The sequence below is a fragment of the Panulirus ornatus genome, chromosome 16, assembly GCF_036320965.1.
Source record: "Panulirus ornatus isolate Po-2019 chromosome 16, ASM3632096v1, whole genome shotgun sequence".
Taxonomy (NCBI): Eukaryota; Metazoa; Arthropoda; class Malacostraca; order Decapoda; family Palinuridae; genus Panulirus; species Panulirus ornatus.
The window spans coordinates 29,866,802-29,938,890 of record NC_092239.1 but is presented as its reverse complement, the minus strand read 5'-3'; positions in this window follow the sequence as shown (position 1 = coordinate 29,938,890).

Here is a 72,089-nt window from a genome sequence, read left to right as displayed (position 1 = left end):
TGGATACTAGACTGTTGAATGATGCTGGTTGGTACTAGAATGTTGGGTGATGATCGTGGGTACTAGACTATTGGGTGATGCTGATGGGTACTAAACTGTTGGGTGATGCTGGTTGGTACTGGCCTGTTGGTTCATGGTGTTGGGTACTGGACTATTTCGTAATGCTGGTCGGTACTAGGTTCTTGGGTGATGCTGGTCGGTGCTAGACTGTTGGGTGATGCTGGAGTGTACTGGACTATTGGGTGATGCTGGTGAGTACTAGAATGTTAGGTGATGCTTGTGGATGCTAGACTGTTGGGTGATGCTGGTGGGTACTAGACTGTTAGGTGATGCTTGTGGGTACTGGACTGTTGGTTGATAATGATGGGTACTAGACTGTTGGGTGATGCTGGTGGGTACTAGAGTGTTGGGTGATGCTGGTGGGTACTAGACTGTTAGGTGATACTGGTGGGTACTGGACTGTTGGTTAATAATGGTGGGTACTAGACTGTTGGGTGATGCTGGTGAGTACTAGATTGTTGGGTGATGCTGGTGGGTACTAGACTGTTAGATGATCCTGATGGGTAATAGACTGTTGGGTGATGCTAGTCGGCACTTTACTGTTGAGTGATGCTGTTGGGTACTGGACTGTTGGGTTGATGCTGGTGAGTAGTAAAATGTTGGTGATGCTGGTGGGTACTTGTCTGTTGGGTGATGCTGTTCGGTACTGGTCTGTTGGGTGATTCTGGTGGGTGCTACACTCCTGGGTGATGCTGTTGGGTACTGGAATGTTGGGTGATGCTGGTGGGTACTGGACTGTTGGATGATGTTGGTCGGTACTAGACTGTTGGGTGATGCTGTTGGGTACTGGACTGTTGGGTGATGCTGGTGGGTACCGGACTGTTGGGTGATGCTGGTGGATAATAGACTGTTGGGTGATCTTGGTGGGTTTTTAGAGTGTTGGGTGATGCTGGTGGGTAGTAGAATGTTGGGTGATGCTGGTGGGTACTAGTCTGTTGGTTGATGCTTGTTAGTAGTAGACTGTTGGGTGATGCTTTTGGGTACTGGACTTTTAGGTGATGCTGGTGGATACTAGCCTGTTGGGTGATCCTGGTGGGTACTTGTCTTTTGGGTGATACTGGTGGGTGCTGGATTGTTGGGTGATGCTGTTGGGTAATACATTGTTGGGTGATGCTGGTGGGTACTACACTGTTGGCTGGTGCTCGTAGATACTAGACTATTGAGTGATGCTGATGGGAACTCTAATGTTTGGTGATCCTGGTTGGTACTGGACTGTTGGGTGATGTTGGTGGGTACTGGACTATTTAGTGACGCTGGTTGGTATTAGACGATTGGGTGATGGAGGTCCGTATTGGACTGGTGGGTACTGGGCTGTTGAGTGATGCTGGTGGGTGATAGTCTGTTGGGTGATGCTGGTAGGTACTAAAATAGGTGATGCTGTTGGATAGTTGACTGTTAGGTGATGCTGGTGGGTACTAGAATGTTGGGTGATGCTGATGGGTACTAGACTGTTGGGTGATTCTGGTGGGTATTGGACTATAGGGTGAGGTTTGTGGGTACTAGCTAGGCTACTGGGTGATGCTGGTGAGTACTAGTGTGTTGGGTGATGCTGATGGGTACTGGACTGCTGGGTGATACTGGTGGGTACTACATTGTTGGGTAATGCTGGTGGGTACTGGAGTGTTGGGTGATGCTGGTGAGCACTAGTCTGTTGGATGATGCTGGTGGGTACTAAAATGGGTGTTGCTGGTGTGTACGAGACGTTTGGGTGATGTTAGTGGGTACTAAACTGTTGGGTTATGCTGGTGGGTTAGTGGGTACTAAACTGTTGGGTTATGCTGGTGGGTTAGTGGGTACTAAACTGTTGGGTTATGCTGGTGGGTACGGGACTGTTGGGTGATGCTCCTCGGTACTGGACTGTTGGGGGATAATGGTAGGTACTAGTCTGTTGGGTGATGTTGGTGGGTACTTGTCTGTTGCGTGATGCTGTTCTGTACTGTACTGTTGGGTGAAGTTGGTGGGTAATACACTTTTGGGTAGGGGTCTGGTGGGTACTAGACTGTTGGGTGGTTCTGGTGGGTACTGGACTGTTAGGTGATGGTGGTAGGTATTAGAATGTTGGGTGATGCTGGTGGGAATTCGACTGTTGGATGATGCTTGTGTGTACTGGACTGTTGGGTTATGTTGGTGGGTACTAGTCTGTTGGGTGATGCTGGTGAGATGATTCTGGTGGGGACTAGATTGCTGGGTGTTTCTGTTGGGAATGAGACTGTTGGATGATGCTGGTGGGCACTAGACTGTTGGGTGATGCTGTTGCGTACTGGACTGTTGGGTGATGCTTGTGGGTACTGGACTGTTGGGCAATATTGGGTATTGTACTGTTGGGTGATGCTTGTGGGTACTGGGCTGTTGGGTAATATTGGGTATTGTACTGTTGGGTGATGCTGGTCGGTACAAGACTCTTCGGTGATGCTGGTCTTTACTGGACCGTTGGGTGATGCTGGTGGGTACTCGACTGTTTGGTGACGCAGGTGGGTAATCGACTGTTGGGTGATGCTGGTGGGTACTAGTGTGCTTGATGCTGGTAGGTACTATACTGTTGGGTGATACTGGTGGGCACTGGACTCTTGGGTGATGCTGGTGGGTAATATACTGTTGGGTGATCCTAGTGGGTTTTTAGACTGTTGGTTGATGCTGGTGGGTACTAGTCTGTTCGGTGATCCTGGTGGATACTAGAGCGTTAGGTGATGCTGGTGGGTACAAGACTGTTGGGTGATGCTTGTCAGTACTAGACTGTTGGGTAATGCTCTTGGGTACTGGACTCTTAGGTGATGCTGGTGGGCACTAGTCTTTTGGGTGATTCTGGTGGGTACAGGATTGTTGGATGGTGCTGGTTTGTACTACACTGTTTTGTTATACTGGTGGGTACTGGACTTTTGGGTTATGCTGGTGGGTACTAGACTGTTGGATGATGCTGGTGGGAACTAGACTGTTGGGTGATGATGGTGACTTCTGGACTGTTCGGTTATTCTGGTGGGTAATAAACTGTTGGGTGATATTGGTGGTACTAGACTGTTGGGTGATGCTGGTGGGTCCTAGAGCTTTTGTTGATGCTGGTGGGTACTAGAGTGTTGGATGATGCTGGGCGGTACTAGACTTTTGGGTGATGCTGTAGTGTACTGGACTGTTGTGTGATGCTGATGGGTACTGGACTGTTGGGTGATGCTGATGGGTACTAATCTATTGTCTGGTGGTGGTGGGTACTGGACTGTTGGATGATTATTGGTGGGCACTTGACTGTTGGGTGATGCTGGTGGGTAATAGACTGTTGGGTGATGCTGGTGGGTACTAGACTGTTGGGTGATGCTGGTGGATACTTGAATGTTGGGTGATGTTGGTGGCTACTCGTCTGTTGGGTGATGCTGGTGGGTACTAGATCTTTAGGTAATGCTGGTGGGTGCTAGACTGTTGGGTGATGATAGTCGGTACTAGACTGGTGGGTGATGCTGCTGGGTACTGGGTTGTTAGGTGATGCTGGTGGGTATTAGTCTCTTGGTTGATGCTGGTGGGTAATAGTCTGTTGGATGGTACTAATGGGTACTGGACTGCTGGGTGATGCTGGTGGGTACTACATTGTTGGGTGATGCTGGTGGGTCCTGGAGTGTTGGTTTATGCTGGTGAGTACTAGTCTGTTGGGTGATGCTGGTGGGCACTAGAATGTTGGGTGTTGCTGGTGGGTACGAGACGTTTGGGTGATGCTGATGGGTACTAAACTGTTGGGTTATGCTGATGGGTACTGTACTGTGGGGTGATGCTGGTGGGTACTGGAACGTTGGGTAATGCTGGTGGGTACTGGACTGTTGGGTGATGCTGGTGGGTAATAAACTGTTGGGTGATGTAGGTGGGTACTAGACTTTTGGGTGATGGTGGTGGGTACTAGAATGTTGGGTGATGCTGGTGGGTAATAGTCCGTTGGGAGATGCTGGTGGGTCCTAGAATGTTGGGTGTTGCTGGTGGGTACGAGACGTTTGGTTGATACTGGTGAGTACTAAACTGTTGGGTTATGCTGGTGGGTACTGGACTGTGGGGTGATGCTGGTGGGTACTGGAACGTTGGGTAATGCTGGTGGGTACTGGACTGTTGGATGATGCTGGTGTGTAATAGACTGCTGGGTGATGTAGGTGGGTACTAGACTTTTGGGTGATGCTGGTGGGTGCTAGAATGTTGGGTGATGCTGGTGGGTAATAGTACGTTGGTTGATGCTGGTGGGTACTAGAGCGTTTATTGATCCTTGTAGGTACTAGACTGTTGGGTGATGATGGTGGGTACTAGACTGTTGGGTGATGCTGTCGGGTACTGGACTGTTAGGTGATGCTGGTGGGTACTAGTCTGTTGGGTGATGCTGATGGGTACAAGACTGTTGGTAGTTGTTGGTGGGTACAAGAATATTGGGTGATGATGGCGGGTGCTGGACTGTTGAGTGATGCTAGTGGATACTGGACTGTTGGGTAAGGCTTGTGGGCACTGTACTGTTGGGTGATGCTGGTCGGTACTAGACTCTTGGGTGATGCTCGTCGGTAGTGAACTGTTGGGTGGTGCTGGTGGATACTAGTCTTTTAGGTGATGTTGGTGGGTACTAAAATTGGTGATGCATTTGGGTACTTGACTGTTGGGTGATGCTGGTGCGTACTAGTCTCTTGGGTGATGCTGGTGAGTACTAGTCTGATGGGTGATGCTGGTAGGTACTGGACTGTTGGGTGATGCTGATGGGTTCTTCACTGTTGGGTGATGCTGGTGGGTACTGGACTGTTGGGTGATGTTGGTCGGTACTAGACTGTTGGGTGATGCTGGTCGGTATTGGGGTGTTGGATGATGCTGATGGGTACTGGACTGTTGGGTGATGTTGGTGGGTACTAATCTGTTGTTTGGTGCTGGTGGGTACTAGACTGTTGGATGATGATGGTGGGTACTAGACTGGTCGTTGATGCTGGTGGGAACTATACTGTTGGGCGAGGCTATTGGGTACTAGACTGTTGGGTGATGATGGTGGGTAATAGACTGTTGGGTGATACTGGTGGGTACTAGACTGTTGGGTAATGCTGGTGGGTACTAGAATGTTGGGTGATGCTGGTGGGCACTAGAGCTTTAGGTAATGCTGGTGGGTATTAGACTGTTGGGTGATGCTGGTGGGTACTAGACTGTTGGGTGATGCTGGTCGGTACTAGACTGTTGGGTGATGCTGTTGGGTAGTTGGGTAATGCTGTTGGGTACTGGACTGTTAGGTGATGCTGTTGGGTATGAGTCTGTTGGGTGATGCTGGTGGGTATTAGTCTGTTGGATGATACTGGTGGGTACCGGACTGCTGGATGATGCTGGTGGGTACTACATTGTTGGGTGATACTGGTAGGTACTGGAGTGTTGGGTGATGCTGGTGAGTAATAGTCTGTTGGGTGATGCTGTTGGATAGTTGACTGTTGGGTGTTGCTGGTGGGTACGAGACGTTTGGGTGATGATGGTGGGTACTAAACTGTTGGGTTATGTTGGTGGGTACTGGACTGTGGGGTGATGCTGGTGGGTATTGGAACGTTGGCTGATGCTGGTGGGTACTAGAGTGTTTGGTGATGCTGGTGCGTACTAGACTGTTGAATGATGCTGGTGGGTACTAGACTGTTGGGTAATGCTATTGGGTAGTGGACGGTTAGGTGATGCTTGAGAGTACAAGTCTGTTGGGTGATGCTGGTGGGTACTAGACTGTTGGTAGTTGCTGGGGGGTACAAGAGTATTGGGTGATGCTGGTAGGTACTAGACTGTTGGGTGATGCTAGTGGGTACTGGACGTTTGGGTAAGGTTGGTGGGTGATGCTGGTCGGTAGTACACTCTTTGGTGATACTGGTCGGTACAGGACTGTTGGGTGATGCTGATGGGTACTAGTCTGTTGGGTACTAGTCTTTTGGGTGATGCTGGTGGGTACTAAAAAGGGTGATTCTGTTGGGTACTTCACTGTTAGGTGATACTGGTGGGTACTAGACTGTTGGGTGATGCTGATGGGTACTAGACTGTCGGGTGATTCTGGTGGGTACTGGACTGTTGGGTGATGTTGGTGGGTACTGGACTGTTAGGTGATGCTAGTGGGTACTAGTCTTTTGGGTGATGCTGGTGGATACTAGACTGTTAGGTGATACTGGTGGGTACTAGGCTGTTGGGTGATTTTGGTCGGTACTAGACTGTTGGGTGATGCTGTTGCCTACTAGACTGGATGGATGATGCTGGTGGGTACCAGTCTGTTGGGTGATGCTGGTTGGTACTTGTCTGTTGGGTGATGTTGTTCGGTCTTGGATTGGTGGGTGATGCTGATGGGTACTACATTCTTGGGTGATGCTGGTGGGTAATGGATTGTTGGGTGATGCTGGTGGGAATTGGACTGTTGGTTGATGCTGGTGGATACTAGTCTGTTGAGTGATGCTGGTGGGATGATGCTGGTTGGGAGTAGACTCTTGGGTGTTGCTGGTGGGAACGAGACTGTTGGATGATGCTGGTGGGTACTAGACTGTTGGGTGATGCTGCTGGGTACTGGACTGTTGGGTGATGCTGATGGGTACTGTATTGTTGGATGATGCTGGTGGGTACTTGACTGATGAGTGATGCTGGTAGGTATGGTGTGTTGGGTGATGCTAGTGGGTACTAGACTGTTGGATGATACTGGTTGGTACTAGACTGTTGGGTGATGCTGGAGAGTAGTAGACTCTTGGGTGATGCTGGTCTGTACTGGACTATTGGGTGATGCTGGTGAGTGATAGACTGATGGGTGATCCTAGTGGGATTTGAGACTGTTGGATGATGCTGGTGGGTACTAGTCTGTTGGGTGATGCTGGTGGATACTAGAGCGTTAGGTGATGCTGGTGTGTACAAGACTGTTGGTTGATGCTTATCAGTAGTAGACTGTTGGTACTAATCTGTTGATGGTGATGGGTACTAGACTGTTGGATGATGCTGGTGGGTACTAGACTGTTGGGTGATTCTGCTGGTAATTTAAAGTGTTGGGTGATGCTGGTGGGTGCCGGACTGATGGGTGATGGTGGTCGGTAATAGACTGTTGGGTGATGCTGGTGGGTACTAGAATGTTGGGTGATGCTGGTGGGAACTAAAGCGTTTGGTGATGCTGGTGAGTACTAGACTCTTGGGTGGGTACTAGAATGTTGGGTGATGCTGCTGGGTACGAAAGCGTTTGGTGATGCTGGTGAGTACTAGACTCTTGGGTGGGTACTAGAATGTTGGGTGATGCTGGTGGGTACTAGTCCGTTTTGTAATGCTGGTGGGTACTAAAGCGTTTGGTGATGCTGGTGGGTACTAGATTGTTGGGTGATGCTCTTGGATACTGGACTGTTAGGTGATGCTGGTGGGTACTAGTATGTTGGGTGATGCTGGTGGGTACTAGATTGTTGGGTGATGCTCTTGGATACTGGACTGTTAGGTGATGCTGGTGGGTACTAGTATGTTGGGTGATGTTGGTGGTTACTAGACTGTTGGGAGTTGCTGGTGGGTTCAAGACTGTTGGGTGATGTTGGTGGGCACTAGACTGTTGAGTGATGTTAGTGTACTAGTCTGATGGTTGATTCTGGTAGGTACTGAACTGCTGGGTGATGCTGGTCGGTAATAGACTATTGGGTGATGCTGCTTTGTACTGGATCCTTTGTTGATGCTGGTGGGTACCAGTCTATTGCGTGTACTGGTGGGTACTGTTCTGTATGGTGATGCTAGTGGGTACTAGACTGTTGGGTGATGTTGCTGGGCACTAGACTGCTAGGTGATGCTGGTGAGTACTGGACTGATGGGTGATGCTGGTGGGTACTAGTCTGTTGGGTGATGCTGGTGGGTACTAGACTGTTGGGTGATGCTGTTGGGTACTACATTGTTAGATGATGCTGGTGGGTACTGGTCTATTGGGTGATGCTGTTGGGTGCTGGTCTGTTGTGTAATGCTGGTCGGTAGTGGAATGTTTTGTGATGCTGGTCGGTACTAGACTCTTGGGTGATGCTGGTCGGGACTGGACTGTTGGGTGATGCTTGTAGGTACACGTCTGTTGGGTGATGCTGATGTGTACTAGTGTGTTGGGTGATTTTGGTGGGTGCTGCACTGTACGGTGATCCTAGTGAGTAATTGACTATTGGATGATGCTGGTGGGTAATAGACTGTTGGGTGAAGCTGGTCGGTACTAGACTGTTGGATGATGTTGGTGGGTACTAGACTGTCGGGTGATGCTGTTGGGTACTGGACTGCTATGTGATTATGGTCATTACTAGACTGTTGGGTAATGCTGGTGCGTACTAGACTGTTCGGTGAAGATGGTGGCTCCTAGAGTGTTTAGTTATGCTGGCGGGTACTGGACCCTTGGGTGATGCTGGTGTGTACCAGTCTGTTGGGTGATGCTGGTGGGTACTAGTCTGTATGGTAATGCTAGTGGGTACTAGACTGTTAGATGATGCTGGTGGGTACTAGACTGTTAGGTGATGCTGTTGAGTGTTGGACTGTTGGGTGATGCTAGTGGGTACAAGTCTGTTGGGTGGTGGTGGTGGTGGGTACTTGACTGTTGGGTGATGCTGGTGGGTACTAGACTGATAGGTGATGCTGGTGAGTATTGGACTGTTGGGTGATGCTGGTGGGTTCTGTTCTGTTGGCTGATACTGGTGGGTAATAGACTGTTGGTTGATGCTGGTGGGTAATGGACTGTTTGGTGATGCTAGTGGGTGCAAGACTGTTCGGTGATGCTGACGGGCGCTAAATTGTTGGGTTCTGGTGGAGGGTACTGAACTGTCGGGTGATGCTAGTGGGTGCTACTCTGTTGGGTGATGCTGGCGGGTACTGGTCTGTTGGGTGCTGCTAGTGGGTACTGGAATGTTGGGTGATGCTGGTGGGTACTAATGTGTTGGGTGATGCTGGTGGGGACTAGATCCTTGGGTGATGCTGGTGGGGACTAGACATTTCAGTGATGCTGGTGGGTACTAAACTCTTGGGTGATCCTGGTGGGTACTACCCTGTTGGGTGATGCTGGTGAGTACTAGACTGTTGGGTGATGCTGTAGGGTACTGGAGTGTTGGGTGATGCTATTGGGCACTGGACTGTTGGATAATGCTGGTGGGTACTGCACTACTGGATGATAATGGTCAGTACTAGACTCTTGGGTGATGCTGGTCGGTACTAGACTGTTGGGTGATGCTGGTGAATACTGGAGTGTTGGGTGATGCTGATGGGTACTAGTGTGTTGGGAGATGCTGGTGGGTATCAGATTGTTGGGGTATACTGGTGGGTACTATACTGTTGGTTAATTCTGGTGGGTACTAGAATGTTCGATTATGCCAGTGAGTACTGGACTGTTGGGTGATGCTGGTTTGGTAAGAGACTGTTGGGTGATGCTGGTGGGTATCAGACTGTCGGGTTATACTGGTGGGTAATATACTGATGGTTGATGCTGGTGGGTACTAGACTGTTGGATGATGCTGACGAGTACTGGATTGTTGGGTGATGCTGGTTGGGTAATAGCCTGTTGTTACATGATGCTGGTGGATACTGGACTATTAGGTGATGCTGGTGGGTACTAGTGTGTTGGGCGATGGTGGTCGGTATCAGACTGTTGGGTTATACTGGTGGGTACAAGAATGGTGGGTGATGCTGGTGGGTACTAGACTGTTGGATGATGCTGGTGAGAACTGGATTGTTGGGTGATGCTAGTGGGTACTAGTGTGTTGGGCGATGCTAGTGGGTACCAAACTGTTGGGTTATACTGGTGGTTACTAGAATGGTGGGTGATGCTGGTGCGTAATAGACTGATGGGTGATGCTGGTGGGTACTAGACTGTTGGGTGATGCTGATTGGTTCTAGAATGGTGGGTACTAGTCTGTTGGGTGATGCTGGTGGGTACTATAGCGTTAGGTGATGCTGGTGGGTACTAGAATGTTGGGTGATGCTGGTGGGTACTAGAATGTTGGGTGATGCTGGTGGGTACTAGAATGTTGGGTGATGCTGGTGGGTACTAGAATGTTGGATGATGCTGGTGGGTACTAGAATGTTGGGTGATTCTGGTGGGTACTAGAATGTTGGGTGATGCTGGTGGGTACTAGAATGTTGGGTGATGCTGGTGTGTACTAGACTATTACGTGATGCTGTTGGTTACTAGAAGGTTGGGTGATGCTGGTGGGTACTGGACTGTTGGATGATACTAGTGGGTACCACACTGTTGGATGATGCTGATGGGTACTAAAGTGTTGGGTGATGCTGGTGGGTACTAGACTGTTGGGTGATGCTGATGGGTATTAGACTATTGGATGGTACTTGTGGGTACTAGATTGTTGGATGATGCTGATGGGTACTAGACATTTGGGTGATGCTGATGGGTACTGGACTATTGGATGATACTTGCGGGTACTAGATTGTTGGATGATGCTGATGGGTACTAGATTGTTGGATGATGCTGATGGGTACTAGACATTTGGGTGATGCTGGTTGGTATTAGATTGTTTTGCGATGCTGGTGGATACTAGACTATTTAGTGATTCTGGTTGGTTCTAAACTGTTGGGTGATTCTCGTGGGTACTAGACTGTTTGGTGATGGTGATGGGTACTAGACTGTTGGGTGATGGTGGTTGGTACTGTACTGTTGGGTGATGCTGGTGGGTACTGGACTATTTAGAGATACTGTTCGGTACTAGGCGATTGGATGATACTGGTCGGTACTGGACTGTTGGGTGATGCTGGTGGGTACTAGACTGTTGGGTGATGCTGCTGGGTACTATTCTGTTGGGTGATGCTGGTGGGTACTAGACTGTTAGGTGATGCTGGTAGGTACTAGACTGTTGGGTAATGCTGGTCGGTACTAGACAGTTGGGTGATGCTGTTGGGCACTGGACTGTTGAGTGATGCTGGTGGGTAATAGTCTGTTTGGTGATGCTGGTGGGTACTTGTTTGTTGGGTGATGCTGTTCGTTACTGGACTGTTGGGTGATGCTGGTGGGTACTACACTCTTGGGTGATACTGGTGGGTACTGGACTGTTGGGTGATGCTGGTGGGTACTACACTCTTGGGTGATACTGGTGGGTACTGGACTGTTGGGTGATGCTGGTGGGTGCTCGACGGTTGTGGTGATGCTGGTCGATACTAGACTGTTGACTGATACTGGTAGGTGCTAGATTGTTGGGTGATGCTGGTGGGTACTGGACTGTTGGTTGATGCTGCTGGGTACTAGTCTGTTGGGTGATGCTGGTGGGTACTTATCTGTTGGGTGATGCTGGTGGGTACTAGTCTGGTCGGTGATACTGATGGATACTAGAGCTTTAGGTGATGCTGGTGGGTACTAGACTGTTGGGTGATGATGTGGGGTACTAGACTGTTTGGTGATGCTGTGGGTACTAGACTGTTAAGTGATGCTGGTGGATACTAGACTGTTGGGTGATGCTGGCGGGTACTGGACTGTTGGATGATACTGTTGGATATTAGACTGCTGGGTGATGCTCCTGGGCACTAGACTGTTGGGTGATGCTGTTGGTGCTAGACTGTTGGGTGATGCTGGTGGTGCTAGACTGTTTGGTGATGCTGGTGGGTAGTGGACTATTGGATGATACTGGTGGTTACTAGACTGTTGGGTGATGCTGATGGGTACTAGACAGTTGGGTGATTCTGGTTGGTATTAGATTGTTGGGTGATGATGGTGAATACTAGACTGTTTAATGATTCTGGTTGGTACTAGACTGATGAGTGATGCTCGTATGCACTAGACTATTGGGTGATGCTCACGGGTAATAGACTGTTGGATGATGCTGGTTGGTACTAGACTGTTGGGTGATGCTAGTGGGCACTGGACTACTTGGTGATGCTGGTCTGTACTAGACGATTGGGTGATGCTGGTGGGTACTGGACTGTTGGGTGATGCTGGTTGGTACGGGACTGTTGGATGATGCTGGTGGGTACTAGACTGTTTGGTGATGCTGCTCGGTACTGGACTGTTGGGTGATGCTGCTCGGTACTAGACTGTTTGGTGATGCTGGTGGGTACTAGTCTCTTGGGTGATGCTGGTTAGTACTTGTCTATTGGGCGATGCTATTCGTTACTAGACTGTTGGGTGATGCTGGTGGGTACTGCACTCTTGGGTGATGCTGGTGGGTACTGGACTGTTGAGTGATGCTGGTGGCTACTCGAGTGTTGGGTGATGTTGGTCGGCACTAGAATGTTGGGTGATACTGTTCGGTACTGGACTGTTGGGTGATGCTGATTGGTTCTAGAATGGTGGGTACTAGTCTGTTGGGTGATGCTGGTGGGTACTATAGCGTTAGGTGATGCTGGTGGGTACTAGAATGTTGGGTGATGCTGCTGGGTACTAGACTGTTACGTGATGCTGTTAGTTACTAGAAGGTTGGGTGATGCTGGTGGGTACTGGACTGTTGGATGATACTAGTGGGTACCACACTGTTGGATGATGCTGATGGGTACTAAACTGTTGGGTGATGCTGGTGGGTACTAGACTATTGGGTGATGCTGATGGGTACTGGACTATTGGATGATACTTGCGGGTACTAGATTGTTGGATGATGCTGATGGGTACTAGATTGTTGGATGATGCTGATGGGTACTAGACATTTGGGTGATGCTGGTTGGTATTAGATTGTTTTGCGATGCTGGTGGATACTAGACTATTTAGTGATTCTGGTTGGTTCTAAACTGTTGGGTGATTCTCGTGGGTACTAGACTGTTTGGTGATGGTGATGGGTATTAGACTGTTGGGTGATGGTGGTTGGTACTGTACTGTTGGGTGATGCTGGTGGGTACTGGACTATTTAGTGATTTTGGTTGGTTCTAAACTGTTGGGTGATGCTGGTGGGTACTAGACTGTTTGGTGATGGTGATGGGTACTAGACTGTTGGGTGATGCTGCTGGGTACTGGACTGTTGGGTGATGCTGGTGGGTACTACACTCTTGGGTGATGCTGGTGGGTACTGGACTGTTGGGTGATGCTTGTGGGTGCTCGACGGTTGTGGTGATGCTGGTCGATACTAGACTGTTGACTGATACTGGTAGGTGCTAGATTGTTGGGTGATGCTGGTGGGTACTGGACTGTTGGTTGATGCTGCTGGGTACTAGTCTGTTGGGTGATGCTGGTGGGTACTTGTCTGTTGGGTGATGCTGGTGGGTACTAGTCTGTTGGGTGATACTGGTGGATACTAGAGCTTTAGGTGATGCTGGTGGGTACTAGACTGCTGGGTGATGCTCCTGGGCACTAGACTGTTGGGTGATGCTGTTGGTGCTAGACTGTTGGGTGATGCTGGTGGTACTAGACTGTTGGGTGATGCTGGTGGGTAGTGGACTATTGGATGATACTGGTGGTTACTAGACTGTTGGGTGATGCTGATGGGTACTAGAAAGTTGGGTAATTCTGGTTGGTATTAGATTGTTGGGTGATGATGGTGAATACCAGACTGTTTAATGATTCTGGTTGGTACTAGACTGATGAGTGATGCTCGTATGCATTAGACTATTGGGTGATGCTCATGGGTAATAGACTGTTGGATGATGCTGGTTGGTACTAGACTGTTGGGTGATGCTAGTGGGCACTGGACTACTTGGTGATGCTGGTCTGTACTAGACGATTGGGTGATGCTGGTGGGTACTGGACTGTTGGGTGATGCTGGTTGGTACGGGACTGTTGGGTGATGCTGGTGGGTACGGGACTATTTGGTGATGCTGGTCGGTACTAGACGATTGGGTGATGCTGCTCGGTACTGGACTGTTGGGTGATGCTGCTCGGTACTAGACTGTTTGGTGATGCTGGTGGGTACTAGTCTGTTGGGTGATGCTGGTGGGTACCAGACTGCTAGGTAATGCTGGTGGGTACTGGACTGTTGGGTGATGCTGGTAGGTATTAGTCTCTTGGGTGATGCTGGTTGGTACTTGTCTATTGGGCGATGCTGTTCGTTACTAGACTGTTGGGTGATGCTGGTGGGTACTACACTCTTGTGTGATGCTGGTGGGTACTGGACTGTTGAGTGATGCTGGTGGCTACTCGAGTATTGGGTGATGTTGGTCGGTACTAGACTGTTGGGTGATACTGTTCGGTACTGGACTGCTGGGTGATGCTGGTGGGTACTGGACTGTTGGGTGATGCTAGTGGGTACTATTCTCTTGGTTGATGCTGGTGGGTACTAGACTGTTGGGTGTTTTTGATGGGTACGAAATTGTTGGATATGCCGTTGGGTACTGGACTATTGGGTGATGCTGGTGGGTACTAGTCCGTTGGGTGATGCTAGTGAGTACTTGTCTTTTAGGTGATGGTGGTGGATACTGGAGTGTCGGGTGATGCTGATGGATACTAGTGTGTTGGGCGATGCTGACGGGTATCAGATTGTTAGGTTATACAGGTGGGTACAAGAATGGTGGGTGATGCTGGTGGGTACTAGACTGTTGGATGATGCTGTTGGATACTGGACTGTTGGGTGATGCTGGTGGGTACTAGACTGTTGGATGATGCTGGTGGATACTGGACTGTTGGGTGATGCTGCTGGGTACTAGTGTGTTGGGCGATGCTGGCGGGTATCAGATTGTTAGGTTATACTGGTGGGTACAAGAATGGTGGGTGATGCTGGTGGGTACAAGAATGGTGGATGATGCTGGTGAGAACTGGACTGTTGGGTGATGCTGGTGGGTACTAGTGTGTTGGGCGATGCTGGTAGGTATCAAACTGTTCTGTTATACTGGTGGTTAGTAGAATGGTGGGTGATGCTGGTGGGTAATAGACTGTTGGGTGATGCTGGTGGATACTAGACTGTTGTATGATGCTGGTGGGTTCTAGAATGGTGGGTGATGCTGTTGAGTACTAGTCTGTTGGGTGATGCTGGTAAGTACTATAGCGGTAGTTGATGCTGGTGGGTACTAGAATGTTGGGTGATGTTGGTAGTTACTAGACTTTTGGGTGATGCTGGTGGGTACTAGAATGTTGGGTGATGTTGGTGGGCACTAGTGTGTTGGGTGATGCTGGTGGGTACTGAACTAGTGGTTGATGCTGGTGCATACTAGACCGTTGGATGATGGTGATGCTGATCCGTTCAAGACTGTTAGGGGATGCTGGTGGGTACTAGACTGTTAGGTGATGCTCTTGGGTAGTAGACTTTTGGGTGATGCTGGTTGGTACTCGACTGTTGGTTGATGCTGGTGGGTACTGGACTGTTGGGTGATGCTGGTGGGTACTGGACTGTTAGGTGATGCGGTTGGGTAATGGACAGTTGGGTGATGCTGTGGGGTACTGGACTGTCGAGTGATGCTGGTAGGTACTGAACTGTTGGGTGATGCTGGTGGCTACTGGACTGTTGGGTGATGCTGGTGGGTAGTAGACTTTTGGGTGATGCTGTTGGGTACTAGATTGATGTGTGATGATGGTGGGTGCTAGACTTTTGGGTGATGCTGGTGGGTACTAGACTGTAAGGTGATGCTGGTGAGCACTGAACTTTTGGGTGATGCTGATGGTTACTAGGCTGATGGGTGATGCTGGTGGGTACTAGACTGTTGGATGATGCTGTTGGGTACTAGACTGATTGGTGATGCTGGTGAGTACTAGACTGTTGGGTGATGCTGGTGGGCACTAGACTGTTGGGTGATGTTTGTGGTTACTGTTCTGTTGGGTGATGCTGATGGCTAATAGGCTGATGGGTGTTGCTGGTGGGTACTAGACTGTTGGGTGATGCTGGTGGGCACCAGACTGTTGGGTGATGCTTGTGGGTACTGAACTGTTGGATGATGCTGGTAGGTACTGGACTGTTGGGTGATGCTGGTGGGAACTGGAGTTTTGGGTGTTGCTGGTGTGTACTAGACTATTGGGTGATGCTGATGGGTACTAGATTGATGGGTGATGCTGGATGGTACTGGACTGTTGGGTGATGCTGATGGGTACTGGCCTGCTGGGTGATGCTGGTGGGTACTAGACTGTTGGGTGATGCTGGTTGTTCCTAGAGTGTAGGATGATGCTCATGGGTTCTGGACTTTTGGGTGATGCTGGTTGGTGCTCGACTGTTGGGTGATGTGGGTGGGCACTAGACTGTTGGGTGATGCTGCTGGATAGTAGACTGTTGAGTGATGCTGATGATTGTTGTGTGATGATGGTGGGTAGTAGAGTATTGGGTGATGCTGGTAGGTACTAGACTGTTGGGTGATGTTGGTGGGTACTAGACTGATTGTTGAAGGTGATAGGTAACTGACTGTTAGGTGATGCTTTGGTGTATTAGACTTTTGAGTGATGCTAGTCCGTTCAAGACTGTTGGGTGATGCTGGTGTGTACTAAATTGTTGGATGACGCTCTTGGGTACTAGACTTTTGGGTAATGCTGGTGGGAACTGGAGTGTTGTTTGATGTTGGTGGGTACTGGACTTTTGGGTGATGCTGTTGGGTACTGGACTGTTGGGTGATGCTGGTAGTTATTAGACTGTAGGGTGATGCTGGTGGGTACTAGACTGATGGGTGATGGTGGTGGGTACTGGACTGTTGGGTGATGCTGATGGGTACTGGACTTTTGGGTGATGCTGGTGGGTTCTAGACTATTGGTTGATGCTGGTGGGTACTAGACTGTTGGGTGATGCTGGTGAGTACTGGACTCTTGGGTGATGCTAGTGGGTGGTCGACTGTTGGGTGATGCTAGTCGGCACTAGGCTTTTGGGTGATCATGTTGGGTAATAGACTGTTGGGTGATGCTGGTTTGTAGTAGACTGTTGAATGATTCTGGTGGGTAATAGACTGTTGGGTGATGCTGGTGGGTACTAGACTGTTGGGGTATTGTACTGTTGGATGATGTTGATGACTGTTAGACTTATGAGTGATGCTGGTGGGTACTAGACCGTTGGGTGATGCTGCTAGGTACTAGACTGTTTGGTGATGCTGGTGAGTACTATACTGTTGGGTGATGCTGGTGGGTACTAGACTGTTCGGTGATGCTGGTGGGTACTAGGCTGTTGGGTGATGCTGTTGGGTAATACACTGTTGGGTGATGTTAATGGTTACCGGACTGGTCGGTGATGCTGGTTGATAATTGACTATTGGTTGATGCTGGTGAGTATTGGACTGTTGGATGATGCTGGTAGGTACTGGACTGTTGGGTGATGCTGGTAGTTACTGGACTGTTGGGTGTTGCTGGTGGGTACTAGTCTATTGGGTGATGCTGTTGGGTACTAGACTGATGTGTGATGGTGATGTGTCCTGGACTGTTGGGTGATGTTAGTGGATGCTAGACTATTGGGTGATGCTGGTGGTTACTAGACTTTTGGGTAATGCTGATGGGTACTGGACTGTTGGGTGATGCTGGTGGGTACTCGAGTGTTGGGTGATGCTGGCGGATACTGGATTAGTGGGTGATGCTGGTGCATACTAGACTGTTGGGTGATAGTGATGCTGATCCGTTCAAGAGTGTTGGGTGATGCTGGTGGGTACCAGATTGTTAGGTGAAGCTCTTGAGTAGTAGACTTTTGGGTGATGCCGGTTGGTAGTAGACTGTTGGTTGATGCTGGTGGGTATTGGAGTGTTGGGTGATGCTGGTGGCTATTGGACTGTTGGGTGATGCTGGTGGGTACTAAACTTTTGTGTGATCCTGTTGGGTACTAGGCTGATGTTTGATGGTGGTGGGTACTGGACTGTTGGGCGATGCTGGTGGGTACTTGACTGTTGGGTGATGCTGGTGGGTACTAGACTTTTGGGTGATGCTGATGGTTACTAGACTGTTAGGTGATGCTGGTGGGTGGTTGACTGTTGGGTGATGCTGGTGGGCACTAGACTGTTGGGTGATGTCGATGGGTACTAGGCTGATGGGTGATGGTGCTGGGTACTAGACTGTTGGGTGATGCTGCTGAGTACTAGGTTGATTGGTGATCCTGGTGAGTACTAGACTGTTGGGTGATGTTGGTGGGTACTAGACTGTTGGGTGAAGCTGGTGGGTACTAGATTGTTGGGTGATGCTGATGGGTACAGGATTGTTGGGTGATGCTGGTGGGTACTGGACTTGGTTGATTCTGGTGGGTACTAGACTGTTGTCTGATACTGTTGGTTACTAGTCTGTTGGGTGATGCCGTTAGGTACTGGACTGTTGGGTGATGCTGTTGGGTACTGGACAGTTGGATGGTACTGATGGGTACTGGACTGTTAGGTGATGCTGGTGGGTAATAGACTGTTGGGTGATGCGTGTGGGCACTGGACAGTTGGGTGGTGTGGTGGCTACTATACTATTGGGTGTTACGTGTGGATACTGGACAGTTGGGTGATGCTGGCGGGTACTAGACTGTTGGGTGATGGTGGTCGATACCAGATTGTTGGGTGATGTTGGCGGGAACTGGGCTTTTGCGTGACGGTGGTAGTGGACTGTAGGGTAATGTTGGTGGATAATGGACTGTTGGGTAATGCTGGTGGGTACTAGATTAATGGGTGATGGTGGTCGATACCAGATTGTTGGGTGATGTTGGCGGGAACTGGGCTTTTGCGTGACGGTGGTAGTGGACTGTAGGGTAGTGTTGGTGGATAATGGACTGTTGGGTAATGCTGGTGGGTACTAGATTAATGGGTGATGTTTGTGGGTACTGGACTGTTGGGTGATGCTGTTGGGTACTAGTCTGTTGGGTGATGCTGGTGGATACGAGTATGTTGGGTGATGCTGGTTTGTATTAGACTGTTGGGTAAACTTGTGGGTACTAGTGTGTTGGGTGATGCTTGTGGGTACTGGACTGTTAGGTGATGCTGGTGGGTACTAGACTGATGGGTGATGCTGGTGTGTACTTGACTGTCGGGTGATTTTGGTGGGTACTAGACTGATGGGTGATGCTGGTGAGTACTAAACTGTTCGGTGATGCTGGTGTTAACTAAACTGATGGGTGATGTTGATGGGTACAAGAATTTTGGGTGATGTTGGTGGATACTGGACTGTTGAGTGATGCTGGTGGTTACTAGTCTGTTGGGTGGTGTTGGTGGGTACTAGACTGGTGAGGGATGCGGGTGGGTACTAGACTGTTGGATGATGCTGATAGGCACTAGACTGTTGGGTGATGCTGATGGGTACTGGACTGTTGGGTGATGCTGGTGGTTACTAGACTGATGGGTGATGCTGGTGGGTACTAGACTGTTGGGTGATGCTGGTGGGTACTAGACTGATTGGTGATGGGGTATACTAGACTGTTTGGTGATACTGTTGGGTACTAGACTGTTGGATGATGATCGTCTGTACTAGACTGTTGGATGATGTTGGTGGGTACTGGACTGTTGGTTGATACTGAAGGATACTGGACTGTTGAGTGATGCTGGTGGGTACTACACTGTTGGGTGATGCTGTTGGGTATTAGTCTGTTGGGTGATGTTAGTGGTTACTGGAATGTTAGGTGATGCTAGTGGGTGCTCGAGTCTTGTGTGATGCCGGTAGGCACTTGACTTTTGGGTGATGTTGGTGGGTTATGGACTGATGGGTGATGCTTGTGGGTACTAGACTGTTTAGTGATGCTGGTGGGTACTAGACCGATGGATGATGCTGGTGAGTACTACACTGTTGGGTGATGCTGGTGGGTACTAGAATGTTGGGTGATGCTGGTGGGTACTGGACTGTTGAGTGATGTTGGTGGATACTGGACTGTTGGGTGATGCTGGTGGGTACTAGTCTGTTGGGTGGTTCTAGTGGGTACTAGACTGGTGGGTGGTGCTGGTTGGTACTAGACTGTTGGATGATGCTGATGGGTACTAGACTGTTGGATAATGCTGGTGGGTACTGGACTGTTGGCTGATGTTGGTGGTTACTAGACTGATAGGAGATGCTGGCGGGTACTTTATTGTTGGGTGATGCTTTTGGGTATTAGACTGATTGGTGATGCTTGTAAATACTAGACTGTTGGGTAATATTGGTGGGTGCTAGACTGTTGGGTGATGCTGGTGGGTAATAGACTGTTGAGTGATGATGGTCGTTACTAGACTGTTGGGTGATGCTGGTGGGTACAAGACTGTTGGGTGATGCTGTAGGGTACTAGTCTGTTGGCTGATGCTATTGGGTACTGGAGTGTTAGGTGATGTTCTTGGGTGCTGGACTCTTGGGTGATTCTGGTGGGTATTTGACTGTTAGATGATGCTTGTGGGTACTGGACTGTTTGGTGATGCTGGTGAGTATTGGACTGTTGGTTGATGCGTGTGGGTACTAGACTGTTGGATGATGCTGGTGGTTACTAATCTTTTGGGTGATGCTGGTGGGTACTAGACTGTTGGGTGATGCTGGTGGGTTCGAGTCTGTTGGGTGATGCTGGTTGGTACTTGACTGTTGGATGATGTGGTGGATACTAGTCTGTTGTGTGGTGCTGGTGAGCACTAGACTATTGGGTGATGCTGGTGGATACTTGAATATTGGGTGATGCTGGTGGGTACTAGACTGTTGAGTTATGCTGGTGGGTACTAAGCTGTGACTGTTGGGTGATGCTGATGGCTACTAGACTTGCTTGATGCTGGTTGGTACTGTACTGTTGGGTGATGCTGGTGGGTACTGTACTGTTGGGTGATTCTGGTGGTTCCTAGACTGATGGGTGATGCTGATGGGTACTAGACCTTTAGGTGATGCTGGTGGGTACTACACTGATTGGTGATGCTGGTGGGTATTAGACTGTTGGGTGATTCTGGTGGTTCCTAGACTGTTGGGTGATGCTGGTTGTTACTAGACTGTTGGGTGATGCTGGTGGGTTCTATACTGTCTGGTGATGCTGGGGGATACTGGACTGATGAGTGATACTGTTGGATACTGGATTGTTTGGTGAAGCTGATGGGTACTAGAATGTTGGGTGATGCTGTTGGGTACTAGTCTGTTTGGTGATGCTAGTGGGTACTGGACTTTTGGATGATGATCGTGGGTACTGGACTCTTTGGTGATGTTGGTGTGCTCTAGAATTTTGGGTGACTCTGGTGGGTACTGGACTGTTGGGTGATGCTAGTGGGTAATAGACTGTTGGGTGATGCTGGTCGTTACCAGACTCTTTGGTGATGCTGATGGGTACTGGACTCTTGCGTGATGCTGGCGGGTCCTGAACTGTTGGGCAATGCTGGTGGGTACTGGGCTTTTGGTCGATGCTGTTGGGTACTAGACTATTGGGTGATACTGGTGGGTACTAGACTGTTGGGTGATGCTGGTGGGTACTAGTCATTTGGGTGATGCTGTTGGGTACTAGACTGGTGGGTGATGCTGGTGGATACGAGTCTGTTGGGTGAAAATGGTGGGTACTAGACTGCTGGGTGATGCTGGTGGGTACTGGACTGTTGGGTGAGGCTGGTGGGTACAAGACTGTTGGGTGATGCTGGTGGGTACCAGACTGTGCGTGATGCTGATGGGTACTAAACTCTTGGGTGATGCTTGTGGCTACTAGACTGTTTCGTTATTTTGGTTGGTATTAGTCTGTTGGATGATGCTGGTGGGTAACGGAGTGTTTGGTGATGCTGTTGGGTACTGGACTGTTAGGTGATGCTGGTGGGTACTAGACTCTTGGGTGATGCTGTTGGGTACTGGACTGATGGGTTATGCTGGTGGATACTAGACTGTTGGTTGATTTTGGTGGGTACTAGACTGTTGGGTGATGCTGGTAGGTACTGTACTTTTGGGTGATGCTGATCGGTACTAGAATGTTGGATGATGATCGTGGGTACTGGACTGTTGGGTGATGCTTTTCATTATTGGACTGTTGGGTGATTTTGGTGGGTACTACTTTGTTGGGTGATGCTTGTGGGTAATAGACTGTTGGGAGATACTGGTTAGTACTGGACTGTTGGATGATGCTGGTGGGTATTGGACCGTTGGGTGATGTTGTTGGGTCCTAGTCTGTTAGGTAATGCTTGTGGGTACTAAACGGTTGTGTGATGGTGGTGGGTACTAGACTATTGGGTGATGCTGGTGGGTATTGGACTCTTGGGTGATGCTGTTGGGTAATAGTCTGTTGGGTGATGCTGGTGGGTACTAGACTGTTAGGTGATGCTGGTCGGTACTAGACTATTGGGTGATGCTGGTGGGTACTAGACTGTTAGTTGATGCTGGGGGTACTAGACTGTTGGATAATACTGTTGGTTACTTGACTGTTGGGTGATGCTGGTGGGTAATACACTTTTGGGTGATGCTGATGGGTGACGGATATGTGGGTGATGATGGTGGGTAGTAGACTATTGGGTGATGTTGGTGGGTACTAGACTGTTGGGTGATACTTTTGGGTACTAGACTGTTGGGTGATACTTTTGGGTACTAGACTGTTGGGTTATGCTGGTCGGTACTAGAATGTTGTGTGATTCTGGTAGGTACTAGGTTGTTGGGTGATGCTGGTCGGTACTAAACTGTTGGATGATGCTGGTCGGTCCTAGATTGTTGGATGATGTTGGTGGGTCCTGGACTTGTGGGTGATGCTGATGGGTAATAGTCTGTTGGGTGATGCTCTTGGGTGTTATACGCTTTGGTGATGCTGGTTTGTACTTGACTGTTGGGTGATGCTGGTGGGTACTGGACTGTTGGGTGATGGTGCTTACCCGTACCAGCACTAAAGTCCTCACTACTACCACTGCCACACTGCTCAGTATCACCATCACCACAATTCTCACCATTTTCACAATCACACTACTCACTAATACCCTCACCACGCTGCTGACCTCTTCCATCACCACTTTCTTTACTACTACCGCATCCATAATTCTTACCTCTGCCACAACCACACTGCTAAACGCTACCACGACCACACTGCTCACCCCTACCACCACCACACTAATCCCCACTACTACCACCAGAACTATTACCACCACCACACTGCTCACCAGTACCACCACCACACCGCTCACCACTACTACCACTACCATTATTACCACCACCACTACTACCTACACCACACTGCTCACCACTACTACCACTGCCATCACCATCACACTGCTCACCACTACCACCACTGCCATCACCATCACACTGCTCACCAGTACTACCACTGCCACCACCACTTCACTGCTCACCACTACCACCACCACACTGCTCACCACTACCACCACCACACTGCTTACAACTACACTGCTCACCAGGACCACCACCACACTGCTCATCACGACACTGCTCACCAGGACCAACACCACACTGCTCACCAGGACCACCACCACACTGCTCACCACTACCACCACCACACTGCTCACCACTACACTGCTCACCAGGACCAACACCACACTGCTTACCACTACACTGCTCACCAAGACCACCACCACACTGCTCACCACTACCACCAGCATTTCACTGCTCACCACTAAACTGCTCGCAAGGACCATCACCACACTGCTCACCAGTACACTGCTCCTCAGGACCACCACCACACTGCGCATAACTACACTGTTCACCAGGATAACCACCACACTGCTCACCACTACACTGCTCACCAGGACAACCACCACCCTGCTCACTAGGACCACCACCACACTGCTCACCACTACCACCACCATTACACTGCTCAATACTACACTGCTCACCAGGACCACCACCATACTCCTCATCACTACCACCACCACACTGCTCACCACTACACTGCTCACCAGGACGACCACCACCCTGCTCACCACTGCACTACTCACGAGGACCACCACCACACTGTTCACCATTACCACCACCATTACATTGCTCACCACTACACTGCTGACCAAGACCACCACCAAACTGCTCACCCACTACACTACTCACCAGGATCACTACCACACTGCTCACCACTACCGACACTATTACACTGCTTACCACTACACTGCTCACCAGGACCACCACCACACTGCTCACTACTCCCACCACCATTACACTGCTCACCACTACACTGCTCACCATTACACTGCTCACCACTACACTGCTCAGCAGGACCACCACCACAATGCTCACCACTACACCTCTCACCAGGACCACCACACACTCCTCACCACTACACTGCTCACCGGTACCATCACCATTGCACTGTTCACCACTGCACTGCTCACCAGGACCACCACCACACTGCTCACCACTAGACTGCTCACCAGGACCACCACCACACTGCTCACAACTACCATCAACACACTGCTCACCACTACCACCACCACACTGCTTACCACTACACTGCTCACCAGGACCACTACCACCACCACACTGCTCACCACTGCACTGCTCACCAGGACCGCCATTACACTGTTCACCACGACACTTCTCACCAGGACCACCACCACCGTGCTCACCACTACACTGCTCACCAGGACCACCACCGCACTGCTCACCACGACACTGCGCACCAGTACCACCATCATTATACTGCTCACCACTACACTGCTCACCAGGACAACCACCACGCTGCTCACCACTAGACTGTTCACAAGGACTACCACCACGCTGCTCACCACTACCATCAACACACTGCTCACCACTTCACTGCTCACCAGGACCACTACCATACTGCTCACCAGGACCACCAGCACACTGCTCACCACTACCAGTACAATTACACTGCTCACCACTACACTGTTCACCAGGACCACCACCACTACAATGCTCACCACTACACTGCTCACCACTACTACCACCACACTGCTTACCACGACACTGCGCACCAGTACCACCATCATTATGCTGCTCACCACTACACTGCTCACCAGGACAACCACAACACTGTTCACCACTAGACTGCTCACAAGGACCACCACCACGCTACTCACCACAACCATCAACATACTGCTGACCACCTCACTGTTCACCAGGACCATTACCATACTACTCACCAGAACCACCAGCACACTGCTTACCACTACCAGTACCATTACACTGCTTACCACTGCACTGTTCACCAGGACCACCACCATTACAAAGTTCACCACTACACTTTTCACCACTACTACCACCACACTGCTCACCACTGCACTGCTTACTAGGACCACCACCACACTGCTCACCACTACGGACACCATTATACTGTTCACCACTACACTGCTCACCAGGACCACAACAATACTGCTCACCACTACACTACTCACGAGGACCACCACCACACTGCTCACCACTACACTGCTCACCAGGACCACCACCACGCTGCTTACCAATACACTGCTCACCAGGACCACCACCACACTGCTCACCACTACCAAAACCATTACACTCCTCACCACCACACTCATCACCAGGACCAGCACCCCCCTGCTCACCACCACCACCACAGTGCTCACCACTACACTGCTCACCAGGAACACCACCACACTGTTTACCACTACACTGCTCACCAGGACCACCACCACACTGCTCGCTACTCCCACCACCATTACACTGCTCACCACTACAGTCCTCAGCAGGACCACCACCACAATGCTCACCACTACACTTCTCACCAGGACCATCACCACCCTCCTCACCACTACACTGCTCACCAGTACCACCACCACTTCACTGCTCACCGCTGCACTGCTCACCAGGACCACCACCAATACACTGCTCACCACTAGACTGCTCACCAGGACCACCACCACGCTGCTCACCATTACCATCAACACACTGCTCACCACTACACTGCTCACCACTACCGCCACCACACTGCTTACCACTACACTGCTCACCAGGACCACTACCACACTGTTCACCACTACCAACACCATTACACTTCTCACCACTACGCTGCTCACCACTACCACCACCACACAGCTCACTACTGCACTGCTCACCAGGACCGCTATTACACTGCTCACCACGGCACTTCTCACCAGGACCACCACCACAGTGCTTACCACTACACTGCTCACCAGCACCACCACCACACTGCTCACCACGACACTGCGCACCAGTACTACCATCATTATACTGCTCACCACTACACTGCTCACCAGGACCACTACCATACTACTCACCAGGACCACCAGCACACTGCTCACCACTACCAGTGCCATTACACTGCTCACCACTACACTGTTCACCAGGACCACCACCATTACAATGCTCACCACTACACTGCTCAGCACTACTACGCCACACTGCTCACCACTGCACTGCTTACCAGGACCACCACCACACTGCTCACCACTACGAACACCATTATACTGCTCACCATTACACTGCTCACCAGGGACTCCACAATACTGCTCACCACTACACTGCTCACCAGGACCACCACCACACTGCTTACCAATACACTGCTCACCAGGACCACCACCACACTGCTCACCAGGACCACCACCACACTGCTTACCACTACCACCACCAATACACTCCTCACCACTACTCTGATCACCAGGGCCACCACCCCCCTGCTCACCACTACCACCACCATTACACTGCTCACCAGGACCCTCACCACACTGCTCACCTCCACCACCACCACAATGCTCACCACTACACTGCTCACCAGGAATACCACCACACTGCTCACCACTACCACCACAATTAGACTGCTCACCAATACACTGCTCACCAGGACCACCACTTCACTGCTCACCACTACACTGCTCATTAGGACTACCACAAGACTGCTCACCACCACCACCACTCTTCTCCCCACTACACTGCTCACCAGGACCACCACCACACTGCTTACCAATACACTTCTCACCAGGACCACCACCACACTGCTCACCACTACCACCAGCATTACACTACTCACCACAACACTGCTCACCAGGATCAACACCACACTGCTCATCACTACATTGCTTACCAGGACCACCACCACACTGCTCACCCCTACACTACCCACCAGGACCATCACCAGACTGCTCACCACTACCACCACCATACTGCTCACCACTTCATTGCTCACCAGGACCACCAACACAGTGCTCACCACTACCATCACCACACAGCTCACCACTACACTACTAACTAGGACCACCACCACTACACTTCCCACCACTACAATACTCACCATGAACACCACCACACTGCTCACCACTACCACCACCATTACGCTGCTCACCACAACACTGCTCATCAGGACCACCACCACACTGCTCACCACTACCACCACCATTACACTGCTCACCACAACACTGCTCATCAGGACCACCACCACACTGCTCATCACTACACTGTTCACCAGCACCACCACCACACTGCTCACCACTACAACGCTCACCAGGACCACCACCACGCTGCTCACCACTACTCTGCCCACCAGGACCATCACCACTCTGCTCACCACTGCCACCACCACACTGCTCACCACTAAACTGCTCACCAGGACCACAACCACAATGATTACCACTACCACCACCATACTGCTCACCACCACACTGCCCACTAGGACCACCACCACCACACTGCTCACCACTATACTATTTACCAGGACCACCACCATACTACTTACCACTACACTGCTCACTAGGACCACCACAACACTGTTCACCACTACCACCACCATTACACTGCTCAGCACTGCACTGCTCACCAGGACCACCACCAAACTGCTCACCACTACCAGCACCATCACACTGCTCACCACTACACTGATCACCAGGACCACCACCACACTGCTCACTACTACCACCACCACCACACTGCTCACTACTACCACCACCACCACACTGCTCACCAGTATACTGCTCACCAGGACCACCGCCACACTGTTCACCTTTACCACCAACATTACACTGCTCATCACTACCACCGCCACACTGCTCACCACTACACCGCTCATCAGGACCACCACCACACTGCTCACAACTACACTGCTCACCAGGACCATCACCACACTGCTCACCACCACTACCACCACCACCACACTGCTTACCACTACACTGTTCACCAGGACCACCACCACACTGTTCACCAGAACCACGACCACACTGCTCACCACTACCACCACCATTAAACCGCTCACCACTACACTGCTCACCAGGACGACCACCACACTGCTCACCACTACGCTGCTCACCAGGACCACCACCACACTGCTTACCACTACACTGCTTAGAGGGACCACCACCAACTGCTCACCACTACACTGCTCACCAGGATCACCACCACACTGTTCACCACTACATTGCTCACCAGGACCACCACCACACTGTTCACCACCACCACTACCACACTGCTCACCACTACACTGCTCACCAGGGCCACCACCACACTGTTCATCACTACCACCACCATTACACTGCTCACCACAACACTGCTCACCAGGACCACCACCACACCGCTCATCACTACACTGCTCACCAGGACCACCACCACACTGCTCACCACAACCACCACCACACTGCTCACCACTATAACGCTCACGAGGACCAGCACCACACTGCTCACCACTACACTGCCCACCAGGACCATCACCACACTGCTCACCACTACCACCACCACACTGCTCACCACTACACTGCTCACCAGGACCACCACCCCACTGCTCACCATTACCACCACCACACTGCTCACCACTACACTGCTCACTAGGACCACCACCACCATACTTCTCACCACTACACTGTTCACCAAGACCACCACCACACTGCTAACCACTACACTGCTCACCAGGAACACCACAACACTGCTCACCACTACCATCACCATTACACTGCTCACCACAACACTGCTCACCAGGACCACCACCACACTGCTCATCACTACACTGCTCACCATGACCACCACCGCACTGCTCACCACTATCACCACCACATTGCTCACCACTGCAACGCTCACCAGGACCGCCACCACACTGCTCACCACTACCACCACCACACTACTCACTATTACAACGCTCACCACTACCACCACCACACTGCTCACCAGGACCACCACCACACTGCTCCTCACTACCACCAGTACATTGCTCACAACTACACTGCTCACTAGTAACGCCACCATCACACTGCTCACCACTACACTGTTCACCAGGACCACCACCACGCTGCTCACCACTGCACTGCTCAACAGGAACACCACCACACTGCTCACCACTACCACCACACTTACACTGCTCACCAGGACCACCACCTCACTGCTCACCATTACACTGCTCACTAGGACCACCACCATGCTGCTTACCACTACACTGCTCACCAGGACCACCACCAGACTGTTCACCACTACCACCACCATTACTCTGCTCACCAGTGCATTGCTCACCAGGACACTACCAGCACCAATACACTGCTCACCAGTACACTGATCACCAGGACCATCATCACACTGCTCACCACTACCACCACCACCGCACTGCTCACCACTACACTGCTCACCAGGACCATCACCACACTTTTCACCACTACCACCAACATTACACTGCTCACCACTACCTCCGCCACACTGCTCACCACTACACCGCTCACTAGGATCACCACTACACTGCTCACCACTACACTGCTCACCACTACACTGCTCAGTAATACCACCGACACACTGCTCACCACTACACTGCTCACCAGGACCACCTTCACACTGATCACCACTACACTGCTCACTAGGACCACCACCACCACACTGCTCACCACTACCAACACCACACTGCTCACCACTACACTGTTCACCAGGACCACCACACAGATCACCACTACACTGCTCACCACTAAAACACCACAATTTCACTGCTCACCACTACACTGCTCACCAGTACCACCACCACACTGCTCACCACTACACTGCTCACCAGGACCACCACCGCACTTTTCACCGCTACTACCACCATTACACTGCTCACCACTACACTGCTCACCAGGACCACCACCACACTGTTCACCACTACCACCGTTACACAGCTCACCACTACCACCACCACACTGCTCACCTAATATATTGTTTCCAGTTGCAGGTGTGGAGAAGGTACTCGAGAGCGTTGGTGTGAGAGGTGATGGTGAGGGAGGAGGCAGGAAAAGGAAGTGCTCCAGACCATATTTGATCAAGAGGAGGAAGCTGCAAACTCAGGATGAGGACAAGGGTGAGGCAAGAAGAGATGAGGAGAGCCAGGATAAGGAAGACGTAGATGAGAGTGGTGACACTTGTGGTGCTGAGAGTGGGACAGCATCAGTAGATAGACTATGGATGTCTACGTGTGAGGCTATGAGCCAGGAGGAGACACATTACCTTGAGACAGTGGCTCGCTCATATGGTATTGTAGAACTTGTGATTCACGAGAATTAGTAGGACAACAACATGTTGCAGGATGAAAACGTGTTGTAGGATGAGATGCTATACGATGATAAAATGTTGTAGGACGACAACATGTTATAGGACGACGTGTTGTAGGACGACAATATGTTGTAGGACGACAAGTTGTACGACGACAACATATTGTAGGACGACGACATATTGTAGGACGACAACATGTTGTAGGACAACAACATTTAGTAGGACGACAACATGTAGTAAGACAAAAGCATATTGTAGGACGACAACATGTTGTAGGACAATAACATGTTGTAGGACAACAACATGTAGTAGGACGACTACATGTAGTAGGACGACAACATGTTGTAGGACAACAACATGTAGTAGGACGACAACATGTAGTAGGACGACAACATGTAGTAGGACGACAACATGTTGTAGGACAACAACATGTAGTAGGACGACAACATGTAGTAGGACGACAACATGTTGTAGGACAACAACATGTAGTAGGACGACAACATGTAGTAGGACGACAACATGTAGTAAGACAAAAGCATATTGTAGGACGACAACATGTAGGACAACAACATGTAGTAGGACGACAACATGTAGTAGGACGATAACATGTAGTAAGACAAAAGCATATTGTAGGACGACAACATGTTGTAGGACAACAACATGTAGTAGGACGACAACATGTAGTAGGACGACAACATGTAGTAAGACAAAAGCATATTGTAGGACGACAACATGTAGTAGGACGACAACATGTTGTACGACGACAACATATTGTAGGACGAAAACATGTTGTAGGACGACATGTAGGACAACACCATGTTGTAGGATGACATGTTGGACGAAAACATGTATTAGGAAAAAAGCATATTGTAGGACATGTTGTAGGACGACAGCATGTAGGAAAACAATATGTTGTAGGACGACATGTTGTGAGACGACAACATGTAGTAGGACGACATCATATTGTAGGATGACAACATGTTGTAGGACGACAACATGTTGTAGGACGACAACATGTTGTAGGATGACAACATGTTGTAGGATGACAACATGTTGTAGGATGACATGTTGGACGAAAACATGTATTAGGAAAATACATATTGTAGGACATGTTGTAGGACGACAGCATGTAGGAAAACAGTATGTTGTAGGACGACATGTTGTGAGACGACAACATGTAGTAGGACGACATCATATTGTAGGATGACAACATGTTGTAGGACGACAACATGTTGTAGGACGACAACATGTTGTAGGATGACAACATGTAGGACGACAACATGTTGTAGGACGACAACATGTTGTAGGATGACAACATGTTGTAGGACGACAACATATTGTAGGACGACGTGTAGGATGACAACATGTTGTAGGACGACAACATGTAGGACAACATGTTATAGGACGACAACATGTGGGACGACACGTTGTGAGACGATGAAATGTTGTAGGACGACAACATGTAAGTCGACAACATGTAGGATGACAACATGCTGTAGGACGATAGCAAGTTGTAGGACGACAACGTGTTGTAGGACAACATGTTGTAGGACGAGAGCATGTTGTAGGAAGACAACATGTTGTTATAAGATGACAACATGTTGTAGGACGACAACATGTTGTAGGATGACATGTTTTAGGATGATACCATGTCGTAGGACGACAGCATGAAGGACAACATGTTGTAGGATTACAACATGTTTTAGGATGACATGTTTTAGGATGACAACATGTAGGATTACAACATGTTGGAGGACAACGTGTTGTAGGATGACATGTTCTAGGATGACAACATGTTCTAGGATGACAACATGTAGGACGACAACATGTTGTAGGACGACGTCATGTTGTAGGATGAAAACATGTTGTACGACGACAACAAGTAGGACAACAACATGTTGTAGGATGACAAATTGTTCTAGGATGACAACATATAGGATGACATGTTCTAGGAGGACAACATGTTGTAGGACGACAATACATTTTAGGACAACTACAACATGCTGTAGAACGACAACATGTTGTAGGACGACATGTAGGACAACAGCATGTTGTAGGATGACAACATGCTGTAGGACGACAACATGTTGTAGGATGCCATGTTGTAGGATGACATGTTGTAGGATGACAACATGTTGTAGGATGACAACATGTTGTAGGATGCCATGTTGTAGGACGACAACATGTTGTAGGATGACAACATGTTGTAGGATGCCATGTTGTTGGACGACAACATGTTGTAGGATGCCATGTTGTAGGATGACAACACGTTGTAGGAAGACAGCATGTTGTCGGACGGCAACATGTTGTAGGACATGTAGGATGACAACATGTTGTGGGACTTCAACATGTTGTCTTACATGTTGTAGGACGACAGCATGTTGTAGGACGACAACATGTTTAAGGACAAAATGTTGTAGGATGACATGTTGTAGGATGACAACATGTAGGACGACAGCATGTTGTAAGTAGTACGGCAAAATGTTGCAACCACTTGTGAACGAAACGTATTTCCAATTGTATATTGAACAGTAAAAGATACATGATACTATCATCCAAGACTATATTGAACAGTAATAGATACATGTTACTCTCATCCAAGACTATATTGAACAGTAATAGATACATGTTACTCTCATCCAAGACTATATTGAACAGTAATAGATACATGTTACTCTCATCCAAGACTATATTGAACAGTAATAGATACATGTTACTCTCATCCAAGACTATATTGAACAGTAATAGATACATGTTACTCTCATCCAAGACTATATTGAACAGTAATAGATACATGTTACTCTCATCCAAGACTATATTGAACAGTAATAGATACATGTTACTCTCATCCAAGACTATATTGAACAGTAATAGATACATGTTACTCTCATCCAAGACTATATTGAACAGTAATAGATACATGTTACTCTCATCCAAGACTATATTGAATAGTAATAGATACATGTTACTCTCATCCAAGACTATATTGAACAGTAATAGATACATGTTACTCTCATCCAAAACCATATTGAACAGTAAAAGATACATGATACTATCATCCAAGACTATATTGAATAGTAATAGATACATGTTACTCTCATCCAAGACTATATTGAACAGTAATAGATACATGTTACTCTCATCCAAGACTATATTGAATAGTAATAGATACATGTTACTCTCATCCAAGACTATATTGAATAGTAATAGATACATGTTACTCTCATCCAAAACCATATTGAACAGTAAAAGATACATGATACTATCATCTAAGACTATATTGAATAGTAATAGATACATGTTACTCTCATCCAAGACTATATTGAACAGTAATAGATACATGTTACTCTCATCCAAAACCATACTGAACAGTAAAAGATACATGATACTATCATCCAAGACTATATTGAATAGTAATAGATACATGTTACTCTCATCCAAAACCATATTGAACAGTAATAGATACATGTTACTCTCATCCAAAACCATATTGAACAGTAATAGATACATGTTACTCTCATCCAAAACCATATTGAACAGTAATAGATACATGTTACTCTCATCCAAAACCATATTGAACAGTAAAAGATGCATGATCCTATCATCCAAGACTATATTGAATAGTAATAGATACATGTTACTCTCATCCAAAACCATATTGAACAGTAAAAGATACATGATACTATCATCTAAGACTATACTGAATAGTAATAGATACATGTTACTCTCATCCAAGACTATATTGAACAGTAATAGATACATGTTACTCTCATCCAAAACCATATTGAACAGTAAAAGATACATGATACTATCATCGAAGACTATATTGAATAGTAATAGATACATGTTACTCTCATCCAAAACCATATTGAACAGTAATAGATACATCTTACTCGCATCGTCGACAATATTGATAATTAATAGATATATTTTACTGTTATCCAAGACTTATGATCAGTAATAGATGCATGTTAATCTTATCCAAGACTATATTGAACAGTAATGAATACATGTTTCTCTCATCCAAGACTATAGTGAACAGTAATAGATGCATGTTATTTTCATCCAAAGCTATATTGATTAAGTGAGAGATACATGTTGCTCTCATCCAAGACTACATTGATAAGTAATAGATACATGTTACTCTCATCCACGACTATAGTGAACAGTAATAGATACATGTTATTTTCATCCAAGACTATATTGAACAGTAGTAGATACATGTTATTCTTATCCAAAGCTATATTGATCAGTATTAGATACATGTTACTCTCTTTAAAAACTATATCGATCAGTAATAGATACATATTACTCTTATCCAAAACTCTATTGAAGAGTGATATATACAAGTTAATCTCATCCAAGACTGTATTGATCAGTGATAGACATATTTTTCCTCCCATCCAAGACTATATTGAACAGTAAAAGATACATGTTACTTTCATCCAAGACTATATTCAGTAGTAATAGATACATGTTACTCTTATCCAAGACTATATTGATCAGTAATAATACATGTTACTCTCACCCAAGATTATATTGATCAGTAATATGTACATGTTACACTCATCCAAGACTATATTGAACAATAATAGATAAATGTTACTCTCATCCAAGTCTGTACTGAACAGTAGTAGATACATGTTACTCTCATGCAAGACTATATTGATAAGTAATAGATATGTCTTACTGTCATCCAAGACTATTTTGATAAGTAATAGATGCATGTTGCTCTCATCCAAGACTATATTGATAAGTAATAGATATATCTTACTGTCATCCAAGACTATTTTGATAAGTAATAGATGCATGTTACTCTCATCCAAGACTATATTGATAAGTAATAGATATATCTTACTGTCATCCAAGACTCTTTTGATAAGTAATAGATGCATGTTACTCTCATCCAAGACTATATTGATCGGGAATAGATGCATGTTACTCTCATCAAAGACTCTATTGAACAGTGATAAATACATGTTGATATCATCCAAGACTATATTGAATAGTAATAGTTAAATGTTACTCTCATCCAAGACTATATTGATCAGTAATAGATACATGTTACTCTCATGAGATAATATTGATCAGTAATAGGTACATGTTACTCTCATCCAAGACTATATTGAACAATAATAGATACATGTTACTCTCATCTAAGTCTGTACTGAACAGTAATAGATACATTTTGCTGTCATCCAAGGCTATTTTTATCAGTAGTAGACGTATGTTACTCTCATCCAAGACGATATTGCACAGTAACAGATACATGGTTTTCTCATCTAAAACTATATTGAACAGTAATAGATAAATGTTACTCTCACCTAATATTATATTGGTATGTAATAGATACATGTTACTACTATCCAAGACTATTTGTTCAGTAATAGATGCATGTTACTCTCATCCAAGACTATACTGATCAGGAATAAATACGTGTTACTCTTATCAAAGATTATATTATACTGTAACAGATACATGTTACTCTCATCCAAGACTATATTGAAAAGTAATAGGTAACTGGTACTCTCATCCAAGACTGTATTGATCAGTAATAGATACATGTTTCTCTCATCCAAGATTATATTGAACAGTAATAGGTACATGTTACTCTCATTCAAGACTATATTACTCATTGATAGACATATGTTACTCTCATCCAAGGCCATATTGATAAGTAATAGATACATGTTACTGTCATCAGAGATTATATTGATCAGTAATAGATGCTTGTTTCTCTCATACAAGACTATATTGAACAGTAATAGATATATGTTACTCTCATCCAAGACTGTGATGAACAGTAATTGATACATGTTTCTCTGATCGAAGACAATATTCATAAGTAATACATACGTTGCTGTTATCCAAGACTATACTGAACAGTAATAGATACATGGTACTCTCGTCTAAGACTATATTGATCAGGAATAGATAAATGTTACTCATCCAAGATCGTATTGATTAGTAATAGATACATGTTACTCTCATCGAAGACTGTATTGAACAGTAATTGATACATATGACTCTCATCCAAATCTATATTGAACAATGATTGATACATGTTACAATCTTCCATGAATTTAATGATCAGTAATAGATGCATGTTACTCTCATCCAAAACTATATTGAACAGAAATCGATACATACTAATCCCATCTAAGAATGTATTGAATAGTAATAGATACATGTTACTATCATCCAAGAATATATTGAACAGTAATAGATACATGTTACTCTCATCCAAGACTATACTGATAAGTAATAGATACATGTTATTGTCAGCCAAGACTATTTTGATCAGTAATAGATGCATGTTACTCTCAACCAAGACTATATTGAACAGTAATAGATATATGTTATTCTCATTAAAAGACTATACTGAACAGTAATAGACATATGTTACTCTCATCTAAGACTGTATTGAACAGTAACAGATACATGTTACTCTCATCCAAGACTATACTGAACGGTAATAGTTGCATGTTACTCTCAACCAAGACTATATTGAACAGTAATAGATATATGTTATTCTCATTAAAAGACTATACTGAACAGTAATAGACATATGTTACTCTCATCTAAGACTGTATTGAACAGTAACAGATACATGTTACTCTCATCCAAGACTATACTGAACGGTAATAGATGCATGTTACTCTCATGCAAGACTATATTGATCAGAAATAGATACATAATACTCTCATCCAACACTAAATTGAACAGAAATAGCTACATGTTACTATAATCAAAGACCATATTGATTAGTAATAGATACATATTACTCTCATCCAAGACTGTATTGATGAGTAATAGATACATGTTCCTCTCATCCAAGACTATATTGAACAGTAATAGATATATGTTACTCTCATCCAAGACTGTGATGAACAGTAATAGATACATGTTACTCTAATCGAAGACAATATTCATAAGTAATATATATGTTACTGTTATCCAAGACTATACTGAACAGTAATAGATACATGGTACTCTCATCCAAGACTATATTGATCAGGAATAGATACATGTTACTCATCCAAGATCGTATTCATTAGTAATTGATACATGATACTCTCATCGAAGACTCAATTGAACAGTAATTGATACATATGACTCTCATTCAAGTCTATATTGAACAATAATAGATACATGTTACAATCTTCCATGAATTTAATGATCAGTAAAAGATGCATGTTACAATCTTCCATGGATTTAATGATCAGTAAAAGATGCATGTTACTCTCATACAAGACTTTATTGATCAGTAATAAATACATGTTTCTGTCATCCAAGATTATATTGAACAGTAGTAGATACATGTTACTGTCATCCCAGATTATGTTGAACAATGATATACATATATGTATATATGTATATATATATACGTATATATATATATATATATATATATATATATATATATATATATATATATATATATATATATATATATATATATATATATATATATATTTTTTTTTTTTATACCTCGTCGCTGTCTCCCGCATTTGCGAGGTAGCGCAAGGAAACAGACGAAAGAAATGGCCCAACCCCCCCCCATACACATGTACATACACACGTCCACACACGCAAATATACATACCTACACAGCTTTCCATGGTTTACCCCGGACGCTTCACATGCCTTGATTCAATCCACTGACAGCACGTCAACCCCTGTATACCACATCGCTCCAATTCACTCTATTCCTTGCCCTCCTTTCACCCTCCTGCATGTTCAGGCCCCGATCACACAAAATCCTTTTCACTCCATCTTTCCACCTCCAATTTGGTCTCCCTCTTCTCCTCGTTCCCTCCACCTCCGACACATATATCCTCTTGGTCAATCTTTCCTCACTCATTCTCTCCATGTGCCCAAACCATTTCAAAACACCCTCTTCTGCTCTCTCAACCACGCTCTTTTTATTTCCACACATCTCTCTTACCCTTACGTTACTTACTCGATCAAACCACCTCACACCACACATTGTCCTCAAACATCTCATTTCCAGCACATCCATCCTCCTGCGCACAACTCTATCCATAGCCCACGCCTCGCAACCATACAACATTGTTGGAACCACTATTCCTTCAAACATACCCATTTTTGCTTTCCGGGATAATGTTCTCGACTTCCACACATTTTTCAAGGCTCCCAAAATTTTCGCCCCCTCCCCCACCCTATGATCCACTTCCGCTTCCATGGTTCCATCCGCTGACAGATCCACTCCCAGATATCTAAAACACTTCACTTCCTCCAGTTTTTCTCCATTCAAACTCACCTCCCAATTGACTTGACCCTCAACCCTACTGTACCTAATAACCTTGCTCTTATTCACATTTACTCTTAACTTTCTTCTTCCACACACTTTACCAAACTCCGTCACCAGCATCTGCAGTTTCTCACATGAATCTGCCACCAGCGCTGTATCATCAGCGAACAACAACTGACTCACTTCCCAAGCTCTCTCATCCCCAACAGACTTCATACTTGCCCCTCTTTCCAAGACTCTTGCATTTACCTCCCTAACAACCCCATCCATAAACAAATTAAACAACCATGGAGACATCACACACCCCTGCCGCAAATCTACATTCACTGAGAACCAATCACTTTCCTCTCTTCCTACACGTACACATGCCTTACATCCTCGATAAAAACTTTTCACTGCTTCTAACAACTTGCCTCCCACACCATATATTCTTAATACCTTCCACAGAGCATCTCTATCAACTCTATCATATGCCTTCTCCAGATCCATAAATGCTACATACAAATCCATTTGCTTTTCTAAGTATTTCTCGCATACATTCTTCAAAGCAAACACCTGATCCACACATCCTCTACCACTTCTGAAACCACACTGCTCTTCCCCAATCTGATGCTCTGTACATGCCTTCACCCTCTCAATCAATACCCTCCCATATAATTTACCAGGAATACTCAACAAACTTATACCTCTGTAATTTGAGCACTCACTCTTATCCCCTTTGCCTTTGTACAATGGCACTATGCACGCATTCCGCCAATCCTCAGGCACCTCACCATGAGTCATACATACATTAAATAACCTTACCAACCAGTCAACAATACAGTCACCCCCTTTTTTAATAAATTCCACTGCAATACCATCCAAACATGCTGCCTTGCCGGCTTTCATCTTCCGCAAAGCTTTTACTACCTCTTCTCTGTTTACCAAATCATTTTCCCTAACCCTCTCACTTTGCACACCACCTCGACCCAAACACCCTATATCTGCCACTCTGTCATCAGACACATTCAACAAACCTTCAAAATACTCATTCCATCTCCTTCTCACATCACCACTACTTGTTATCACCTCCCCATTTACGCCCTTCACTGAAGTTCCCATTTGCTCCCTTGTCTTACGCACCTTATTTACCTCCTTCCAGAACATCTTTTTATTCTCCCTAAAATTTAATGATACTCTCTCACCCCAACTCCAACTCTCATTTGCCCTTTTTTTTCACATCTTGCACCTTTCTCTTGACCTCCTGTCTCTTTCTTTTATACTTCTCCCACTCAATTGCATTTTTTCCCTGCAAAAATCGTCCAAATGCCTCTCTCTTCTCTTTCACTAATACTCTTACTTCTTCGTCCCACCACTCACTACCCTTTCTAAACAGCCCACCTCCCACTCTTCTCATGCCACAAGCATCTTTTGCGCAATCCATCACTGATTCCCTAAATACATCCCATTCCTCCCCCACTCCCCTTGCTTCCATTGTTCTCACCTTTTTCCATTCTGTACACAGTCTCTCCTGATACTTCCTCACACAGGTCTCCTTCCCAAGCTCACTTACTCTCACCACCTTCTTCACCCCAACATTCACTCTTCTTTTCTGAAAACCCATACTAATCTTCACCTTAGCCTCCACAAGATAATGATCAGACATCCCTCCAGTTGCACCTCTCAGCACATTGACATCCAAAAGTCTCTCTTTCGCGCGCCTGTCAATTAACACGTAATCCAATAACGCTCTCTGGCCATCTCTCCTACTTACATAAGTATACTTATGTATATCTCGCTTTTTAAACCAGGTATTCCCAATCATCAGTCCTTTTTCAGCACATAACTCTACAAGCTCTTCACCATTTCCATTTACAACACTGAACAACCCATGCATACCAATTATTCCCTCAACTGCCACATTACTCACCTTTGCATTCAAATCACCCATCACTATAACCCGGTCTCGTGCATCAAAACCGCTAACACACTCATTTAGCTGCTCCCAAAACACTTGCCTCTCATGATCTTTCTTCTCATGCCCAGGTGCATATGCACCAATAATCACCCACCTCTCTTCATCAACTTTCAATTTTACCCATATTAATCGAGAATTTACTTTCTTACATTCTATCACATACTCCCACAACTCCTGTTTCAGGAATATTGCTACTCCTTCCCTTGCTCTTGTCCTCTCACTAACCCCTGACTTCACTCCCCAGACATTTCCAAACCACTCTTCCCCTTTACCCTTGAGCTTCGTTTCACTCAGAGCCAAAACATCCAGGTTCCTTTCCTCAAACATACTACCTATCTCTCCTTTTTTCACATCTTGGTTACATCCACACACATTTAGGCACCCCACTCTGAGCCTTCGAGGAGGATGAGCACTCCCCGCGTGACTCCTTCTTCTGTTTCCCATTTTAGAAAGTTAATACAAGGAGGGGAGGATTTCCGGCCCCCCGCTCCCGTCCCCTCTAGTCGCTTTCTACGACACGCGAGGAATACGTGGGAAGTATTCTTTCACCCCTATCCCCAGGGATAATATACATATATATATACACACACACACACACACACATACACACACACACGCACATACACACACACACACACACATACATATATATACATATGAAAAATGTAAGAAACAATTTAGAAAACAAACTTTTAGCTTGAAATGAATGAAAAAAAAAAAATATATATATATATATATATATATATATATATATATATATATATATATATATATATATATATATATATATTTTTTTTTTTTTTATACTTCGTCGCTGTCTCCCGCGTTTGCGAGGTAGCGCAAGGAAACAGACGAAAGAAATGGCCCAACCCACCCCCATACACATGTATATACATACGTCCACACACGCAAATATACATACCTACACAGCTTTCCATGGTTTACCCCAGACGCTTCACATGCCTTGATTCAATCCACTGACAGCACGTCAACCCCGGTATACCACATCGCTCCAATTCACTCTATTCCTTGCCCTCCTTTCACCCTCCTGCATGCTCAGGCCCCGATCACACAAAATCTTTTTCACTCCATCTTTCCACCTCCAATTTGGTCTCCCTCTTCTCCTCGTTCCCTCCACCTCCGACACATATATCCTCTTGGTCAATCTTTCCTCACTCATTCTCTCCATGTGCCCAAACCACTTCAAAACACCCTCTTCTGCTCTCTCAACCACGCTCTTTTTATTTCCACACATCTCTCTTACCCTTACGTTACTCACTCGATCAAACCACCTCACACCACACATTGTCCTCAAACATCTCATTTCCAGCACATCCATCCTCCTACGCACAACTCTATCCATAGCCCACGCCTCGCAACCATACAACATTGTTGGAACCACTATTCCTTCAAACATACCCATTTTTGCTTTCCGAGATAATGTTCTCGACTTCCACACATTCTTCAAGGCCCCCAGAATTTTCGCCCCCTCCCCCACCCTATGATCCACTTCCGCTTCCATGGTTCCATCCGCTGCCAGATCCACTCCCAGATATCTAAAACACTTCACTTCCTCCAGTTTTTCTCCATTCAAACTCACCTCCCAATTGACTTGACCCTCAACCCTACTGTACCTAATAACCTTGCTCTTATTCACATTTACTCTTAACTTTCTTCTTCCACACACTTTACCAAACTCAGTCACCAGCTTCTGCAGTTTCTCACATGAATCAGCCACCAGCGCTGTATCATCAGCGAACAACAACTGACTCACTTCCCAAGCTCTCTCATCCCCAACAGACTTCATACTTGCCCCTCTTTCCAAACTCTTGCATTTACCTCCCTAACAACCCCATCCATAAACAAATTAAACAACCATGGAGACATCACACACCCCTGCCGCAAACCTACATTCACTGAGAACCAATCACTTTCCTCTCTTCCTACACGTACACATGCCTTACATCCTCGATAAAAACTTTTCACTGCTTCTAACAACTTGCCTCCCACATCATATATTCTTAATACCTTCCACAGAGCATCTCTATCAACTCTATCATATGCCTTCTCCAGATCCATAAATGCTACATACAAATCCATTTGCTTTTCTAAGTATTTCTCATATACATTCTTCAAAGCAAACACCTGATCCACACATCCTCTACCACTTCTGAAACCACACTGCTCTTCCCCAATCTGATGCTCTGTACATGCCTTCACCCTCTCAATCAATACCCTCCCATATAATTTACCAGGAATACTCAACAAACTTATACCTCTGTAATTTGAGCACTCACTCTTATCCCCTTTGCCTTTGTACAATGGCACTATGCACGCATTCCGCCAATCCTCAGGCACCTCACCATGAGTCATACATACATTAAATAACCTTACCAACCAGTCAACAATACAGTCACCTCCTTTTTTAATAAATTCCACTGCAATACCATCCAAACCTGCTGCCTTGCCGGCTTTCACCTTCCGCAAAGCTTTCACTACCTCTTCTCTGTTTACCAAATCATTTTCCCTGACCCTCTCACTTTGCACACCACCTCGACCAAAACACCCTATATCTGCCACTCTATCATCAAACACATTCAACAAACCTTCAAAATACTCACTCCATCTCCTTCTCACATCACCACTACTTGTTATCACCTCCCCATTTGCGCCCTTCACTGAAGTTCCTATTTGCTCCCTTGTCTTACGCACTTTATTTACCTCCTTCCAGAACATCTTTTTATTCTCCCTAAAATTTAATGATACTCTCTCACCCCAACTCTCATTTGCCCTTTTTTTCACCTCTTGCACCTTTCTCTTGACCTCCTGTCTCTTTCTTTTATACTTCTCCCACTCAATTGCATTTTTTCCCTGCAAAAATCGTCCAAATGCCTCTCTCTTCTCTTTCACTAATACTCTTACTTCTTCGTCCCACCACTCACTACCCTTTCTAATCAACCCACCTCCCACTCTTCTCATGCCACAAGCATCTTTTGCGCAATCCATCACTGATTCCCTAAATACATCCCATTCCTCCCCCACTCCCCTTGCTTCCATTGTTCTCACCTTTTTCCATTCTGTACTCAGTCTCTCCTGATACTTCCTCACACAGGTCTCCTTCTCAAGCTCACTTACTCTCACCACCCTCTTCACCCCAACATTCACTCTTCTTTTCTGAAAACCCATACAAATCTTCACCTTAGCCTCCACAAGATAATGATCAGACATCCCTCCAGTTGCACCTCTCAGCACATTGACATCCAAAAGTCTCTCTTTCGCGCGCCTGTCAATTAACACGTAATCCAATAACGCTCTCTGGCCATCTCTCCTACTTACATAAGTATACTTATGTATATCTCGCTTTTTAAACCAGGTATTCCCAATCATCAGTCCTTTTTCAGCACATAACTCTACAAGCTCTTCACCATTTCCATTTACAACACTGAACAACCCATGCATACCAATTATTCCCTCAACTGCCACATTACTCACCTTTGCATTCAAATCACCCATCACTATAACCCGGTCTCGTGCATCAAAACCGCTAACACACTCATTTAGCTGCTCCCAAAACACTTGCCTCTCATGATCTTTCTTCTCATGCCCAGGTGCATATGCACCAATAATCACCCACCTCTCTTCATCAACTTTCAATTTTACCCATATTAATCGAGAATTTACTTTCTTACATTCTATCACATACTCCCACAACTCCTGTTTCAGGAGTATTGCTACTCCTTCCCTTGCTCTTGTCCTCTCACTAACCCCTGACTTCACTCCCCAGACATTTCCAAACCACTCTTCCCCTTTACCCTTGAGCTTCGTTTCACTCAGAGCCAAAACATCCAGGTTCCTTTCCTCAAACATACTACCTATCTCTCCTTTTTTCACATCTTGGTTACATCCACACACATTTAGGCACCCCACTCTGAGCCTTCGAGGAGGATGAGCACTCCCCGCGTGACTCCTTCTTCTGTTTCCCATTTTAGAAAGTTAATACAAGGAGGGGAGGATTTCCGGCCCCCCGCTCCCGTCCCCTCTAGTCGCTTTCTACGACACGCGAGGAATACGTGGGAAGTATTCTTTCACCCCTATCCCCAGGGATAATATACATATATATATACACACACACACACACACACATACACACACACACGCACATACACACACACACACACATACATATATATACATATGAAAAATGTAAGAAACAATTTAGAAAACAAACTTTTAGCTTGAAATGAATGAAAAAAAAAAAAATATATATATATATATATATATATATATATATATATATATATATATATATATATATATATATATATATATTTTTTTTTTTTTTATACTTTGTCGCTGTCTCCCGCGTTTGCGAGGTAGCGCAAGGAAACAGACGAAAGAAATGGCCCAACCCACCCCCATACACATGTATATACATACGTCCACACACGCAAATATACATACCTACACAGCTTTCCATGGTTTACCCCAGACGCTTCACATGCCTTGATTCAATCCACTGACAGCACGTCAACCCCGGTATACCACATCGCTCCAATTCACTCTATTCCTTGCCCTCCTTTCACCCTCCTGCATGCTCAGGCCCCGATCACACAAAATCTTTTTCACTCCATCTTTCCACCTCCAATTTGGTCTCCCTCTTCTCCTCGTTCCCTCCACCTCCGACACATATATCCTCTTGGTCAATCTTTCCTCACTCATTCTCTCCATGTGCCCAAACCACTTCAAAACACCCTCTTCTGCTCTCTCAACCACGCTCTTTTTATTTCCACACATCTCTCTTACCCTTACGTTACTCACTCGATCAAACCACCTCACACCACACATTGTCCTCAAACATCTCATTTCCAGCACATCCATCCTCCTACGCACAACTCTATCCATAGCCCACGCCTCGCAACCATACAACATTGTTGGAACCACTATTCCTTCAAACATACCCATTTTTGCTTTCCGAGATAATGTTCTCGACTTCCACACATTCTTCAAGGCCCCCAGAATTTTCGCCCCCTCCCCCACCCTATGATCCACTTCCGCTTCCATGGTTCCATCCGCTGCCAGATCCACTCCCAGATATCTAAAACACTTCACTTCCTCCAGTTTTTCTCCATTCAAACTCACCTCCCAATTGACTTGACCCTCAACCCTACTGTACCTAATAACCTTGCTCTTATTCACATTTACTCTTAACTTTCTTCTTCCACACACTTTACCAAACTCAGTCACCAGCTTCTGCAGTTTCTCACATGAATCAGCCACCAGCGCTGTATCATCAGCGAACAACAACTGACTCACTTCCCAAGCTCTCTCATCCCCAACAGACTTCATACTTGCCCCTCTTTCCAAACTCTTGCATTTACCTCCCTAACAACCCCATCCATAAACAAATTAAACAACCATGGAGACATCACACACCCCTGCCGCAAACCTACATTCACTGAGAACCAATCACTTTCCTCTCTTCCTACACGTACACATGCCTTACATCCTCGATAAAAACTTTTCACTGCTTCTAACAACTTGCCTCCCACATCATATATTCTTAATACCTTCCACAGAGCATCTCTATCAACTCTATCATATGCCTTCTCCAGATCCATAAATGCTACATACAAATCCATTTGCTTTTCTAAGTATTTCTCATATACATTCTTCAAAGCAAACACCTGATCCACACATCCTCTACCACTTCTGAAACCACACTGCTCTTCCCCAATCTGATGCTCTGTACATGCCTTCACCCTCTCAATCAATACCCTCCCATATAATTTACCAGGAATACTCAACAAACTTATACCTCTGTAATTTGAGCACTCACTCTTATCCCCTTTGCCTTTGTACAATGGCACTATGCACGCATTCCGCCAATCCTCAGGCACCTCACCATGAGTCATACATACATTAAATAACCTTACCAACCAGTCAACAATACAGTCACCTCCTTTTTTAATAAATTCCACTGCAATACCATCCAAACCTGCTGCCTTGCCGGCTTTCACCTTCCGCAAAGCTTTCACTACCTCTTCTCTGTTTACCAAATCATTTTCCCTGACCCTCTCACTTTGCACACCACCTCGACCAAAACACCCTATATCTGCCACTCTATCATCAAACACATTCAACAAACCTTCAAAATACTCACTCCATCTCCTTCTCACATCACCACTACTTGTTATCACCTCCCCATTTGCGCCCTTCACTGAAGTTCCTATTTGCTCCCTTGTCTTACGCACTTTATTTACCTCCTTCCAGAACATCTTTTTATTCTCCCTAAAATTTAATGATACTCTCTCACCCCAACTCTCATTTGCCCTTTTTTTCACCTCTTGCACCTTTCTCTTGACCTCCTGTCTCTTTCTTTTATACATCTCCCACTCAATTGCATTTTTTCCCTGCAAAAATCGTCCAAATGCCTCTCTCTTCTCTTTCACTAATACTCTTACTTCTTCATCCCACCACTCACTACCCTTTCTAATCAACCCACCTCCCACTCTTCTCATGCCACAAGCATCTTTTGCGCAATCCATCACTGATTCCCTAAATACATCCCATTCCTCCCCCACTCCCCTTGCTTCCATTGTTCTCACCTTTTTCCATTCTGTACTCAGTCTCTCCTGGTACTTCCTCACACAGGTCTCCTTCTCAAGCTCACTTACTCTCACCACCCTCTTCACCCCAACATTCACTCTTCTTTTCTGAAAACCCATACAAATCTTCACCTTAGCCTCCACAAGATAATGATCAGACATCCCTCCAGTTGCACCTCTCAGCACATTAACATCCAAAAGTCTCTCTTTCGCACGCCTGTCAATTAACACGTAATCCAATAACGCTCTCTGGCCATCTCTCCTACTTACATAAGTATACTTATGTATATCTCGCTTTTTAAACCAGGTATTCCCAATCATCAGTCCTTTTTCAGCACATAAATCTACAAGCTCTTCACCATTTCCATTTACAACACTGAACACCCCATGTATACCAATTATTCCCTCAACTGCCACATTACTCACCTTTGCATTCAAATCACCCATCACTATAACCCGGTCTCGTGCATCAAAACCAATAACACACTCATTCAGCTGCTCCCAAAACACTTGCCTCTCTTGATCTTTCTTCTCATGCCCAGGTGCATATGCACCAATAATCACCCACCTCTCTCCATCAACTTTCAGTTTTACCCATATTAATCGAGAATTTACTTTCTTACACTCTATCACATACTCCCACAACTCCTGTTTCAGGAGTATTGCTACTCCTTCCCTTGCTCTTGTCCTCTCACTAACCCCTGACTTTACTCCCCAGAGATTCCCAAACCACTCTTCCCCTTTACCCTTGAGCTTCGTTTCACTCAGAGCCAAAACATCCAGGTTCCTTTCCTCAAACATACTACCTATCTCTCCTTTTTTCACATCTTGGTTACATCCACACACATTTAGGCACCCCACTCTGAGCCTTCGAGGAGGATGAGCACTCCCCGCGTGACTCCTTCTTCTGTTTCCCATTTTAGAAAGTTAATACAAGGAGGGGAGGATTTCTGGCCCCCCGCTCCCGTCCCCTCTAGTCGCTTTCTATATATATATATATATATATATATATATATATATATATATATATATATATATATATATATATCCCTGGGGAAAGGGGAGAAAGAATACTTCCCACGCATTCCTCACGTGTCGTAGAAGGCGACTAAAGGGAACGGGACCGGGGGGCTAGTAACCCTCCCCTCCTTGTTTCTTAACTTTCTAAAAGGGGAAACAGAAGAAGGAGGAACGCGGGGAGTGCTCACTCTCCTCGAAGGCTCAGATTGGGGTGTCTAAATGTGTGTGGATGTAACCAAGATGAGAAAAAAGGAGAGATAGGTAGTACGTTTGAGGAAAGGAACCTGGATGTTTTGGCTCTGAGAGAAACGAAGCTCAAGGGTAAAGGGGAAGAGTAGTTTGGGAATGTCTTGGGAGTAAAGTCTGGGGTTAGTGCGAGGACAAGAGCAAGGGAAGGAGTAGCACTACTCCTGAAACAGGAGTTGTGGGAGTATGTGATAGAGTGTAAGAAAGTAAATTCTAGATTGATATGGGTAAAACTGAAAGTTGATGGAGAGAGATGGGTGATTATTGGTGCATATGCACCTGGGCATGAGAAGAAAGATCATGAGAGGCAAGTGTTTTCAGAGCAGCTGAATGTGTGTTAGTGGTTTTGATGCACAAGACCGGGTTATAGTTATGAGTGATTTGAATGCAAAGGTGAGTAATGTGACAGTTGAGGGAATAATTGGTATACATGGGGTGTTCAGTGTTGTAAATAGAAATGGTGAAGAGCATGAAGATTTGTGTGCTGAAAAAGGACTGGTGATTGGGAATACCTTGTTTAAAAAGCGAGATATATATAAGTATACGTATGGAAGTAGGAGAGATGGCCAAAGAGCGTTATTGGATTACGTGTTAATTGATAGGCGCGCGAAAGAGAGACTTTTGAATGTTAATGTGCTGAGCTGAGGGATGTCTGATCATTATCTTGTGGAAGCGAAGGTGAAGATTTGTATGTGTTTTCAGAAAAGAAGAGAGAATGTTGGGTTGAAGAGAGTGGTGAGAGTAAGTGAGGTTGGGAAGGAGACTTGTGTGAGGAAGTACCAGGAGAGACTGAGTAGAGAGTGGAAAAAGGTGAGAACAAAGGAGGTAAGGGGAGTGGGGGAGGAATGGGATGTATTTAGGGAAGCAGATGATGTCTTGCACAAAAGATGCTTGTGGCATGAGAAGCGTGGGAGGTGGGTTGATTAGAAAGGGTAGTGAGTGGTGGGATGAAGAAGTAAGATCATTAGTGAAAGAGAAGAGAGAGGCATTTGGACGATTTTTGCAGGGAAAAAATGCAAATGAGTGGGAGGTGTATAAAAGAAAGAGACAAGAGGTCAAGAGAAAGGTGCAAGAGGTGAAAAAGAGGGCAAATGAGAGTTGGGGTGAGAGAGTATCATTAAATTTTAGGGAGAATAAAAAGATGTTTTGGAAGGATGTAAATAACGTGCGTAAGACAAGGGAGCAAATGGGAACTTCAGTGAAGGGGGCTAATGGGGAGTTGATAACAAGTAGTGGTGATGTGAGAAGGAGATGGAGTGAGTATTTTGAAGGTTTGTTGGATGTGTTTGATGATAGAGTGGCAGATATAGGGTGTTTTGGCCGAGGTGGTGTGCAAAGTGAGAGGGTTAGGGAGGATGATTTGGTAAATAGAGAAGAGGTAGTAAAAGCTTTGCGGAAGATGAAAGCCGGCAAGGCAGCATGTTTGGATGGTATTGCAGTGGAATGTATTAAAAAAGGGGGTGACTGTGTTGTTGACTGGTTGGTAAGGTTATTTAATATATGTATGATTCATGGTGAGGTGCCTGAGGGCTGGCGGAATGCTTGCATAGTGCCATTGTACAAAGGCAAAGGGGATAAGAGTGATTGCTCAAATTACAGAGGTATAAGTTTGTTGAGTATTCCTGGTAAATTATATGGGAGGGTATTGATTGAGAGGGTGAAGGCATGTACAGAGCATCAGATTGGGGAAGAGCAGTGTGGTTTCAGAAGTGATAGAGGATGTGTGGATGAGGTGTTTGCTTTGAAGAATGTATGTGAGAAATACTTAGAAAAGCAAATGGATTTATATGTAACTTTTATGGATCTGGAGAAGGCATTTGATAGAGTTGATAGAGATGCTCCGTGGAAGGTATTAAGAATATATGGTGTGGGAGGCAAGTTGTTAGAATCAGTGAAAAGTTTTTATCGAGGTTGTAAGGCATGTGTACGTGTAGGAAGAGAGGAAAGTGATTGGTTCTCAGTGAATGTAGGTTTGCGGCAAGGGTGTGTGATGTCTCTATGGTTGTTTAATTTGTTTATGGATGGGGTTCTTAGGGAGGTGAATGCAAGAGTTTTGGAAAGAGGGGCAAGTATGAAGTCTGTGGTGGATGAGAGAGCTTGGGAAGTGAGTCAGTTGTTGTTCGCTGATGATACAGCGCTGGTGGCTGATTCATGTAAGAAACTGCAGAAGCTGGTGACGGAGTTTGGTAAAGTGTGTGAGAGAAGAAAGTTAAGAGTAAATGTGAATAAGAGCAAGGTTATTAGGTACAGTAGGGTTGAGGGTCAAGCCAAATGGGAGGTAAGTTTGAATGGAGAAAAAGTGGAGGAAGTAAAGTGTTTTAGATATCTGGGAGTGGATCTGGCAGCGGATGGAAACATGGAAGCGGAAATGAATCATAGGGTGGGGGAGGGGGCGAAAACTCTGGGAGCTTTGAAGAATGTTTGAAAGTCGAGAACATTATCTCTGAAAGCAAAACTGGGTATGTTTGAAGGAATAGTGTTTCCAACAATGTTGTATGGTTGCGAGGCGTGGGCTGTGGATAGAGTTGTGCGCAGGAGGGTGGATGTGCTGGAAATGAGATGTTTGAGGACAATATGTGATATGAGGTGGTTTGATTGAGTAAGTAATGTAAGGGTAAGAGAGATGTGTGGAAATAAAAAGAGTGTGGTTGAGAGAGCAGAGGAGGGTGTTTTGAGATGGTTTGGTCAGATGGAGAGAATGAGTGAGGAAAGATTGACCAAGATGATATATGTGTCAGAGGTGGAGGGAACGAGGAGTAGTGGGAAACCGAATTGGAGGTGGAAAGATGGAGTGAAAAAGATTTTGAGTGATCGGGGCCTGAACATGCAGGAGGGTGAAAGGCGTGCAAGGAATAGAGTGAATTGGAACGATGTGGTATACCGGGGCCGACGTACTGTCAGTGGATGAAACGAGAGCATGTGAAGCGTCTGCGGTAAACCATGGAAAGTTGTGTGGGGCCTGGATGTGGAAAGGGAGCTGTGGTTTCGGTGCATTATTACATGACAGCTAGAGACTGAGTGTGAACGAATGGGGCCTTTGTTGTCTTCTCCTAGCACTAACTCGCACACATGAGGGGGAAGGGGGTTGTTATCACATGTGTGGCGGGGTGCCGATGGGAATGGATAAAGGCAGACAGTATGAATTGTGTACACGTCTATCTATGTATATGTCTGTGTGTGTATATAAATGTTTACGTTGAGATGTATGGGCATGTATATTTGCGTGTGTGGACGTGTATGTATATACATGTGTATGAGGGTGGGTTGGGCCATTCTTTCGTCTGTTTCCTTGCGCTACCTCGCTAACGCGGGAGACAGCGACAAAGCAAAATAAATAATAATAATAATAATAATATATATATATATATATATATATATATATATATATATATATATATATATATATATATATATATATATATATATATATATATATATTTTTTCATTCATTTCAAGCTAAAAGTTTGTTTTCTAAATTGTTTCTTACATTTTTCATATGTATATATATGTATGTGTGTGTGTGTGTGTGAGTATGTGCGTATGTGTGTGTATGTGTGTGTGTGTTTATATGTATATATATATGTATATTATCCCTGGGGATAGGGGTGAAAGAATACTTCCCACGTATTCCTCGCGTGTCGTAGAAAGCGACTAGAGGGGACGGGACCGGGGGGCCGGAAATCCTCCCCTCCTTATATTAACTTTCTAAAATGGGAAACAGAAGAAGGAGTCACGCGGGGAGTGATCATCCTCCTCGAAGGCTCAGAGTGGGGTGCCTAAATGTGTGTGGATGTAACCAAGATGTGAAAAAAGGAGAGATAGGTAGTATGTTTGAGGAAAGGAACCTGGATGTTTTGGCTCTGAGTGAAACGAAGCTCAAGGGTAAAGGGGAAGAGTGGTTTGGAAATGTCTGGGGAGTGAAGTCAGGGGTTAGTGAGAGGACAAGAGCAAGGGAAGGAGTAGCAATACTCCTGAAACAGGAGTTGTGGGAGTATGTGATAGAATGTAAGAAAGTAAATTCTCGATTAATATGGGTAAAACTGAAAGTTGATGGAGAGAGGTGGGTGATTATTGGTGCATATGCACCTGGGCATGAGAAGAAAGATCATGAGAGGCAAGTGTTTTGGGAGCAGCTGAATGAGTGTGTTAGCGGTTTTGATGCACGAGACCGGGTTATAGTGATGGGTGATTTGAATGCAAAGGTGAGTAATGTGGCAGTTGAGGGAATAATTGGTATGCATGGGGTGTTCAGTGTTGTAAATGGAAATGGTGAAGAGCTTGTAGATTTATGTGCTGAAAAAGGACTGATGATTGGGAATACCTGGTTTAAAAAGCGAGATATACATAAGTATACTTATGTAAGTAGGAGAGATGGCCAGAGAGCGTTATTGGATTACGTGTTAATTGACAGGCGTGCGAAAGAGAGGCTTTTGGATGTTAATGTGCTGAGAGGTGCAACTGGAGGGATGTCTGATCATTATCTTGTGGAGGCTAAGGTGAAGATTAGTATGGGTTTTCAGAAAAGAGGAGTGAATGTTGGGGTGAAGAAGGTGGTGAGAGTAAGTGAGCTTGGGAAGGAGACCTGTGTGGGGAAGTACCAGGAGAGACTGTGTACAGAATGGAAAAAGGTGAGAACAATGGAAGTAAGGGGAGTGGGGGAGGAATGGGATGTATTTAGGGAATCAGTGATGGATTGCGCAAAAGATGCTTGTGGCATGAGAAGAGTGGGAGGTGGGCTGTTTAGAAAGGGTAGTGAGTGGTGGGATGAAGAAGTAAGAGTATTAGTGAAAGAGAAGAGAGAGGCATTTGGACGATTTTTGCAGGGAAAAAATGCAATTGAGTTGGAGAAGTATAAAAGAAAGAGACAGGAGGTCAAGAGAAAGGTGCAAGAGGTGAAAAAAAGGGCAAATGAGAGTTGGGGTGAGAGACTATCAGTAAATTTTAGGGAGAATAAAAAGATGTTTTGGAAGGAGGTAAATAGGGTGCGTAAGACAAGGGAGCAAATGGGAACTTCAGTGAAGGGCGTAAATGGGGAGGTGATAACAAGTAGCGGTGATGTGAGAAGGAGATGGAATGAGTATTTTGAAGGTTTGTTGAATGTGTCTGATGACAGAGTGGCAGATATAGGGTGTTTTGGTCGAGGTGGTGTGCAAAGTGAGAGGATTAGGGAAAATGATTTGGTAAACAGAGAAGAGGTAGTAAAAGCTTTGCGGAAGATGAAAGCCGGCAAGGCAGCAGGTTTGGATGGTATTGCAGTGGAATTTATTAAAAAAGGGGGTGACTGTATTGTTGACTGGTTGGTAAGGTTATTTAATGTATGTATGACTCATGGTGAGGTGCCTGAGGATTGGCGGAATGCGTGCATAGTGCCATTGTACAAAGGCAAAGGGGATAAGAGTGAGTGCTCAAATTACAGAGGTATAAGTTTGTTGAGTATTCCTGGTAAATTATATGGGAGGGTATTGATTGAGAGGGTGAAGGCATGTACAGAGCATCAGATTGGGGAAGAGCAGTGCGGTTTCAGAAGTGGTAGAGGATGTGTGGATCAGGTGTTTGCTTTGAAGAATGTATGTGAGAAATACTTAGAAAAGCAAATAGATTTGTATGTAGCATTTATGGATCTGGAGAAGGCTTATGATAGAGTTGATAGAGATGCTCTGTGGAAGGTATTAAGAATATATGGTGTGGGAGGCAAGTTGTTAGAAGCAGTGAAAAGTTTTTATCGAGGATGTAAGGCATGTGTACGTGTAGGAAGAGATGAAAGTGATTGGTTCTCAGTGAATGTAGGTTTGCGGCAGGGGTGTGTGATGTCTCCATGGTTGTTTAATTTGTTTATGGATGGGGTTGTTAGGGAGGTAAATGCAAGAGTCCTGGAAAGAGGGGCAAGTATGAAGTCTGTTGGGGATGAGAGAGCTTGGGAAGTGAGTCAGTTGTTGTTCGCTGATGATACAGCGCTGGAGGCTGATTCATGTGAGAAACTGCAGAAGCTGGTGACTGAGTTTGGTAAAGTGTGTGGAAGAAGAATGTTTAGAGTAAATGTGAATAAGAGCAAGGTTATTAGGTACAGTAGGGGTGAGGGTCAAGTCAATTGGGAGGTGAGTTTGAATGGAGAAAAACTGGAGGAAGTGAAGTGTTTTAGATATCTGGGAGTGGATCTGTCAGCGGATGGAACCATGGAAGCGGAAGTGGATCATAGGGTGGGGGAGGGGGCGAAAATTTTGGGAGCCTTGAAAAATGTGTGGAAGTCGAGAACATTATCTCGGAAAGCATAAATGGGTATGTTTGAAGGAATAGTGGTTCCAACAATGTTGTATGGTTGCGAGGCGTGGGCTATGGATAGAGATGTGCGCAGGAGGATGGATGTGCTGGAAATGAGATGTTTGAGGAAAATGTGTGGTGTGAGGTGGTTTGATCGAGTAAGTAACGTAAGGGTAAGAGAGATGTGTGGAAATAAAAAGAGCGTGGTTGAGAGAGCAGAAGGAGGGTGTTTTGAAATGGTTTGGGCACATGGAGAGAATGAGTGAGGAAAGATTGACCAAGAGGATATATGTGTCGGAGGTGGAGGGAACGAGGAGAAGAGGGAGACCAAATTGGAGGTGGAAAGATGGACCGAAAAAGATTTTGTGTGATCGGGGCCTGAACATGCAGGAGGGTGAAAGGAGGGGAAGGATAATAGAGTGAATTGGAGCGATGTGGTATACAGGGGTTGACGTGCTGTCAGTGGATTGAATCAAGGCATGTGTGTGGATGTAACCAAGATGAGAAAAAAGGAGAGATAGGTAGTACGTTTGAGGAAAGGAACCTGGATGTTTTGGCTCTGAGAGAAACGAAGCTCAAGGGTAAAGGGGAAGAGTAGTTTGGGAATGTCTTGGGAGTAAAGTCAGGGGTTAGTGCGAGGACAAGAGCAAGGGAAGGAGTAGCACTACTCCTGAAACAGGAGTTGTGGGAGTATGTGATAGAGTGTAAGAAAGTAAATTCTAGATTGATATGGGTAAAACTGAAAGTTGATGGAGAGAGATGGGTGATTATTGGTGCATATGCACCTGGGCATGAGAAGAAAGATCATGAGAGGCAAGTGTTTTCAGAGCAGCTGAATGTGTGTTAGTGGTTTTGATGCACAAGACCGGGTTATAGTTATGAGTGATTTGAGTGCAAAGGTGAGTAATGTGACAGTTGAGGGAATAATTGGTATACATGGGGTGTTCAGTGTTGTAAATAGAAATGGTGAAGAGCATGAAGATTTGTGTGCTGAAAAAGGACTGGTGATTGGGAATACCTTGTTTAAAAAGCGAGATATATATAAGTATACGTATGGAAGTAGGAGAGATGGCCAAAGAGCGTTATTGGATTACGTGTTAATTGATAGGCGCGCGAAAGAGAGACTTTTGAATGTTAATGTGCTGAGCTGAGGGATGTCTGATCATTATCTTGTGGAAGCGAAGGTGAAGATTTGTATGTGTTTTCAGAAAAGAAGAGAGAATGTTGGGTTGAAGAGAGTGGTGAGAGTAAGTGAGGTTGGGAAGGAGACTTGTGTGAGGAAGTACCAGGAGAGACTGAGTAGAGAGTGGAAAAAGGTGAGAACAAAGGAGGTAAGGGGAGTGGGGGAGGAATGGGATGTATTTAGGGAAGCAGATGATGTCTTGCACAAAAGATGCTTGTGGCATGAGAAGCGTGGGAGGTGGGTTGATTAGAAAGGGTAGTGAGTGGTGGGATGAAGAAGTAAGATCATTAGTGAAAGAGAAGAGAGAGGCATTTGGACGATTTTTGCAGGGAAAAAATGCAAATGAGTGGGAGGTGTATAAAAGAAAGAGACAAGAGGTCAAGAGAAAGGTGCAAGAGGTGAAAAAGAGGGCAAATGAGAGTTGGGGTGAGAGAGTATCATTAAATTTTAGGGAGAATAAAAAGATGTTTTGGAAGGATGTAAATAACGTGCGTAAGACAAGGGAGCAAATGGGAACTTCAGTGAAGGGGGCTAATGGGGAGTTGATAACAAGTAGTGGTGATGTGAGAAGGAGATGGAGTGAGTATTTTGAAGGTTTGTTGGATGTGTTTGATGATAGAGTGGCAGATATAGGGTGTTTTGGCCGAGGTGGTGTGCAAAGTGAGAGGGTTAGGGAGGATGATTTGGTAAATAGAGAAGAGGTAGTAAAAGCTTTGCGGAAGATGAAAGCCGGCAAGGCAGCATGTTTGGATGGTATTGCAGTGGAATGTATTAAAAAAGGGGGTGACTGTGTTGTTGACTGGTTGGTAAGGTTATTTAATATATGTATGATTCATGGTGAGGTGCCTGAGGGCTGGCGGAATGCTTGCATAGTGCCATTGTACAAAGGCAAAGGGGATAAGAGTGATTGCTCAAATTACAGAGGTATAAGTTTGTTGAGTATTCCTGGTAAATTATATGGGAGGGTATTGATTGAGAGGGTGAAGGCATGTAGAGAGCATCAGATTGGGGAAGAGCAGTGTGGTTTCAAAAGTGATAGAGGATGTGTGGATGAGGTGTTTGCTTTGAAGAATGTATGTGAGAAATACTTAGAAAAGCAAATGGATTTATATGTAACTTTTATGGATCTGGAGAAGGCATTTGATAGAGTTGATAGAGATGCTCCTGTGGAAGGTATTAAGAATATATGGTGTGGGAGGCAAGTTGTTAGAATCAGTGAAAAGTTTTTATCGAGGTTGTAAGGCATGTGTACGTGTAGGAAGAGAGGAAAGTGATTGGTTCTCAGTGAATGTAGGTTTGCGGCAAGGGTGTGTGATGTCTCTATGGTTGTTTAATTTGTTTATGGATGGGGTTCTTAGGGAGGTGAATGCAAGAGTTTTGGAAAGAGGGGCAAGTATGAAGTCTGTGGTGGATGAGAGAGCTTGGGAAGTGAGTCAGTTGTTGTTCGCTGATGATACAGCGCTGGTGGCTGATTCATGTAAGAAACTGCAGAAGCTGGTGACGGAGTTTGGTAAAGTGTGTGAGAGAAGAAAGTTAAGAGTAAATGTGAATAAGAGCAAGGTTATTAGGTACAGTAGGGTTGAGGGTCAAGCCAAATGGGAGGTAAGTTTGAATGGAGAAAAAGTGGAGGAAGTAAAGTGTTTTAGATATCTGGGAGTGGATCTGGCAGCGGATGGAAACATGGAAGCGGAAATGAATCATAGGGTGGGGGAGGGGGCGAAAACTCTGGGAGCTTTGAAGAATGTTTGAAAGTCGAGAACATTATCTCTGAAAGCAAAACTGGGTATGTTTGAAGGAATAGTGTTTCCAACAATGTTGTATGGTTGCGAGGCGTGGGCTGTGGATAGAGTTGTGCGCAGGAGGGTGGATGTGCTGGAAATGAGATGTTTGAGGACAATATGTGATATGAGGTGGTTTGATTGAGTAAGTAATGTAAGGGTAAGAGAGATGTGTGGAAATAAAAAGAGTGTGGTTGAGAGAGCAGAGGAGGGTGTTTTGAGATGGTTTGGTCAGATGGAGAGAATGAGTGAGGAAAGATTGACCAAGATGATATATGTGTCAGAGGTGGAGGGAACGAGGAGTAGTGGGAAACCGAATTGGAGGTGGAAAGATGGAGTGAAAAAGATTTTGAGTGATCGGGGCCTGAACATGCAGGAGGGTGAAAGGCGTGCAAGGAATAGAGTGAATTGGAACGATGTGGTATACCGGGGCCGACGTACTGTCAGTGGATGAAACGAGAGCATGTGAAGCGTCTGCGGTAAACCATGGAAAGTTGTGTGGGGCCTGGATGTGGAAAGGGAGCTGTGGTTTCGGTGCATTATTACATGACAGCTAGAGACTGAGTGTGAACGAATGGGGCCTTTGTTGTCTTCTCCTAGCACTAACTCGCACACATGAGGGGGAAGGGGGTTGTTATCACATGTGTGGCGGGGTGCCGATGGGAATGGATAAAGGCAGACAGTATGAATTGTGTACACGTCTATCTATGTATATGTCTGTGTGTGTATATAAATGTTTACGTTGAGATGTATGGGCATGTATATTTGCGTGTGTGGACGTGTATGTATATACATGTGTATGAGGGTGGGTTGGGCCATTCTTTCGTCTGTTTCCTTGCGCTACCTCGCTAACGCGGGAGACAGCGACAAAGCAAAATAAATAATAATAATAATAATAATATATATATATATATATATATATATATATATATATATATATATATATATATATATATATATATATATATATATATATATATATTTTTTCATTCATTTCAAGCTAAAAGTTTGTTTTCTAAATTGTTTCTTACATTTTTCATATGTATATATATGTATGTGTGTGTGTGTGTGTGAGTATGTGCGTATGTGTGTGTATGTGTGTGTGTGTTTATATGTATATATATATGTATATTATCCCTGGGGATAGGGGTGAAAGAATACTTCCCACGTATTCCTCGCGTGTCGTAGAAAGCGACTAGAGGGGACGGGACCGGGGGGCCGGAAATCCTCCCCTCCTTATATTAACTTTCTAAAATGGGAAACAGAAGAAGGAGTCACGCGGGGAGTGATCATCCTCCTCGAAGGCTCAGAGTGGGGTGCCTAAATGTGTGTGGATGTAACCAAGATGTGAAAAAAGGAGAGATAGGTAGTATGTTTGAGGAAAGGAACCTGGATGTTTTGGCTCTGAGTGAAACGAAGCTCAAGGGTAAAGGGGAAGAGTGGTTTGGAAATGTCTGGGGAGTGAAGTCAGGGGTTAGTGAGAGGACAAGAGCAAGGGAAGGAGTAGCAATACTCCTGAAACAGGAGTTGTGGGAGTATGTGATAGAATGTAAGAAAGTAAATTCTCGATTAATATGGGTAAAACTGAAAGTTGATGGAGAGAGGTGGGTGATTATTGGTGCATATGCACCTGGGCATGAGAAGAAAGATCATGAGAGGCAAGTGTTTTGGGAGCAGCTGAATGAGTGTGTTAGCGGTTTTGATGCACGAGACCGGGTTATAGTGATGGGTGATTTGAATGCAAAGGTGAGTAATGTGGCAGTTGAGGGAATAATTGGTATGCATGGGGTGTTCAGTGTTGTAAATGGAAATGGTGAAGAGCTTGTAGATTTATGTGCTGAAAAAGGACTGATGATTGGGAATACCTGGTTTAAAAAGCGAGATATACATAAGTATACTTATGTAAGTAGGAGAGATGGCCAGAGAGCGTTATTGGATTACGTGTTAATTGACAGGCGTGCGAAAGAGAGGCTTTTGGATGTTAATGTGCTGAGAGGTGCAACTGGAGGGATGTCTGATCATTATCTTGTGGAGGCTAAGGTGAAGATTAGTATGGGTTTTCAGAAAAGAGGAGTGAATGTTGGGGTGAAGAAGGTGGTGAGAGTAAGTGAGCTTGGGAAGGAGACCTGTGTGGGGAAGTACCAGGAGAGACTGTGTACAGAATGGAAAAAGGTGAGAACAATGGAAGTAAGGGGAGTGGGGGAGGAATGGGATGTATTTAGGGAATCAGTGATGGATTGCGCAAAAGATGCTTGTGGCATGAGAAGAGTGGGAGGTGGGCTGTTTAGAAAGGGTAGTGAGTGGTGGGATGAAGAAGTAAGAGTATTAGTGAAAGAGAAGAGAGAGGCATTTGGACGATTTTTGCAGGGAAAAAATGCAATTGAGTTGGAGAAGTATAAAAGAAAGAGACAGGAGGTCAAGAGAAAGGTGCAAGAGGTGAAAAAAAGGGCAAATGAGAGTTGGGGTGAGAGACTATCAGTAAATTTTAGGGAGAATAAAAAGATGTTTTGGAAGGAGGTAAATAGGGTGCGTAAGACAAGGGAGCAAATGGGAACTTCAGTGAAGGGCGTAAATGGGGAGGTGATAACAAGTAGCGGTGATGTGAGAAGGAGATGGAATGAGTATTTTGAAGGTTTGTTGAATGTGTCTGATGACAGAGTGGCAGATATAGGGTGTTTTGGTCGAGGTGGTGTGCAAAGTGAGAGGATTAGGGAAAATGATTTGGTAAACAGAGAAGAGGTAGTAAAAGCTTTGCGGAAGATGAAAGCCGGCAAGGCAGCAGGTTTGGATGGTATTGCAGTGGAATTTATTAAAAAAGGGGGTGACTGTATTGTTGACTGGTTGGTAAGGTTATTTAATGTATGTATGACTCATGGTGAGGTGCCTGAGGATTGGCGGAATGCGTGCATAGTGCCATTGTACAAAGGCAAAGGGGATAAGAGTGAGTGCTCAAATTACAGAGGTATAAGTTTGTTGAGTATTCCTGGTAAATTATATGGGAGGGTATTGATTGAGAGGGTGAAGGCATGTACAGAGCATCAGATTGGGGAAGAGCAGTGCGGTTTCAGAAGTGGTAGAGGATGTGTGGATCAGGTGTTTGCTTTGAAGAATGTATGTGAGAAATACTTAGAAAAGCAAATGGATTTGTATGTAGCATTTATGGATCTGGAGAAGGCTTATGATAGAGTTGATAGAGATGCTCTGTGGAAGGTATTAAGAATATATGGTGTGGGAGGCAAGTTGTTAGAAGCAGTGAAAAGTTTTTATCGAGGATGTAAGGCATGTGTACGTGTAGGAAGAGATGAAAGTGATTGGTTCTCAGTGAATGTAGGTTTGCGGCAGGGGTGTGTGATGTCTCCATGGTTGTTTAATTTGTTTATGGATGGGGTTGTTAGGGAGGTAAATGCAAGAGTCCTGGAAAGAGGGGCAAGTATGAAGTCTGTTGGGGATGAGAGAGCTTGGGAAGTGAGTCAGTTGTTGTTCGCTGATGATACAGCGCTGGAGGCTGATTCATGTGAGAAACTGCAGAAGCTGGTGACTGAGTTTGGTAAAGTGTGTGGAAGAAGAATGTTTAGAGTAAATGTGAATAAGAGCAAGGTTATTAGGTACAGTAGGGGTGAGGGTCAAGTCAATTGGGAGGTGAGTTTGAATGGAGAAAAACTGGAGGAAGTGAAGTGTTTTAGATATCTGGGAGTGGATCTGTCAGCGGATGGAACCATGGAAGCGGAAGTGGATCATAGGGTGGGGGAGGGGGCGAAAATTTTGGGAGCCTTGAAAAATGTGTGGAAGTCGAGAACATTATCTCGGAAAGCATAAATGGGTATGTTTGAAGGAATAGTGGTTCCAACAATGTTGTATGGTTGCGAGGCGTGGGCTATGGATAGAGATGTGCGCAGGAGGATGGATGTGCTGGAAATGAGATGTTTGAGGAAAATGTGTGGTGTGAGGTGGTTTGATCGAGTAAGTAACGTAAGGGTAAGAGAGATGTGTGGAAATAAAAAGAGCGTGGTTGAGAGAGCAGAAGAGGGTGTTTTGAAATGGTTTGGGCACATGGAGAGAATGAGTGAGGAAAGATTGACCAAGAGGATATATGTGTCGGAGGTGGAGGGAACGAGGAGAAGAGGGAGACCAAATTGGAGGTGGAAAGATGGACCGAAAAAGATTTTGTGTGATCGGGGCCTGAACATGCAGGAGGGTGAAAGGAGGGGAAGGAATAGAGTGAATTGGAGCGATGTGGTATACAGGGGTTGACGTGCTGTCAGTGGATTGAATCAAGGCATGTGAAGCGTCTGGGGTAAACCATGGAAAGCTGTGTAGGTATGTATATTTGCGTGTGTGGACGTGTGTATGTACATGTGTATGGGGGGGGGGGGTTGGGCCATTTCTTTCGTCTGTTTCCTTGCGCTACCTCGCAAACGCGGGAGACAGCGACAAAGTATAAAGAAAAAAAAAAAAATATATATATATATATATATATATATATATATATATATATATATTAAGAATACTTCCTACGTATTCCCTGCGTGTCGTAGATGGCGACTAAAAGGGGAGGGAGCGGGGGGCTGGAAATCCTCCTCTCTCAATTTTTTTTTTTCTTTTTAATTTTCCAAAAGAAGGAACAGAGAAGGGGCCCAGGTGAGGATATTCCCTCAATGGCCCATTCCTCTGTTCTTAACGCTACCTCGCTAACGCGGGAAATGGCGAATAGTTTGAAAAAAAAAAAAAAAAAAAAAAATATATATATATATATATATATATATATATATATATATATATATATATATATATATATATATATATATATATATATATGTATATATATATATATATTACTCTCATCCAAGACTATTGATCAGTTATAGATGCATGTTACTCTCATTCAAGACTATATTGAACAGTAATAGATACATGCTGCTCTCATCCAGGACTATATTGAACAGTAATAAGAGACATGATACTCTCTCCCAAGAATATATTGAACAGTAAGAGGTACATGTTACTCTCATCGTAGACAAAATTGATCAGCAATTGATGCATGTGACTCATCCAAGACCATATTGATCAGTGATAGATACATATTCTCTCACCAAAGATATATTGAACAGTGATAGATACATGTTACTCTCATCCATGACTATATTGAATAGTAATAGGTACATGTTACTCTAATCCAAGACTATATTGATTGATGATAGATACATGCTACTATCATCCAACAATATATTGATCAATAATCGATACATGTTACTCTCATGGGAAATTTTATTGAACAGTATTCGATACTTGTTACTCTCACCCAAGACTATATTGAACAGTAATAGATGAATAATACTCTCATCCAAGATTTTAGTGATCAGTAATAGATACATAATACTTTCAACCAAGACCATATTGAACAGTAATAGATACATGTTATTTTCATCCAAAGCTATATTGAACAGTAGTCGATACAAGTGACTCTCTTCGGAGACTATCTTGATCAGTAATAAATACATGTTACTCTCATCCAAGACTATAATGATCAGCAATATATACATTTTCATCTCATCCAAGACTATATTAATCAGTACTAGATAAATGTTACTCTCCCACAAGACTATATTGATCAGTAATAGATTCATGTTATTCTCATCTCAGACTATATTAAACATTGATATATACAAATTAATTTCATTCAAGACTATATTGACTAGTAATAAACATATTTTGCTCTCATCCATGACTATGTTACTCTCATCCAAAACTATATTGATCGGTAATAGGTACATGTTACTCTCATCCAAGACTATATTGAGCAGTGATATATAGAAGTTAATCTCATCCAAAACTATACTGATCAGTAACAGACATATTTTCCTCCCATCCAAGACTATATTGAACAGTTATAGATACATATTTCTCTCGTCCAATACTATATTGAATGGTAATAGATACATGTTACTCTCACCCAAGACCTTATTGATCAGTAATAGATACATGTTACTCTTATCCAAGACTTTGTTGGTCAGTAATAGGCATATTGCTCTCATCCAAGACTTTACTGAACAGTAATAGATACATGGTACTCTCATTCAAGATTATATTGATAGCTAATAGATACATGTTACTGGCATCTCAAACTGTTTTGGTCCTTAATAATTAAGATGCATGTTGCCCTCATCCAAGACTATATGGAACAGTAATAGATACAAGTTACTCTGATCCAGGACTATACTGAACAGTAATAGATACATGTAACTTTTATGGAAGACTATATTGATCAGGAATAGATACGTGTTACTCTCATCCTATACTTTATTGAACAGTAACAGATTCATGTTACTCTCATCCAAGACTACTTTATTACTCTCATATTACTCACATATTACTCTCATCCAATACTATTTTGAATAGTAATAGATACACGATACTCTCACCCAAGATTATATTGATCAGTAATAGATACGTGTTACTCTCATCCAAGACTTTATTGATCAGTAATAGATAAATATTACTCTCATCCTAGACTATGTTGAATAGTAATAGATACATGGTACTCTCATCCAAGACTATATTGATAAGTAATAGATACATATTACTCTCATCGAAGAATACAGTAATAAATACATGTTTCTCTCATCCTAGACAATATTGATAAGTAATAGATGTTATTTTTATCCAAGAATATTATGATCAGTAATAGATGCATGTTACTCTTATCCAAGGCCACATTGAACAGTAATAGATACATATTTCTCTCATCCAAGACTATACTGAACAGTAATAGATACATGTTACTCTCGTCAAAGACTATATTGATACGTTACTCATCCAAGATAATATTGAACAATAATGGATATATATTACTCTCATCCAAGATAATATTGAACAATAATGGATATATATTACTCTCATCGAAGACTATATTGAACAGTAATTGATACATGTGACTCTCATCCAAGACTACATTGATCAGTATTAGATACATGTTACAATCTTCCGAGAATATATTGATCAGTAATAGATAGATGTTACTCTCATCCAAGACTATTTTGATCAGTAATAGATGCAAGTACTCTCATTCAAGACCATATTGAGCAGTGATAGTTACATATTACTCTCATCCAATACTATTTTGAATAGTAATAGATACATGTTACTCTCACCCAAGACTATATTGATCAGTAATAGGTACATGTTACTCTGATCCAAGATTTATTGATCTGTAATAGATACATGATACTTTCATTCAAGACTATTGTGATCGGTAATAGATAAAAGTTACTCTCAGCCAAGACTATATTGAACAGTGATAGATATATGCTACTCTCATCCCAGTCGATATTGATTAGTAATAGATACTTGTTGCTCTCATCCAAGATTTATTGGTCAGTAACAGATACATGTTACTCTCATCCAACACTGTTTCGAATAATAATAGATACATGTTACTCTCATTTAAGATTATATTGATCAGTAATAGGTACACGTTACTCTCATTCAAGACTGTATTGAACAGTAATAGAAACATGTTACTCTCGTCCAACACCATATTGAACAGTAATTGATAGATGTTATTCTCATCCACGAAAATATTGAGCATTAGTAGATACATGTTACTGTCACCCAAGACTATTTTGATCAGTAACAGATGCATGTTCTTTCATCCAAAACTATATTAAACAGCAATAGATACATGTTTCTGTTATCCCAGACTGTATTGAACAGTAGTAGATGCATGTTACTCTCATCCAAGACAATATTGATAAGTGATACATACATGTTACTGTTATCCTAGACAATTATGACCAGTAATAAATGCATGTTACTCTTATCGAAACTATATTGAACAGTAATACATATATATTTCTCATCCCAGACTATACTGAACAGTAATAGATACATGTTACTCTCGTCAAAGTCTATATTGAACAGCAATAGATATATATTTCACATCCCAGAACATACTGAACAGTAATAGATGAATGTTACTCTCTTCCAAGACTATGTTGATCAGTAATAGATACATATCACTCTCATCCAAGACTATATTGATCGTTAATAGATATATGTTACTCTCATCTAAGACTATAGTGAGATATGATATATACAAGTTATTCTCATCCAAAACTATATTCATCAGTTATAGATACATATTACTCTCATCCAATACTGTACTGAATCGTAATAGAAACATGTATATCTCATCCATGATTATATCGATCAGTAATAAGTACATGTTACCCTCATCGAAGACTATACTGAACAGTAATTGATACATTCCCTGGGGATAGGGGAGAAAGAATACTTACCACGCATTCCTCACGTGTCGTAGAGGGCGACTAAAGGGGACGGGAGCGGGGGGCCAGAAACCCTCCCCTCTTTGTATTTTAACTTTCTAAAAGGGGAAACAGAAGAAGGAGTCACGCGAGGAGTGCTCATCCTCCTCGAAGGCTCAGATTGGGGTGTCTAAATGTGTGTGGATGTAACCAAGATGAGAAAAAAGGAGAGATAGGTAGTATGTTTCAGGAAAGGAACCTGGATGTTTTGGCTCTGCGTGAAACGAAGCTCAAGGGTAAAGGGGAAGAGTGGTTTGGAATGTCTTGGGAGTAAAGTCAGGGGATAGTGAGAGTACAAGAGCAAGGGAAGGAGTAGTACTACTCCTGAATCAGGAGTTGTGGGAGTATGTCATAGAGTGTAAGAAAGTAAATGCTAGATTGATATGGGTAAAACTAAAAGTTGATGGAGAGAGATGGGTGATTATTGGTGCATATGCACCTGGGCATGAGAAGAAAGATCATGAGAGGCAAGTGTTTTGGGAGCAGCTGAATGAGTGTGTTAGTGGTTTTGATGCACAAGACCGGGTTATAGTGATTGGTGATTTGAATGCAAAGGTGAGTAATGTGGCAGTTGAGGGAATGATTGGTATACATGGAGCGTTCAGTGTTGTAAATGGAAATGGTGAAGAGCTTGTAGATTTATGTGCTGAAAAAGGACTGGTAATTGGGAATACCTGGTTTAAAAAGCGAAATATACATATGTATACGTATGTAAGTAGGAAAGATGGCCAGAGAGCGTTATTGGATTACGTGTTAATTGATAGACGCACGAAAGAGAAACTTTTGGATGTTAATGTGCTGAGAGGTGCAACTGGAGGGATGTCTGATCATTATCTTGTGGAGGCGAAGGTGAAGACTTGTGGGGGTTTTCAGAAAAGAAGAGAGAATGTTGGGGTGAAGAGAGTGGTGAGAGTAAGTGAGCTTGGGAAGGAGACTTGTGTGAGGAAGTACCAGGAGAGACTGAGTACAGAATGGAAAAAGGTGAGAACAAAGGAGGTAAGGGGAGTGGGGGAGGAATGGGATGTATTTAAGGAAGCAGTGATGGCTTGCGCAAAAGATGCTTGTGGCATGAGAGGTGTGGGAGGTGGATTGATTAGAAAAGGTAGTGAGTGGTGGGATGAAGAAGTAAGATTATTAGTGAAAGAGAAGAGAGAGGCATTTAGACGATTTTTGCAGGGAAAAAATGCAAATGAGTGGGAGAGGTATAAAAGAAAGAGGCAGGAGGTCAAGAGAAAGGTGCAAGAGGTGAAAAAGAGGGCAAATAAGAGTTGGGGTGAGAGAGTATCATAAAATTTATTGACAATAAAAAGATGTTTTGGAAGGAGGTAAATAAAGTACGTAAGACAAGGGAGCAAATGGGAACTTCGGTGAAGGGGGCTAATGGGGAAGTGATAACAAGCAGTGGTGATGTGAGAAGGAGATGGAGAGAGTATTTTGAACGTTTGTTGAATGTGTTTGATGATAGAGTGGCACATATAGGGTGTTTTGGTCGAGATGGTGTGCAAAGTGAGAGGGTTAGGGAAAATGATTTGGTAAATAGAGAAGAGGTAGCAAAAGCTTTACGGAAGGTGAAAGCCGGCAAGGCAGCAGCTTTGGATGGTAGTGCAGTGGAATTTCTTAAAAAAGTGGGTGACTATATTGTTGACTGGTTGGTAAGGTTATTTAATGTATATATGATTCATGGTGAGGTGCCTGAGGATTGGCGGAATGCTTGCACAGTGTTATTGTACAAAGGCAAAGGGGATAAGAGTGAGTGCTCAAATTACAGAAGTATAAGTTTGTTGAGTATTCCTGGTAAATTATATGGGAGGGTATTGCTTGAGAGGGTGAAGGCATGTACAGAGCATCAGATTGGGGAAGAGCAGTGTGGTTTCAGAAGTGGTAGAGGATGTGTGGATCAGGTGTTTGCTTTGAAGAATGTATGTGAGAAATACTTAGAAAAACAAATGTATTTGTATGTAGCATTTATGGATCTGGAGAAGGCATATGATGGAGTTGATAGAGATGCTCTTTGGAAGGTTTTAAGAATATATGGTGTGGGAGGCAAGTTGTTAGAAGCAGTGAAAAGTTTTTATCGAGGATGTAAGGCATGTGTACGTGTAGGAAGTGAGGAAAGTGATTGGTTCTCAGTGAATGTGGGTTTCCGGCAGGGGTGTGTGATGTCTCCATGGTTGTTTAATTTGTTTATGGATGGCGTTGTTAGGGAGATGAACGCAAGAGTTTTGGAAAGAGGGGCAAGTATGCAGTCTGTTCTGGATGAGAGAGCTTGGGAAGTGAGTCAGTTGTTGTTCGCTGATGATACAGCGCTGGTGGCTGATTCATGTAAGAAACTGCAGAGGCTGGTAACTGAGTTTGGTAAGGTGTGTGAAAGAAGAAAGTTAAGAGTGAATGTGAATAAGAGCATGGTTATTAGGTGCAGTAGGATTGAGGGTCAAGTCAATTGGGAAGTAGGTTTGAATGGAGAAAAACTGGAGGAAGTAAAGTGTTTTAGATATCTGGGAGTGGATCTGGCAGCAGATCTAATAATGGAAGCGGAAGTGAATCATAGGGTGGGGGAGGGGGCGAAAATTCTGGGAGCCTTGAAGAATGTGTGGAAGTCGAGAACATTATCTCTGAAAGCAAAACTGGGTATGTTTGAAGGAATAGTGGTTCCAACAATGTTGTATGGTTGCGAGGCGTGGGCTATGGATAGAGTTGTGCGCAGGAGGGTGGATGTGCTGGAAATGAGATGTTTGAGGACAATATGAGGTGTGAGGTGGTTTGATCGAGTAAGTAATGTAAGGGTAAGAGAGATGTGTGAAAATAAAAAGAGTGCGGTTGAGAGAGCAGAAGAGGGTGTTTTGAAATGGTTTGATCAGATGGAGAGAATGAGTGAGGAAAGATTGACCAAGAGGATATATGTGTCGGAGGTGGAGGGAACGAGGAGAAGTGGGAGACCAAATTGGAGGTGGAAAGATGGAGCGAAAAAGATTTTGAGTGATCGGGGACTGACCATGCAGGAGGGTGAAAGGCGTGCAAGGAATAGAGTGAATTGGAACGATGTGGTATACCGGGGTCGACGTGCTGTCAATGGATTGAACCAGGGCATGTGAAGCGTCTGAGGTAAACCATGGAACGTTGTGTGGGGCCTGGATGTGGATAGGGAGCTGTGGTTTCGGTGCATTATTACATGACAGCTAGAGACTGAGTGTGAATGAATGGGGCCTTTGGTGTCTTTTCCTAGCTCTACTTCGCACACATGAGGGGGGAGCGGGCTGTTATTCCATCTGTGGCGAGGTGGCGATGGGACCAAATAAAGACAGACAGTATGAATTATGTACATGTGGATATATGTATATGTCTGTGTGTGTATATATATGTGTACATTGAGATGTATAGGTATGTATATTTGCGTGTGTGGACGTGTATGTATATACATGTGTATGTGGGCGGGTTGGGCCATTCTTTCGTCTGTTTCCTTACGCTACCTCGCTGACGAGGGAGACAGCGACAGAGCAAAATAGAAAATATAAAAATAATAAATAAATAAATAAATATATATATATATATATATATATATATATATATATATATATATATATATATATATATATATATATATATATATATATATATATATACATATATATATATACATACCTACACAGCTTTCCATGGTTTACCCCAGACGCTTCACATGCCCTGATTCAATCCACTGACAGCAGGTCAACCCCGGTATACCACATCGATCCAATTCACTCTATTCCTTGCCCTCCTTTCACCCTTCTGCATGTTCAGGCCCCGATCACACAAAATCTTTTTCACTCCATCTTTCCACCTCCAATTTGGTCTCCCACTTCTCCTCGTTCCCTCCACCTCCGACACATATATCCCCTTGGTCAATCTTTCCTCACTCATTCTCTCCATGTGCCCAAACCATTTCAAAACACCCTCTTCTGCTCTCTCAACCATATATATATATATATATATATATATATATATATATATATATATATATATATATATATATATATATATATATATATATATATATATATATATATATATATATATATATATATATATATATATACGTATATATATATATATATATATATATATATATATATATATATATATATATATATATATATATATATATATATATATATATATATATATATATATATATATATATATATAGGGTGGGGGAGGGGGCGAAAATTCTGGGGGCCTTCAAGAATGTGTGGAAGTCGAGAACATTATCTCGGAAAGCAAAAATGGGTATGTTTGAAGGAATAGTGGTTCCAACAATGTTGTATGGTTGCGAGGCGTGGGCTATGGATAGAGTTGTGCGCAGGAGGATGGATGTGCTGGAAATGAGATGTTTGAGGACAATGTGTGGTGTGAGGTGGTTTGATCGAGTGAGTAACGTAAGGGTAAGAGAGATGTGTGGAAATAAAAAGAGCGTGGTTGAGAGAGCAGAGGAGGGTGTTTTGAAGTGGTTTGGGCACATGGAGAGAATGAGTGAGGAAAGATTGACCAAGAGGATATATGTGTCGGAGGTGGAGGGAACGAGGAGAAGAGGGAGACCAAATTGGAAGTGGAAAGATGGAGTGAAAAAGATTTTGTGTGATCGGGGCCTGAACATGCAGGAGGGTGAAAGGAGGGCAAGGAATAGAGTGAATTGGAGCGATGTGGTATACCGGGGTTGACGTGCTGTCAGTGGATTGAATCAGGGCATGTGAAGCGTCTGGGAAAAACCATGGAAGGCTGTGTAGGTATGTATATTTGCGTGTGTGGACGTATGTATATACATGTGTATGGGGGGGGGGGGGTTGGGCCATTTCTTTCGTCTGTTTCCTTGCGCTACCTCGCAAACGCGGGAGACAGCGACAAAGTATAAAAAAAAAAAAAAAAATATATATATATATATATATATACATATATATATATATATATATATATATTTTTTTTTCATACGATTCGCCATTTCCCGCATTTGCGAGGTAGCGTCAAGAACAGAGGACTGGGCCTTAGAGGGAAAATCCTCACCTGGCCCCCTTTCTTTTTTTGCTTTGTCGCTGTCTCCCGCGTTTGCGAGGTAGCGCAAGGAAACAGACGAAAGAAATGGCCCAACCCACCCCCAAACACATGTATATACATACGTCCACACACGCAAATATACATATCTACACAGCTTTCCATGGTTTACCGCAGACGCTTCACATGCCCTGGTTCAATCCATTGACAGCACGTCGAACCCGGTATACCACATCGTTCCAATTGACTCTATTCCTTGCACGCCTTTCACCCTCCTGCATGGTCAGTCCCCGATCACACAAAATCTTTTTCACTCCATCTTTCCACCTCCAATTTGGTCTCCCTCTTCTCCTCGTTCCCTCCACCTCTGACACATATATCCTCTTGGTCAATCTTTCCTCACTCATTCTCTCCATGTGACCAAACCATTTCAAAACACCCTCTTCTGCTCTCTCAACCACGCTCTTTTTATTTCCACACATCTCTCTTACCCTTGCATTACTTACTCGATCAAACCACCTCACACCACATATTGTCCTCAAACGTCTCATTTCCAGCACATCCAACCCCCTGCGCACAACCCTATCCATAGCCCACGCCTCGCAACCATACAACATTGTTGGAACCACTATTCCTTCAAACATACCCATTTTTGCTTTCCGAGATAATGTTCTCGATTTCCAAACTTTCTTCAAGAATTCCAGAATTTTCGCCCCCTCCCCCACCCTATGATTCACTTCCGTTTCCATGTTTCCATCCCCTGCCAGATCCACTCCCAGATATCTAAAACACTTTACTTCCTCCAGTTTTTCTCCATTCAAACATACCTCCCAGTTGAGATGACCCTCAACGCTACTGTGCCTAATAACTCTTAACTTTTACTCTTAACTTTCTTCTTTCACACACTTTACCAAACTCAGTCACCGCTTCTGCAGTTTTTCACATGAATCAGCCACCAGCGCTGTATCATCAGCGAACAACAACTGACTCACTTCCCAAGCTCTCTCATCCACAACAGACTGCATACTTGCCCCTCTTTCCAAAACTCTTGCGTTCACCTCCCTAATAACCCATCCATAGACAAATTAAACAACCATGGAGACATCACACACCGCTACCGAACACATACATTCACTGAGAACCAATCACTTTCCTCTCTTCCTAGACGTACACATGCCTTACATCCTCGATAAAAACTTTTCACTGCTTCTAACAACTTGCCTCCCACACCATATATTCTTAATACCTTCCACAGAGCATCTCTATCAACTGTATCATATGCCTTCTCCAGATCCATAAATGCTACATACAAATCCATTTGCTTTTCTAAGTATTTCTCACATAC